Raw genomic sequence first — 62,435 nt, forward strand, 5'->3', positions numbered from 1 at the left:
GCCTGGCCCAGAGAGCGCCCTGCCTGCCCTCCTGCTCCCCCTCCTCCCCGAGCATGAGCAGCGGGACGGCCCGGGAGAGGGTGCCGGGGAGCAGGGGGCCGCCTTCAGGCCTGGGCAAAACAAAGCACAGAGGACAGCCTGGGATAAGGACCCCGCGGGGCCTGGGAGACCGCAGCCCGCCCCCTGCAGTGCCCCCCCTGCAGCCTGCCTGCCCCTAAGTGATGCTTGCTTCTTGGGCCCTGCCACATTTGTCCCCAAATGTGGAGAATCGGCCCATCCTTCACTCCTGGGGACAGCCAGCTGGGCCCACTTCAAGAGCTGACCAAGCCCTTTTTGTCCTCCACCCCAGTGACCTGACGGTGAAGTTCTGGAGCGTGCGGCGGTTACCCCACAGTGGCCCACCCTAGGAGTGAGGTCGGAGGGACGCCCCCGGACCCTCGACCTCGGCAGCCTGGACAGCACAGAGGGCAGCTGTGGCCCGGCCTGACGGGGCGCTGCCTGGGGACAGAGGAGTGGGCCGTGGCTGCGGCCCCCTCGTCTGCTCCCCCTGCCTTCCCGGGGGTGCTGTTTCCTCAGTCCCTCCCCTGCTTCTTGGAAGCCTCTCGGGGGAGAGAGGCTGGAGAGGAAATTAAGCTGTGAAGCCAAAGGGCATTATCCCCTCTGTTCCTCTCCCGCGTCCCCTGGACTCCCCACCCTGTCACCCACCACCGGCCACGTGTTCCCTGCTGAGCCGGCCCTGCCCCTCCTCCCAGCCTCTGGCCCAGCAGGAGGCCCTCGGGGGGGTGAGGCAGCCCAGCCCCATTGTGCCCCCCAGGAGCTGGCCTCCCCCACGCTCTCAGCCAGCCTCTGGAGCCACCGCGCCTGCCTATGAGCCCAAAAAGCCAGTCCTCAGGTAACCATGGAAATCAGGTGTAGGCAGCTGGGCCTTGCAGCTGTCCCAGAACCCTGTGGCCACAATTAGTCCCAGTTGGCCCCAGCAATCTCCTAGGGTCCCTTTCTGACGGGCCAAGAGGGAGCTGCTAGCAAGAGTCCTTTGGGGAGATGGTCAGAAATACTTCAGTTATTTATTGGTTTTTTATTTTTATTTTTTGCTGTTGCCTCCTGGAAACTGACTTGAAGTTTCTTCCCACATGTTCTTTCCCTCAGCTCTTGGGGACCAGGGACCCCAAAGGGAGTCCGCTGCCCTGGCCTCCAGGGCCACCTCCTCTGTTGCTTTGCAGAGGAGGGACATGCCCCTTTGACTCTTTGCAGCTCGGGCCTGTCCCTGACACCGCCGCCGGGGACCCTGCTAGCGCACCCCTGGCCTCCAGGCCGCCTGACGCTTCAGTGCCTTCCTCCATCCTGGGCCTGGCACCAGCCACGCCCGCGGCACCACACGTGTCTTCTCACTCACAGGGCAGGGCGCTCACCCCCCAGCCCAGGGCCAGGGAGCCCGTCCCCAGAGCCCTGCATGGGTCATGCAGGAAGCAGCTTGGTGGACTGTATCCACTGGGAAGTAAGTGACTTGGGTGGGGGGACTGCCCAGCACCCCGTCCCCCCGCAGTCCACCTGTGTTTTCACCCGACTAGGACAGGAAGCGTCTCCAGCTTCTTTCCCTGTGGTTGTTCAGGAGATACGTCTTCAGCCTTAAAACTGGCCCAAGGCACAGGCGCTCCCTTTAGGAGGTTGGCGATGACAAGGGTCTTTGAGTTTCTCTCTTCCCGAGGCTGAGACCCAGCTCTGGGCGGGGTGTTAAGTCAGTGTTTGGGCGCCCCCTGTTGGGGCGACTCTGCGTGTGCAGGAGCGGGCCTTGGGGGTGGGGCCGAGCCTGTCCACACGCTTCTCCGTCGCATCGCTGGTCTCCCGTCCCGGCCTCAGATGGGAGCCAGGAACCCCAGCTCCGTTCAGAGGACGCAGTGACTTTTGGACTTTCTGGCGGTGGCTCTGTTTCTGCCCTCGGCTCCTCTCCTCCTCCTGTCTAGGGCAGCTGGAGCCTGCCCCTTGGGGCCCCTGGTGTGGGCGGAGTCAGGCCCCGGTGGAGGCTGAGGGGGCCTGTCCCCCAACCCTGGCGCCCTCCTCGGAGGAGCAGCCCCAGAGGCTAAGAAGGCTGCCCTGCTTGTGCGCGCCCCGCGGGACGTGGGGTTAGGACACGCCCTCGGCTGCTGGTCTCCTGGAACCTGACAGTCTCGCGATGACTGGAAACCCTCCTTCCTTGGGCCACCCCGGGGTGCTGGGCCACCCGCTTGGCACTCGGAGCGACCACAGTCTCTTCTCTCTCCTCTTCCGTCCCTCCCCACCTGAACAGAAAGTTTTGACCTTGCAACCTGCAAGGAAGACTGTCCGCATGACTGTTTACAAGCTGTAGAAACACGTAAGACTGGGCCCTGCTGCCCCCGGGGCCCGGGACGCCGCCCGGGCGGCCGTACTGGAGCTGCAAGGCCTGTTCTGGCGCGAGGTGGGAGCCAGGCCCGCGAGAGGTGCTCATCGCCGTTGCCCATTTCTGCTGTTTCAGTGGGTCAGCTACCTCATGGCGGCCGGCTCTGCCGTCCTGGCGAGTGTCATTGACTCTAAACTTGAAGTCCTTCGGGAGCCCTGAGCCCGCCCCCCCTGAGCCGCCCCAGTTGTGCTCCATGAACGTTGGAGTCTCTGCCGACTCTTTCAGGGATGTCCAAGGTACATAGTTAGGGGCAGGCCCCCAGCTCCCCTCGTTGCACAAGCGTCCTAGGTGTTGGAAGCACAAAACGGTTGCGACTCGAGCACAATGGCAGGGCTCTCAGGCAGGCATTCGTGGCCGATCTGGGCCCGGGAGGATCCTCCCAGGAGGCTCTGTCCAAAGTTAGGGTGGGGTTGCCCGTGTTGGGGGAGGGGGGCAGCCCTTGCTCAGACCAGGGCGTGGCCGTGGCTTGTCCTAATTCTGGGACTTGTTACTTCTGACCCCTCTGTGCGCATCCTAAGACTTGAGGCTGAGCCGTGGTAGCAGAGCCACATCTGTGTGCTGTGGGCCCAGGGGTAGAGCCCTGTCTAGACCCCACACCCCAAATCTTTAAACGCCCGAGCACGGGCTGCGTCCCAGCCCTGTTGAGCCTGAAGCACGTGGACCCAGATTCCCTGTCTCCTGGGCAGAGCCCCGTCGATGCTTTTGAAATGGATTGGCAAGTTCCCCAGATGGAGGGTGTCTTCCCTCTCCACTGTGCTTGGGCCTTCTCAGCACGGTCCTGCGCCAGGACCCCGTTCTCAGTGTTAACCAGTTCCATGTTTGCTTTTACTTGAGTGACTGACTCCTCTGAGGCAGCCAGAACACTCGAAGGCAGCACCTGGCATTGCCCTGGAGGCTGCCAAGGAAGGAGGACAGGCTGTGAGGCAGAGGCCAGCACACCCAAGCCTTTGAGGGGATCAGGGTGCCACCTTCATCCCCTGGGAGGTGGCCCCACCCCAGCTTCAGCCTAGGAAACCCTCCACCCTCGGCCGTCCAGCCCTGCTGCCTGCCTCGGGGTGTGTGGCTCGGGCAGAGGGACGTTTAAAGCACAAAACCACTATGGGGAAGATGCTAGGTTGCTGGGACTTTCTTGCGCCACCTGAGGTGGAGACACAGGCAGGTGGCTGCTGTGATGTCAGAGAACATGATGCTTTTTGCCCTGCTCTCTCCCAGCTCTTGGGGGGTGTCCCCTGAAGCAGTCTGGGCTGGGAGCAGGCACACCCCCTTGGTGGTTCAGCCCCTGCCTGTGCTGTGTTCCCCCGCTGTGTTTGCGTGGGCAGAGCCTGCCCTGCGGGAGCAGGGAGCTCCTTCCCGCTGTGTGGTCCGTCCCTATGGTGTCTGTCCCTTTGCCATCCCAAACAGGAAACTGCTTGCTGTTCTGTTTGCCTAGCACGGCTTCCTGGTCAATGGCCACTGCCCCCCACAGGCCTTCCTGGGCCTGGTCCTCCTCTCCTGGCTCCCAGATCCTTCCCTGCTCTCTTATGTGCAAGGACAGAATCTAAAAGGAAAGTTCTGTTTCTTCTTTGGCATCTTTGTTCTGTCCCCTACCCCCTGCCCATCCCCAGCACTCAGGTGGTCCCGTGGCCTCCACCACACCCTAGTTTAGTCCTTTGAACCCGTGTCCTGAGGGCCTTGCAGGGAAGTAGGAAGTAGAAACTGCTCCATGAACAGCTGAGGGTCAGAGAAGACCCCTGATGTGAATCGGGGCCCCGCCCTGCCCACCAGCTCTTTTCTAGCGATCCCCCTGCCCCCGCCGCAGGGTTCTGTTCGGCTCGCACTGTCCTCAGCGCCGTGGCTAGCACAAGGTGTATATATGTTTTGTACCTCTGTGACAGCTGTACATATGTACGAAAGTTATTTAAGCCTCATGCTGTACATTTCTGTTCCTAGATTGGGTGTGTGTGTTCTAAAAAGTTGTCATAAATAAGACCCGATGACCATTGTCCGTGGAGGTGTGGCCCCTGGGGGCTGCTGGTGGCCCTTCTTTGGGGTGGGAGTTTGGTGGTGGGTTTGCGGGGCAGGCCCCTGGGGCTGTGTCCGGCCCGATGAGAACTCGTGAGTCTGGGGCTTACCCAATTAGGAAGCAGAGCTCTGGGCATGATCCAGTCTCCTCCAGACTCCATACCTTGCCCCCCGGGGTAGATGAAGTAGTTGAAGAGTGGGCACTGGCATTTTTGAGCACCTGCTGTATATTCCAGGCACTGTTCGGGGCATTTTTCATTGGATCTCCACCACCCCGTGTGACAGGTGATAGTCTCACTGTGTGACATGAGAGAAGTCTCGGGACGGGAGTGACTCATCCAGGATCGCAGCTAGTAAGGATGGAGTTGGAATTTGAACCCAGACCTGCCCGACCACAGCTCCATTGTCTGTCACTGACGTATCACGTGCCTCTCTAGGGCCTGGAATACGCTGCATGTGGCACCTGCCGGACACCTGTCCGTCCCTTGCCACTTACGGAGAGGAGACGTAAAGAGTTCACACAAGAAAGCAGGTCTACGGCGGTTGTGACTTTTTTCCAGATCAGTGCTTTTCAGTCTTTGGAAACCCATGTTCCCTTTTGACAGCCAGAAATCCCCGTCAGCTGCCGGATTCTGGCCCACGCCCTGGGCAGAGAGGCCCCTGGGGGAGAATCTGCATCTTCAGCACCAGCCAAGATCCTTTTGGAAGTTTACTTTCTGATTTTTGCATCAGGAAGACAACAGGGTCTCTCTTTGCTTTGTTCCCCAAATGTAAAACTAAGTTGCTTCCTCAGCATGCCCAGGTCCCTGCTGCCGTCCAGACCTGCGGTGGGGACAGTCGCTCGGCCGGGGAGTTCCTGGAGTCTGGGGGAGGCGGAGGACACCGCGGGTGGGAGCGGAAAGGCTCCCCGAGGGAGGTTTCCTCCCGCCAGGCTTCTGGTCCTCAAACAGAAGGGCCTTGGCAAGTGAGAGGGGGACCCTAAGCCACGGTGGGAGACGGGCAGAGATGCTGACCTGCCAGCCTCCCTGGCGGGCACAGAGCCTCCTGCCTTGGGAAGCAGGGTGGCTTCCCGAGGATGGTTTTCTGGCTGGCAGACCCAGCCCCACCCCGTGCCACTCCCCCCACCCACCTTCACTCCCCACAGGCCCGTATTTTACTTAGGATCCTGCCCGACAGTGGGACAGAGCCCGCGGTGAACTGCAGGAGGTGACAATCGGGCATGGCCAGCTGCAGGCCAGGCACTGGGGACCTTGTCACTGGCTGACCCCGGAGGGGACTCCGGCTCACTGGCTCTTCCTGTGGTTGCGCCCCTCCCCCCGCCCCGCAGAGGGTGCAGCAAAGGGCAGGCTTTTCCAGAGGCAGGTCCCCTGCGCCTTGAGGACTCAAGGTGCTGGGGGGATGGGCAGGAACGCTGGGTTCCCACATAAAGCATAACAGCTGCTTACTTTAGAAAATTTAGAAAACAGGAGTGTCAAGAAAAATCCCATTTAGGATATAAGCCTTGGGGCAGCTTTCCAAGATACGAGGAAAGACACTTCTCAGAACTTGACAAGGGCCATTGGTTGTCAGAGCTGGGTGGCATCTTAACAGATCATTTTTCCCAACCTCTCAATTTACAAATGAAGGGAACTGAGGCCCAGGGAGGCCGACAGAGTTGGCCAAGATGATACTGGGACAAAGATGGCCCTAGAAGCCATTACTTTCCGTGTGCTTGTCACCGTGGCTTGACCAAGGTGAAGGGGTGATTTGAATAGTCTTTGAAGTGCACCATCCCAATGCACTTGACCTGTTAATGGGTCTTTAGTAAGATCTACCTTTTTTCGTTGCTTGTAGCAAAGCGAGATTGCCCTTTGGGGTGCCAGGAAGGAGACACGAGAGTGCCACTGAGTCTTGTGCTAGTCCTGTGCACCTCCATCTATGAAAGGTTCAGCTGATAAGGCCCCTGGTGACAGCTGGTGGCAGCTGATGTGGGAGCCAGAGAACGGGCTGCGGGGCGTGGGTGAGAAGAGCCTTCTGGCCAACACGGAGATCAGTGCAGCCTTTAATGCCACTTTCGAAGTTGCTTGCAAGCATGACCAAGGGACTCCAGCTGCCAGGCCCGGGCTGACACAGACCTGTGAACAGTGAGCCACAATGAGCAGGAGGCACACGGGGGTGCGGAGCACAAGGAGGGGGCTCTGTGTTCGTGCCCCCAAGGGCTTGGGTGCGGGTGGCAGAGGCCAGCACTGCCAGGCAAGAGCCAGCGCGAGACACGCATCTGCCTCTCTGTGGCCAAGCTCCACGGAGTCACAGTGTGTGAACTGCCCGTGGGGGTGCCTGCTTCTTAGGATATTGGGTTATTGTCCTGTAAGCTTTGCCTAGGGCCTGGCTGATGGGAGGTCAGGGCTACAAGGTGACACCCTGGCTAGAGGGTCAAGGAGTTGGCAGTTGTGGGAGCAGCAAATGACCCTGCAGAGACCTGGACGGTGGCTCCAGGAGCTCTGGCAGGTCGACCTGGGTAAGACTGATTCCAACAGGAGCAGCTGGAGGCAGTCGGTGCTGACCCAGCTCACCTTCAGCATTGGGGAGGAAACTTCTGGCTCTTCAGAGGACCAGTGGCCAAACTTCCGGTATTCAGGCGTGAGTGTTGTCACCGGGGCTGCGGTTTGGGCTGCGCCGAGGGGCAGCCACAGTGGTGTTTCTGCAGAGCAGCCCTGCTCCTGGCTGTGTGGTAGCCAACTGTCTGAGCTTCCGGGATATCGTGTGAGCCCACGAATGGCCCTTTCGTAAATCACTTTCCTGCTCCAACTAGCCAGAGCAGCTTCTGCTGCTCGCCATCAAGAACACTGCGCAGCGCAGCTGGATTCCAGAATACCTCACGTGTCCCAGCATCACTTCCCCTCAGCTCGCAGTTGAAATTGGCTCAAAAGAAACCGCTTGGTCTGGCCTCAGGTCACTTGGCTGAATGACAGGGGCACAGAGGAGCAGGGCCAGGAGGGGCCAGACTGGGTCCAGAGGCTTGTTGCAGAGAAGGCGGCTCACAGCAAATGCTCTATGCGTACGCCAAGAACTGACTACTGGAAAGACGACGTAACAGCTACTTCCCCAAAAGTGCACGTTGGCCGGGCGCGGTGGCTCACGCCTGTAATCCCAGCACTTTGGGAGGCCAAGGTGGGAGGAGTTTGAGACCAGCCTGAACAACAGAGTGAGACCCCGCCTCTACAAAAAATAAAACAAATTAGCCTGGCACGGTGGTGCTCCTGTAGTCCCAGCTACTTGGGAAGCTGAGGCTGGAGGATCACTTGAGCCCAGAAGTTGAAGGTTGCAGTGAGCTATGATGACACCACTGCATTCTAGTCAGGGTGACAAAGAGAGACTCTAAAAAAGAAAAGTGCATGCTTTCTCCTTTTATTATAAAGGTTCTACAGGAACACACCTGCGTTTCTGCATTTCTAGTGCAGGGCTGAGGCCCTGATGTCACAGTCTCGGGACCCAGGCCTACATCCAGGACCCAAGGATGCAGGCTCAGAAGTGGCTCCTTTGGGACTTCCTCCTGCAGAAGCAGGAGGTCGGGGTCCTGACCGGCAGCATCTTCTTCTTGGCTTCCAGGACGTAGAAGGTCTGGGTGGTGAGGCAGCTGACCATGGGGTCGGGGTCTCTCTGCATGTACCTTAGGGCTAGACACAGACACTGCTACAGTGCATGGAACAGAGAAAGGCTGCCAGGCTGGGCGGGGGGCCCTGGGCTCTGCCGTGGGGGAAGGTACAGGGCAACAAGACGTGGATGGGCAGATTTCAGAAATACGAGCAGGAGTTTCTTCCGGGAGTCCACACTGCCCAGCCTCAAGCAAGCCCACATACCTGCCACGGGCTGAGGGACATGCAGGGCCAGGCTGCGCCCCACCCTGCACCTGTTACAACACTCGTGCCTCCACCCCCGCTCCCCGGCTCTGCCCTCCTCTGCGCCATGCAGTAGCTGAGTGCGGAGTCCTCTGACTTCACAGAGAGCTACAGCCAGGGATTCAGCCACACGCAGGGCCCAGCAGTTCTGTCCTGTGAGGAGTTCTCGGAACCGTCCTGGCTGGCGAACGGGCTCCACTCGAGGGCAGTGTGGGTGAGAGAGAGGACGTGGGGCAGGGGGGCTCTGACCAACACCAAGACCTAAGTTTCCTGGGAACGAGCCGCCTCTTTGCTCCTTCTGGATAACTTCTGTGAGCCCGCCTACCCATGTTTCCTGGTTTCTGAGCCTTCCGCATCAACACCAGCATCCCTGAAAGACGCCAGGAGTCGGCGATCGGGCTGCCACTCACCTGCATGTGCCTCCTCGATTTCATCGATCTCTTCCAGGTCTAGGGTTTGGATAATCTGGCCTGCGTGGGCACACAGAGGCACTCAGTGGGACCCTGGCTGCAAGCTCTTGTCCCCTTCCCAAACACTCACCATTCCCTCCCTTTTTCTGTCTTTCCCTCCCATGGCCAACAGCCTCAGGTCTGGACTTCTCTCATAAAGTTAAAATTGCGTCCCCTCTTTTCTGAAGGGTTCTAACCAAATTGGGCTGGGTGAAGGAGTGGACACTTCTCCCTGGGGTGACACGAGGCAGTCCCCGGCTGTCTCTGAACTTCCCCCACCGAGCAGCTCTCATGCCCCTGACACCCCACACTTCGGGAGCTCTGCCTGCCTGGCCTCCTGGGCCTCGGCCCATTCTGCTGGAGGACGGTCCCCCCAGCCCAACCAGGAGCTTCCTGCAGGGGAGGGGAGCAGGTGGGGTCCTGCCCTCTGACATAATTGCCATGGGCATGGTACGTCCTCATGTCCCAGCCCTCAGTCTGTCTGAAGGACCCTACAGTAAGGACACAGTGGCCCCAAGAAAACAGAGGCCATACCTGCGAACCACACCGCGGCCCGGCGGATGGGGGCCTGCGGGCTCTTGAGGAGAGACACAGTCTGCTTCAGAAACCAGAGGGCTTTGCTCGCCTCCTGCTCCAGCTGTCGGAAGAGGTGACGATTACGGAAGGGGCCCCTTGCCAGTTCCTCTGCCCCCTCAGACAGTCTTAAGCTAAATTGGAGTCATCTCCTGAGTGCAAAAATCTGTCAAAACATTCTACATCTCCGTCCTCCTACCGCAGCTCCTGAAATTGTATTTCTTCCATGAAGCCTTCCTGGATTGACCAAGCCACAGGGATCACTTGCTCTGGCCTTGACCCAGTTGGGCCATGACACTCGTAGGGATTTACCCCAATCTTTGGCTCACGCATTTTTCCTCCTCCTCCCACCAGTAGGGGAAGGAACTCCATCGTTCACATATGGTTCATTTACACCTTGGCTTGAAGTCTTCAACCTCGTGGTCATGTGCTTTACGCTGCGAAAGATCCAGTCGTGTCTACACCATTCTGTTCACACAGGGCCTAGCGGTGCTCATGTAATCAGGTGTCCTCACACCTCCCTTCCCCTGCCTCTTCCCACGCCTCTTCCCTCAAAGGCTCGGAGGACGCTGTGCCCTCCCTTTGCCACAACCGCTGACCCTGACCCCGGCTCCTGCGCCTCCTGCCTTGCTATATTCTTTCTCTCCTTCCCCACTCTGCAGTCTCAGTTCTGCAGGCCACGGCCACGGCTTTTTCCAACTTCTTTCAGCAGCAGGATCTTTTCTTTAAATAAAAGTCGTCACTGGAAAGCCCATATCCCCAGGCAACGGAAGAGGAGGCTGCTCTGGCCGGAGCGGTGGGGAGGCGGAGCCCAGCGCACCTGCCCGTCTCCCAGCTGCGAGGTCACGCCAGAAGCCCGTGGGATCCTGCCCCACAGTCTCCCAGACGCTGCCCAGACTCGTGCCGCAGCCACATCGCTGAGCCCTGCGTGCTTCCTGAGACCGTGTGCTTCCTGGGTGACGTGACCGTCCTTTCTTCTCATTCTCCCTCGACGTCCTTAGAGCCGATGTTGCCTCCTAAGCTTATCCCGCCATGCTCTTTGCTCAGCGAGCACATCGGGGCCATGGCTGTGTTTCCATCCTCCATTCCACGGCACGCTCGGCGCTCACGAACCCGTACCTCCAGCACGGCCCTGTTCCCCAGACTGCAGCGACGTACGTCTGACTTCCAGTGGGCGGGACGCGCTTGGTGTTCCCACGGTCTCGACAAACTCAACATGCACAAAGTCGAGCCACCGTCCTCCGTCCACACCTGCTGCTCCCTCCTGACCTCCGTCTGTGACACCACCGTTCACCCATGTCAGACACCCAAGAGCTGACCTTTACCCTCACATTCCACGTCGACTAGCTGAGCCCTCTGTGCCTCTGTCTTCACGGCTTTGTGGTCTCCCCCCAGACCCCTGCAGCACAGGCTGCGGTTCTGTCCCTCATGCACTCTCCTCGGATCTGTACGCGGGGGTTTGTGAGATGCACAGCTACGTAACCATCTTACCTGCTTGAAACACTTCAGTGGCTCCCGCTGCCCACGGCGCCCTGCTCCTCCGCGGGGCCCGGCCCCTGCTCCCTGACTCTGTTCTCCTGCCAAGACTGCGCCCTGGCCGCCCATGAGCCAACCCAGCTCGCAGAGTTTTTTGTTTGATCCACACAATGTTTTATGTTATAAATTATTTGCCAGCATAAATGTGGGAAATTTCACCTAAAATCAGGATTTCCTGCTTCTCTAACAACTTAGCAGATCTAGCAATCCTGAGCCCACTTTCTCTCATAGGAACAATGGGTTGCATCTCAACTGGGGACTGAACTACAAAGCACATTCCTCCCTTCTAGGCCTCGCCAAGGTGTCCTGAGATTATCCATGGATGTGCCCAGCTCCCTGATGTAGACAGGAAGCAAGGGGAGGGCAGGAGCCGTGCCTAAGTGCCAAGCACGAAGCAGATGCTCAGTGAGTGTCTCGTTGAACCGTTGCTGCTGCTGCAAACCTCAGAGCTGTAGGAGAAGGACGCGGGCAGAGGGGACGCCACCCTTCCTTGCCCAGGGGCAGAGTGGGGGGGGTGAGCTGGGGCTTACCAGGGCTCCGAGGATGGTCCACACATCTTTCTCCGAGAATACTGCTTTGAGCTTTGACCAGCCCAGCAGGGCGGCTATGTGGCAGAGGGCAGACTGGCAGATCTGGGAGACAAGGAGTCTGCGTGTGAGGAACACGGGCATGGGGCCTGGCAAGGACATGGAGGGGCCCGAAGAAGGGAGACAAGAGGCAGCGCTCAGACTCGGCGGGACGGGACTCCCGGGAGCAGACGGGGAGCCGGGGGTCAGGAGGAAGGCAGGGCTTGTCTGGGCTGTGTGGCTCTACTTACAACCCTGTGTCCCGTGAATGAGAAGGTTAGAAATGACAGTTCCAGCGATTTTCCAGTTGCTGTGGCACTACCCTGAGCCCCAGAGCAAGAAGACTACCCACCTCCTAGCCTTCCTTATTCACTGGCCCCAGAGCTTCCCACTCCCCAAAAACAGTCCCTCTGAAAACAAATTTCCCCCAAGCCTTAATCCACCAAGCAATTTAGAATAGCGGTCACCATGCTAAGGCGGGGCTGGCTGTGCCAGGACTCTCGCCATTGACTTCGCGGTGGGACGCCACCCCCAGAAAGGACATCCCCACTAGCAGCATCCCCAGCCGTGCCTGAGGCCTCAGGGGTGGCAAAGCAGCCGCTCTGTGGGACGGGGTGTCCTGTGGTGAACCGAGTCAGCCAGTGTTCAGGCAGAACTGCAATTCACGTCCCTGGGACTCCTGGGCTCAGAGCTGAGCCCATTCATTCCAGAACATGGGCCAGCTCCAGGCGCTCCCTGCGCTGCCACCCACACGCCTCTGGGGGGGGCTTCCCTGCCCAGGGAGCCTGTCTCCATTCCAGGGCGGGAGTTTGTAGAAAGCGGTGTGGAGAGGAGGCCACTGGGGCCACAGCAGGGAAGCAGAGAGGGACTGGCGCCCCCCCAGAATATTCCACTGGGAGTTGGTGGCCAACCAGAAAGAGCCAGAAGCTGGAGAAAACTCCGGTGCAAACCTCTGGTTATCCCTAGTTTCTCACCGAAACTCTCCAAGGTCAGAGACCAGGGGACTTTTTCAGCATCACCCAATCCTGCCACCACCCTGCCTGAGCGCTTCAGTGGTTAGCATCTGTCTCCCGTGAGAACCGGGGCTGCAGACCAGGCTCCAAGGCCGGGCCTCTCACCAGAGCCACGCTGATATTCGCGTCCTGCAGGTGGAGCACGAGGACGATTATCAAGTTGAGCACCTGGTGCTTCAAGGGGAAGACAAGGACCCTCCTGTTGACCTTGGCCAAGAGACCTCCATAGATTTCAAAGGCTATCAAGCGCAGATGCTCTGACTCCTGGGGAGAAGACACACACACACACACACACACACACACACACACACACACACACACACACACACACACGGGGAAGACACCTTTGCATCTGTGCATCCACCTGGCCACCCAGGGTTGGGGGGGCCCCCAAGCTCCGCCCCCACCAAGCGCATGCTCCCATGTGCGCTGCCCCTGCTCCCATGTGCGCTGCCCCTGCCACGTGATCTGCTTTGATTCTATGGCACCAGACCCTCCCCCTGCTGTCTGTCCACCTCGCTCCACTGCGCCCCCTTTATGACCATCACACAAGAGGGCAGAAGCAGTCAGACCCGTGCGGAATGGCATCGCATTCAAGGTGGAAGGGCCTTTCGAGATCATGCTGCCCAGCTCCCTTATTTTACAGACACCCAGAGAAAGAGCAGGACACCCCCGAGGACCTCACCTCCTCGAAGAAGGGCACCAGCGTGAAGGTGAGCTGAAGCAGGAAGGAGGAGGAGTACTTCCAGGTGAGGTGGCTCAGGAGGTCCTTCAGCATCAGCAGAGTGTCCACCACGATGTCGCTGTTCGAGGAGCAGCAGCAGTTGAGCACGTAAGGCTGGAGGATGTGGAGGTGTCTCACCTGCAGGGCGACAGCTGCTCAGGAATGGGGAGCTGGGGAAATGACGCCCGCTACGTCAGGGGCTCCCATTCAGTTCAGTCCAGCCCCAGAGATGAAAGCCAGTGGGCACACACGCTCCTGCTTTTTCTTCCCAGAGCTGGGACTGGTCCGGCAAATGGGTGGCAGTCCGGCTGAGCTGCCCAGGAGGGCATTTGGGGAGGGGACTTTTGTCCAGCAGGGGCAAAGGGGACAGACAGAGGAGACCCCTCCTTCCACTACACTGTGAGTCCCCATCTCCGCTGCCTTTCTCTTCCCTGATGACACCGATCTCCAGGAGACCCGGATGGAATGTCTGGGATCCGGGACTGGCGTGGCCTGTTCTCTGAAATGACCCCTTCCCGAGGGGGCCTCTCCTGGGAGGGAGAAATCACTCGTGGGTCGAGCCCTGACACCCTTCTATAGTGGACCGGCCTCATGAGGATCAGCCTCTCTGCTCCCAAGAGTGTGTCCCACCCAGTCTAGGACTTGACACACTGACCGCCCAGTCTCTCTGTCCCTTCCCAGTGACAACAGCTGCTGAGAGCGCGCCCATGACCCAGGGCCCATTTCACCATGTTTTCATCCTTGGCGTAGGCCTCCGTCAGCTGCAGCAATAGCTTCACCGTGGCCAACTCCTCAGTCTGGAACCAGCTTGCCAGGATGTGGGTGGCAACGTTATCCACCATGGCTGCCACGTCTGGGCACTGGAGCAGCTAGAGAAAGGAGACCGAGAAACATCATTGGGCAAGGAGGAAACATCCTCAATGGCTTGGATCTCGGCTCCTACTCATTCGTAAAGAAACATTCTGAAAGGTTTGGCAGAACTGGTCGCGAGGCCAAAGCTTAGTTAAAGGGTGAATTCCCACCTATTGTTCCAGAAGTCGTTTATTCATTTTATAAGATTTCCTTAGGCATCTTTGATAAGCGGAACTGTAGGAGATGAAAGTAAGAAATTCACTCTGCCCTCAAAGACCCTAACAAGCCAGTTGGGGAGTGGAGACTTACGTACACGAACCAGCTGGTGAACACCAAGGCAATAATGACATTGCACAAATTAAAAGTAAGTCAAAAATCATTATACGTACGTGTTCATTAGTCTAGGAAGAGTTTATAAAAGAGGTAGAACTTGAGCTGAACTTGAAGAATACAGACAGGGGAATGCGTGTTTGAGTTTAAAGGGGAGAAGCGGCCCCCACCCGCCCTCCCCCGCCAGGGCCAGTCACCTCCGTCAGGAGCACAAGGGCAGTCCGGTGATTCCTGCAGCCGGGGTCCTGCAGGATCCTGACGATGAGGCCGAAGATGGGGCGGTTGTGCCAACAGCCGTTGATGACCAGGGACCTACCAACAAGAGCACAGTGCTCAGGGTGCGCCTGGCCACGGGAGGGAAGGTCCTCCAGCCAGGGACCCAGGCACTGCTTACCTGGCCACCAGAGTGACTCCATCATAGTGTCTTTCAGGATTGGTAAGCAGCCCCCAGCCCCCAAGTTGCTGAATGGAAGACACGTGGTCCGCATACCCAGAGCTGCGCATCAGGGTCTGCAGAGCCTCCACGGTAGAACTGGGGAAAGAGCAGAAGGCAGACCGGAAGTCACGGCCACCTGTGCGACTACCCGAGCCTCCCTTCGAATCGTAAACTGCTGGCGGTGGGACGGCCCCCGCGGACCCGGGCTGACATTTCACAAACGAGGCAACCAAAGCCAAGAGAGATGTGGCATCCCCAAGGTGACTCGGGAAGCCGGCAGAAGGGTAGGGAGTGTGGTCCGGGGCTGCGGGTCCCGATGTGTTGTTTCGTTAACATCTATTGTACTGACTCCCCGTGGTACAGAAGCTCCCCAGCAGCCTGGTCAGCCAGACTTACAGAAAGAGCCTTTTCTAAAGAGTCCAGGACGTCCTGCAGTGATGTCTGGGGATCAGGCGAGAGGGTGTGGAGTGTTCGGGCCCAGCAGGCAGGGACCAAGTTGGGCGAGGGCACTAAGCTGACGGACCCGGGAACACAGTCACTAGCAAACTGGCCCCGGGGCCAAAGGTACCTTATGGGGTCCACCCATTCGGTTACGTGATCTGGGTCCTGGACGGTTTCAGCAACCCCTTCAATCACAAAGCAGGAGACCTGGAACAGCAGGGCCAGGAACAGGGGAGAGAAGAAGGTCTGCACTTCGATCCGACGGCTCGGTTCCAGCAGGAGCTCGTGGATGGCCCTGGTGGCCTGGGGTGAGGAGGAGAGCGGGGGCATTATCATCGTGACCTTCAACTCATAGGTCCTGTCACCAAGAAACCTCCCCACAGCCCATCACCGTGACAGGCTTGCCCAGGAAAACCCATGCTGCCAGAGCCAGGGACGATTAAATGAGCGTGAGCCAGAAAAACAAAGGGCAATTTCTAGAATGTCATTGTTTTAAAGTGCTGTTAGAATCATGGTGCTGTTTTATTCCCTCATCAACCTTGAAAGTTAAGGAGAACTGGGGAATCCAGTTCTGTCTCCCTGACAAGGCAGGGTCAACTGGAAAACCTTCCCTCCAATTCCGTTCAATATTCCAACCCAAGCCTAAGACTCTGCCACTAGAATATTCAGCCAAACACTGATACCTAAAAGGTAAAGGCCCAAAGACCTCAAGACAGGTTAGGACAGGACATCAGAGAGTCCCCTTCTCCACCCACAGCCCCACTCTGCCGGCCCCTCCATACAATCAGCGGAGAGATGGCTGTTCTGCAGCTGGGCTCCTGGACCCTCGACTGCTGGTACGGAGTCAGCCTCTGCAGCAGGTATTCCATGATCACCTCGTAGCCTTTGGGGAAGGATGCCAGGATTTCCCAGGGCTTGTGGACCCCTCTGCAGAGTCGGAAACCCACAGACAAGGTTACCCACCATGGGTGACCCACTCTCCAACAGGCCCCACAATGCTCCCAGAGGAGACTCCAGGCTCATTGCCGAGTCCTCTTGCTGCCCTGCTTTCTGCCTTCTTCCTTGTCTCTCTATTATCCCCTCTCTTCTCCTTCTATTCCTTCCATCTTTTCATCACCTCCAGACTTCCCTGTTCTCTGTGATTTCACATATATATAAATCTGGAAATGTTCATTTGGCCTATGAACTTGACTTGAGAAAATATCTGAGGCCAACGCTTTTTGGCCATAATAAATTTAAACCACAAATCAGTAATAGTTAAGATATCTGGAAAATCCACAACTGTCTGGAAATCATAACAACGTTTCTAAATAATTCATGAGTCAGCGAGAAAGTCTCAAGGGAAATTAGAAAAGATTTTTGAACTAAATAAAAATGAAAATACAACATATTTAAAAATGTGTTGGCTGTAGCTAAAGCTATCCTTAGCAGGAAATTCATAGCATTAAAGTGCTTATTTTATTTATTTTTTAAAAGTTTTTAAATTATTTGCTTGTTTTTTGTAGAGACAGTCTCATTACGTTGCCCAAGCTGGTCTAAACTCCTGGCCTTAAGCAATCCTCCTGCCTCGGCTTCCCATAATGCAGGGATTACAGGTGTGAGCCACCACACCTAGCCTAAAATGCTTATTTTAAAAAAGAAGAAAGTTCTCAAATCATTAATTTACATTTTCACCTTAAGAAACTAGAAAACGATGAGCAAATGACTAGATAATCTGAATGGCCCTAACTACTGAATAAATTCAATTGGTGGTTTAAAAACTTCCAGCAAATAAAACTCTAGACCCAGATGGCTTCAGTGGTGAATTCTACTAAATATTTAGAGAAAATTAATGCCAATTTTACACTATCTCCTCCAAAACATAGAATATAAGGGAATACTTCCAAAACAATCTTCAGAGTTCAGCATTACCATAACACCAAAACCAGATAAAGATAATATAAGAAAAAAAGAAAGAATGAAAGGAAAAAAACTATAGACCAATATACCCCATGAAAAACTCCTCAACAAGATAGACACAAAATTCTTCAACAAAATATTAGTAAATCGAATCCAACAACATCTAAAAAAGATAATGCATCACATCCAAATGGAGTTTATCCCAGGAATGAAAGGCTGGCTCTATAGCTGAAAAATGTAATTTACCACACTAATAGGATACAAAAGAAAAACCACACAATTATCTCAAAAAACTTGACTAAATTTAATCTCCATTTGTGATAAACACTCCAAACAAACTAGATATAGAAGGGAACTTTCTTAACCTGATAAGATACATCTAACAACAAAAGACAAACCCTGCCATCTAGCATTATACTTAAAAATGAAAGACTGAAAGCTTCTTCTCCAAGATTGGGAACAAAGCAAAGATTTCCACTCTCACCACCATGACTCAGTATTGTATTAGGAGTCCTAGCCAGTGTGATAAAGCAAGAAAAAGAAATACCAATTGGAAAGAAAAAACTAAAAACTGTTCTATTTACAGATGACATGATGGTCTATGTAGAAAATCCCAATCAATCTACAAAATAGCTCTGAGAACTAATAAGTGAATTTAGTAAGATTGTAGAATATGAGGTCAATATATAAAAATCAATGTTATTTCTACATACCAGTAATAAACTATTGGAATTAAAAAAAAAATTTAAGTACCATTTACAATTGCACGAAAAAAATACTTATGTATAAAACTAACAAAATCTTTGCAAGGTCTGTATGATGAAAAATACAAGAGTGACGAAAAAAACAAAAAACCTGAACAGAGAGATATGCCATGTTCATGGATCAGAGACTCAGTATTCTGAAGATATCAATATTCCTCATATTTATCTATAGATGCAACACAATTCCAATAAAAATACCACTACGATACTTTTTAAAGAAATAACAATTTCATATAAATTATAAAATTTATGTGGAAAAGCAAAGGAAATGCAATAGCTAAAACAATATTGAAAAAGAGTAACAAAATTGGAAAACTCCTACTACCTGGTTTCAAGACTTAATATGAAACTACATTATTACTATTAGAGACAATGTGGCATTGGTGAAAGAAATGACACGTAGATCAATGGAATGGAAGAGAGAGCCCATGATAGACCCACGTGAATGTGGTCAATTGATTTTTGATAAACGTACAAGGATAATTAATTGAGAAAGTTTAATCTTTTTGACAAATGATGCTAGAACAATCACACGTCTATATGCAACAGATTGAACCTCAACTCGTTCCTCACACTTTATAAAAACGTAACTAAAAATGAATTATAAACATAAATATAAAACATAAATGTATAAAAACTTCTAGAAGAAAACATGGAAGGAAATATCTGTGACCTTAAACATGATTTATAAAGAGAAAAAAAAGATAAATTGGACCTCATCAAATGAAAACCTTTTGCACTCCTAAGAGAATGAAAAACAATCCACAAAATGGAAGAAATATTTGAAAATCATATATATGGCAAAAGACATATACAGAATATGTAAAGAACTCTCAAAAATCACCCATAAGAAAACTAACAACCCAATTAAGACACGGGTAAAAGATCTGGACACTTGATCAAAGAAGAGATATGGATGGCAAATGAAGACATGAAATGATGCTCCACGTCATCAGTTGCTATTAAGTTAGGGAAATGCAAATTAGAAGCACAAGGAGAAGCTTCTACACACTTGTTAGACTGGCTAAATTCCTTTTAATGACTATACCAAGTGTGGGCAGGGAGGGGAGCAACCCTAATGCTCACGTGTTGCTGGTGGAAATGCAAAATTCTATAGCCACTATGAAAAACAGTTTTTAAAAAGTTAAGCATACACCTCTCATGTTGCCCAGCAATCCAATTCCTAGGAATTCATCCAAGAGAAATGGAAGTTTATGTTTACACAAAAACCTATCCACAAATGTTTATCACATCACTATTCATAATTACCGAAAATTGGAAACTACCCAAATGGTGAGTAGACAAACAAAGGGCGGTACATCCGTACAATGGGATACCGTTCAAGGGTGAAAGGAATGAACTGTTGACGCATACAACCACATAGATGCAGCCCACATGCACTATGCTAAGTAAATGAAGCCGGATTCCAAAGCCTACACACCATGTGATCCCTTCATTCTGAAAAAGGCAAACTATAGGAAGAGAGAACAGGTCAGTAGTTGCCAGGGCGTGGGAGTGGGGGAAAGCGCTGACTGCAGAGGTTAGCGCAGGGGAATTTTGAGGGGTTATGGAAACGCTTTGTACCGTGATTGTGGTGGTGCCGATTGCGACCGTGCATTTGAGAAAACTTGTAGAACTGTACAGCAGAAGGGTGAATTTTACTGCATGTAGATTTTAAATTTTTTTTAAGTGTTAAAAAAGGAAATTATATTGTAGTACATCCATACAATATATATCAGGAAGCCATTAAAATTATGCTTACAGAAGGGTTTTAACTTGGGAAAATGCATGATAAAACATTCAATGAGAAAATATATAAATTGGTATAGACAGTATGAGCTTGACTATGCGTTTTTAAAAGGCAGGCAAATGATAAACTATGCCCAAGTGATAGCAGAGGTTGCCTTGGTGTGGGATGTAATTTTTTTTAATTAGACATGCTTTCCAACTTTTCTGGAATAAACCATACTACTCTCAACAATTGCTGTGCCCCAAATAAGTAAGAAACTATAAAAAAAACTGAATACATGTTAAGAATAACCAAACTGAGAAAACTGTTGGAGCCGTGTTCATCTACCCATCACCTACTTTTGGGACTGATCTTCCATCTTGAACAGCGTCAGGATGACTTCGTCCGTGTAGGACTGCGCCAGCAGGTAGAGGATCTTCTTAACGGTCGTCTGGGCTGTGATTTCCGTGATGCTGTTCATGTGGTGGTAAAGGTACCGGATGATTTCTGGAACCTGGAATGAGGGGAAAGGGGGTTCTCTCTGGGTGCCCAACACCAGCTCACCAGGCCCCGTGTGACACGTGGGGCTGCACATGACACCTACGCAGAGTGTCCAGACTAAAGAAATCGCCGTCCTGCGTGCTCTGCCCCTCCTGGGCCACCCCCGCAGGACTGTGGACTGTTTCGGCCCTCATATTTTAAGAGAGGGACAAAAGAGAGAGCAGCCAGGGAAGGGAGCTCAGAACCATGTGTGGAAACCACGTCACAAAGAAGGAAGGAAGAGTCTAAGGATGAGTAACTTGGAGAAAGGATGACAAGGGACAGAGGACTGCTGCCTCCAAATCTCTGAAGACCATTATGGGCCGGGCGCGGTGGCTCACACCTGCAGTCCTAGCACTTTGGGAGGCCGAGGCGGGAGGATCGCTCAAGGTCAGGAGTTCGAGACCAGCCTGAGCAAGAGCGAGACCCCGTCTCTACTAAAAATAGAAAGAAATTAGCTGGACAACTAAAAATATATAGAAAAAATTAGCCGGGCATGGTGACACACGCCTGTAGTCCCAGTTACTCAGGAGGCTGAGGCAGGAGGATCGCTTGAGCCCAGGAGTTTGAGGTTGCTGTGAGCTAGGCTGATGCCACGGCACTCTAGCCTGGGCAACACAGTGAGACTCTGTCTCAAAAAAAAAAAAAGACCATTATGGAGGGAGGGAAGGGCCGGCCCTCGCTCTATGGGCCCATGGTGAGCAGCTCGGGCCGGAGTATTGGCCTGGGCAAGTTTTTCATCCTCTCTGTCCTGTAGTTCCTCAAATAGGAAATAAGGAGAACAGTCCTACCCACCTCGGCAGTTCCGAGTTAATGCATCTCAATTGGTCGGAGCAGTGCCTGTCACTAATAAGTACTCAAGAAACTCTAGTTAATAAGGTTCACAGCCTCCTTGAGCCTTTTCCCATTTCTGAAAGAAAATAATTACCTCCTTACAGACCTGGCTTAAGAATTCAATAAAATAACACGTAAGCGGAGCTAGCAGTGCCCGGCACCTAGTGTTAGTAAAACCTGAATATTAACGGAATTCTGCACAGCCCCAGGAGGCAAACTTGGGCTAGGGATTGGAAACTATGTGGATACAGAGTTAGGCTCAGTTTAAGGTAGAACTTTCAGACAAGGAAAGTGGTTTACCTTTCTATGCTGTTGGAGGGAATGTAAATTAGTGCAACCATCATGGAAAAACCTCATTATGGAGGATTGAAAATAGAGCCAGCGGTTCCACTTCTGGCTATACAGCCGAAGGAGATGGAATCACATCTGACAGATGTCTGCACTCCCGTATCATTGCAGCGTTAGTCACAATAGCCAAGACATAGAAACGACCTGAGTGTCTGACGAGAGATGAATAGGTAAAGAAAATGAGGCACACACACACACGATGGCATATTATTCAGCCTTCAGAAAGAAGGAAACCCTGTCATTGCAACCACATGGATGAACCTTGATGACAATATAAGTGAAATAAGTCAGGCACAGAGAGACAAATGTTGCACGATCTCACATGTGGAATCTGAGAAAGTCAGAGAGTAGGACGGTGGTTACCAGGGGCTGGGGAGATGTTGGTCAAAGACACAAGATTTCATTTAGACAGGAGAAATAAATTCAGGAGATCTCTTGTACAACATGGTGACTGTAATTAATAGCATGTATACTTGAAAATTGCTAAAAGAATAGATTTTAAGTGTTCTTACCACCAAAAAAAGTGAGTTAATGGATATGTTAATTAGCTTGATTTAGCTGTTCCACAACGTATACACATTTCAAAATATCATGCTGTACACCATAAGTATATATATCATTTTCGTCAATTAAAAATTAATATTTTTTTAAAAAGAAAGTGGTTCACAGCTAAAAATGAACTAGGATTTAAGGTAGTGAGCTCTCCCCACACGATGGCTGCCCAGTGGTCCAAGGTGCTCCAGAAGGGATCGCAGCGTCCAGTGGGAGGCTGGAGTCGTTGACCTCTGGTCCCCTGCAACCCCAATAGCTGATCAGTAGTGGCTCTGAGGCTTTTGGTCAAATGGTTCTCCAGGCCAGGGAAGTGGAAAGCGTAGGGCCCAGGAACTCGGTCTCATTGAAGTGAGGGTGAATCTACAAGAGCTTTTAACATCAGTAAACAGGACAGATAAAGATAAACTGTGCTGTCGGTTCTACTGCGAACCAGTCCCGCTTCTGATGACGGCGTCTCCGAGTCTCTGTCTTCCGTCCTGCCTTCACGTCAGTGTGCGGTAAGCGTATATATATCCACCCCTGCCCTCCACCGTGCAAGAAGGTGGCACCTACGCCTCTAACATACCACACACTGTCGGAAGCAGGACAGAGATCACCCCTGGTCCTGGGAGCCCCTAGTAATCTCCTCCTGCTCTAGCTTTGACTCAACTCTTTCTTCCTTCCTGGTAGAGGTGACAGCCAGGCGGTCACCCCTTCCCACGAAAGGGCCTTTTCCACAACCACAAACAACTCTTCATTTAGCCCTTTCTCATCTGGGCTAAAGGATTGTGAGTCCCTAAACTCAAGCCAGTCGGAAATAGAACAAGACCCAAAATGGAGCAGAAAGGAAGAATCCTTAAATCGACTTTGAACTATCGGCCCCCCAGAGCTGCTACCTTCCCAATCTCCGGAATAGTATACTTCAGGATCATCTTCAACATCTTGGAAGCTGCACAGATGTCGTGACTGCCGGCACCGGTCATGGCCTCCATGGCCACCATGATCATGTCTGCTCTCTCGTTGGGGGTCAGGTATTTCTTGAAGAACTGAAGAAAGAAGAACAACAGCTGTCTCCACAAGGCCAGCATCCACTCTGGGATAGCCCCAAAACTCTGGCCTCCTGAGAAACCAGTCAATCAGGGTGGGAGGCAGTCCCTGGCCAGCATCTGGCTATTCTATAGTGTCAGGCCAAGCTTCAGAGTGACACCCGCTCTCAAGTCCCCAGGAAGAAACAATGGCCCAGACAACACGATATAGGGGACAACACAGAGGATAGTGCAGCGTGAGAAATGCCGGTAAGGAACATGGTGAGGGCACTGAAGCCACATTAGAGAAGGCTTTACGGAGTTCACACCCAAGGAAAAAGGGGGGAAGAGTTCCAGGCAGAGGGAACAGAATATGCAAAGGCCTGCAGTGGAGAGTTCAGTCTGACTGCTGTGTCCTGCAAGGGAGCCGCTGGGCCAGGTGGCAAAGGGGGGTTGAGACGAGATAAGGCAGGACAGTTACAGCAGGGGCCAGATCACGAAGGGTCTCCGGAGTCACGTGAAGGACAAGGGGGCGTCGGCGCCACGTCTGAAGGGGAATGATATGATGAGATTCGCATTTTGGAAATAGTGCTCTGACTGGAGCGTGGGAAGTGGGATGACAGGAGCATGCTGGGAACGGGACGATCAGTAAGAGGCTGCTGCAGTGACCCAGGCGAGGGACGAGGGGCGACCGGTCAGAACAGCCGCTGGAGCACAGTGCTGGAGCACAGTGGACGGATTCCAGAGCGTTTAGGGGCAGGTGGACTGACGTGTTGAACAGGATGTGCAGAGGGAGGGAGAGGAAAGAGCCGGGCTGACGCCTGGGTCTCCAGCGGGAAGGATTTCAGGTGACCGAGCCCGGGGACACCATACCTAAGACAACCAATACACCTTCGCTGCACAAATAAAATTAAAGGTAGGCCACAAATAAAAGTACCTGGGCACAATCTGTAAGTGGAGAATAAGGTTAACTATACTTTGTTTAGGAAAAAACTGTCTCAGTGACCTCAAACCTCAATCAACTCGAGTGTGCTAGGAATTGGGCCTCACCCCTCCTGAGACCTTCAACTTTGGAGACACTCCCTGGGCTGGGGAGTCGATTCCTCTGCGGCCCCACCCAGGCCCCCCACGATCTCCTCCCCTGCCAGCACTCCCCATCCGGGCGCCCCGTGGTTACCAGCGTGATGTCCTGCATGCTGGCAAACCATTCCCCACGGAAATGCTTCTGCAAGTCCTGCAGGATGATCTCTGTCTTCGGTTTCGAACCTCCCGTCCAAAAACAACAATTAGTGGGCAGGGCCTTGACAGGGAAAAAGGAGCACGCCCTTCCTTCTTTCCCTCCGAACCTCAGAGAAGATGAAGAGAGGTAAATGGATGCAATAACATTTGCTCAACAGAACCAGAATGGGGAGAGTTCTCCAGCACCAGGCCGAGGGAGAATGCAGCTGGGGACTCGGTCTGGCCCACTCGCAGGGCCGTCCTTGTGCCCTGGCAGAACGTGGGCTGTTCCCAGCCTCCGGTGCTGAGCAAATGCCCTCAGAGGAAGTACACCCCTGTCAACTCAGGAGAAGCCAGGGTTTCGGAAACTCCTTTTGGGGACATTTGCAAATTCTCCTGGCCCCATAGTGCGTGCGGCTGTCTGTATCTTTGGTTTTCCTGAGGCACAGAGGAGTATGTCAGGACTCCTAAGTTTGTTCCCTGAGAAAGGATGTTCATTTTCCCAGTCTCATGCCTAGCAGTTGGGATGGAACAGCTGGGAAACATTGAGGGTCCAAGTGGATTCCATGGGTGGCTGCAAGCCTAGCCCCCCATTTTCCCAAGGATCGCTTAGAATCTCTTAAAAGACAGCATTGCATCAACAATGGGGCGGAGGCTGGGTGTGGTGGCTCACGCCTGTAATCCTAGCACTGTGGGAGGCCGAGGCGGGAGGATTGCTTGAGCTCATGAGTTCGAGACCAGCCTGAGCAACAGCGAGACCCCGTCTCTACTATAAATAGAAAGAAATTAGTTGGACAACTAAAAATAGAAAAAATTAGCCAGGTGTGGTGGTGCATGCCTGTAGTCCCAGCTACTCGGGAGGCTGAGGCAGGAGCATCACTTGAGCCCAGGAGTTTGAGGTTGCTGTGAGCTAGGCTGACACCACGGCACTCTAGCCCGGGCAGCAGAGTGAGACTCTGTCTCAAAAAAAAAAAAAAAAAAAAATGGTGCAGAGCTCGTCAGACATGACGGTGACAGGGGCATCATAGCATATTTACTGCAGTGCCTCGGGGTGCCTGACACGATGCAGGTCCTCAATGAACGATGCTTATTTGCTCCTGTGACTCAGGGGGTCCCCACAGCCCCAGCCACCCGTGCTCCTGTTGCTTACTTCTCTGAAGCACAAGGATTTTGAACAAGTAATGCAGTGCCTCTGATGCCTCCATGCTGATCTCCTGGTTGGGGTCCATACAGAAGAGGCCAAAGATACCCATCAGTCTCCCGCTCATCGAGAATTCTGTCATGTGCTGCCAGGAAGAGGAAACTGGTCACCTCTTCGCCATCGCTCTCCAACCTGCCCACCTCTCCACATCACACAGCACCTGCCTGTATGCATCCCCTCACCCCACCAGCTCCACGCTCTGTCCTGGCCAAGAAAAACCCTCCAAATCAGCACCCAGGGAAATGGGGCCGCCAGATCCCTGAAACACGTAAGACAGCGGGGGGCTGTGGACCCAACCCAGCTATCCAGGCCAAGGCCCCCCAACAAGGCAGAGATGTGTCCAGCCAGTTGGACTCACTTGGCCAAGGGCAAACCCAACAGACGTGTCAAGCCTCTAACCCCCTAGGAATAGAAAAGGCACCAATGCATAAAAGGGGAGGGGGTGTTCTGACCACCCACCTCCTATTACGCCTGCCACGGGATCAGTCATGTGGCCCATGTGCAGAGAAGCGGGGCCTTCCGGGTCAGCATTTCCCCCCACCCCGAGCACTCACCAACAGTCTGGGGAAGTTGCAAATAAATCTCAGCAGCCGGGAAATAGTGCCCAAGGCCCGGGTCTTTTCATGCACTTTGTCTGACAGTAATGACCAAGGTAAGATGATCTGGAAAGGGGGCAAGGAGACCCGTCAGCACCTTCTATGGCGACGCCGCTCCCTTCCGTTTCTTGACTCCACATCCCTGACTGCCAGAAAGACAAACAGGAGGGAGCTGCGGCAGGCGCCAGAGTGCACGGCCTCGCGTACTCGGCAAAGCAAGGGTGTGTTTGAGAGTCCCTGGCACTTCACCTACGACCTTCTGAGTCTCTTCCTGCAGGAAAGGTTAAAGACAGCATCGCACTGTAGAGCTAGCATGACAAAGCAGAGGCAAGGAGGGATGGGGGCGGGTGGGGAGTCGGGCTCTCTTGGCGGCATATCTGCACAAACCCTTGCCTGCTAGGCCAGGAGCAGGGGCAAAGTGGTTTCTGAAGGATGAGATTCAGAGCCATTGATTTCTGGAGATTAATAATAATAGTCCCTAAGTAAGTACTCTGAATACAATAACTCATTTTATCCTCACAACAATTCTATGAGATAGGTATTCTTATTGCTACACTAGGTCGAGATGCCAGCAAGTGGGAGAGGCCTGTGTCCTGCTTGGGGCATACCTTTGGAAAAGTGTGCCCCATATCAGAGCTGGTGAACAGTGCCCTTCAGAGCGGCCTTTCTCTCAGAGCATTAAACCCCATCGTGGACAGGCATGTGCCAAAAAAGAAAAAAGAAAAATGAACTACCACCCATACCTGACATCCAATACAAAAATTAATTCAGAATGCTCCGCTTAAACATGAATAAAAAATGAATAAAAAAGAAATAGAAATTAATTCAGAATTGATTACAGACTTAAAACCTAGAAATTATAAAAGTCTAGAAGAAAACAAGACGAAATATTTGAGACCTTAGGTAAGGCAAAAACTTCTTAGGTAAGACAACAAAAGTATGACACAAAAGAAAAAACTGATAATTTGGACTTTATCAAAATGAATACCCGCTGCTCTGCAAAAGGAACTGTTAAGAGAATAAAAAGCCACAAAATGGGACAAAACATCTGCAAATCATGTATCTGACAAAAGACTCATATCCAGAATATATAAGGAACTCTCAAAGCCCCCAAATAAGAAAACAACCCAATAAAAAATGGGCAAAAGGCCGGGTGCGGTGGCTCATGCCTGTCAGCCTAGCATTCTGGGAGGCCAAGGTGGGAGGATCGCTTGAGGTCAGGAGTTAGAGACCAGATTGAGCAAAAATGAGTCCCCATCTCTACTAAAAATAGAAAAAAAAAAAATGGGCAAAAGATTTGAACTTCATCAAAGCAGATATACAGATGGCAAATAAGTCTATGAAAAGATGCCCAGCATCATTGGTCATTAGGAAATGCAAGTTAAAACCATGAAGAAATATCACTACATCCATAATAAAAACTAAAATAAAACACTAACAATACCACATGCCAGCAGACATGCAGAGCAACTGGAACTCCCATACTTTGCTGGTGGGGATGCAAAATGATATGGCCACTTTGGAAAACACTTTGGAAGCATCCTATGAAGTTAAATATACATGTGCCAAACAATGCAGCAATCCTAATCGTGGGTATTTACCCAAGTGAAATAAAAACCTATGTTCATACAAAAGCCTGTATGCAAAGATTTATGGAAGCTTTATTTGTAATCACCCCAAATTGGAAACAACTCAGAAGTTCCTTTAATGGAAAATGGATACACAAACTGTCATCCAACTACACAATGAAAAAATAAACAAACTATCGATACGCATAACAACATGAGTGAATCTCAAACATATTATGCTAAATGAAAGAAGATAGACTTCAGAGACTATAGACTACATAATTCTATTTAGATGACATTTTAGAAAAGGTAAAATTATAGGGACAGAAAACAAATCAGACATTGCCAGGGGCTAGGGGTGGGGAAGGGGTTGACTATAAAGAGTCAGGCGGGAATTTGGGAGGATGATAGAACCACTATGTAGCTTGATGGTGGTTGTGGTTACACAACTGTATGCGTTTGTCAAAACCCATAGAAGTACACACTAAAAAGGGTGAATTATACTATATGTAAATTATGCCTTAATTTTAAAAAAATGGAAATAAATGAAAACAAAAAGGAGGGCCTTTAGGAAAACCATATAGCCCTCAAATATTTTTGCAGAAATGACCTTTCTGATACAGCTGTGCAAAGTCAGATGTGAAATAAATGATGTTGTATTATGCTGTTGTGTAATTCTGTAGAAAAAAATTATGTCTAAAATATACACACTTGATTTTTTTAAGAATTACCTCAAAGTGGCAAATATCATCTAAATTTGTTGCATATAAAAATAAGTTATTTTCATAATTTTAATTTTATTTATCTAGATGAATTGATTTCCCCCACAGTTTTCTATGAAACGTCAGAACCTGTTGAATGGTGTGCTTGCGGGCACCATTTGCGTTTGGATAATGAGAACCCTGGCAGTGGATCCCCTGAGGACTCCACCCCGACCAGGACCAGAGTTCAGCATTTCCATGCCCCACACTCCAACTCCAGCAGAACGTTTGTTATTATTGCATTTATAGTGAGGTTGCCTAAAGTGCATGAAAATGCTTCTCAACAGACATACCAGAAACGATACTTTCCAAAAGAACCATGACACTCATCCAAATATGGATAAATTTCCCTCCAGAGACAGCCCTGTCGAGGTCATTTTATAAGATACCTGGGCGATCTTGTCTCCTTATTTGTAGTCACATTTAATGTTTTATGGAAAATTACATCACCTAATTGATCACCGTCTTGTTCATGAGAGTTGGCTTCCAGTGACTCTTGGCTATTTTCCCAACTCAAGCTCACCCTCAGGTGACAGTCTGTCCTAAGTAAGAGCATTTGAAATGCTCTGAAGACAGTCACAGAAGTGCTTTGTAACGCTGTGAGTCTCCGGCAGGGATCGCATGAAGGAATATAAGAGTAGCCTGGAGGGTGAACGCCACGTCGTCTTTATCAGAGAGCAACAGCAGACCCTCTCACAGGGGAAACACCTTGAAGAAGTTAAACTCTGACATGGAGATAAGCGTTATTACTGTTACAACCTCAACGTGCCCAAGTTCTGAAGAGAAATGGGTCCACATCCTGATGGCTGTGGTTCCAAAATGCGATCCTCAGAACAGCATTCTGGGGGAGACCCAGGAATCCGTCTGCAAGCGATGCTTATGCGTGCGGGGGTGTGAGAACAGTAGTCTTTGGGCTAGAATGACGCCCAACTGTCCTAAGATCCCTTTCCTCTCAAACACACCAGAATTAACACGGGGTCTCAGGTCCCTGATTTCCACAGCCACTCACCTCCAGGAAGCTTTGCAGGATGAGCATGTTGGGGTCCATGTCGTCCATCACAAGAACTTGTAACATGTCATCTAAGGCCTGGACCGTCTGACAAGTGAGGAGACACGGAGTGTACAGGAGGACAGACTGCCGCAGTGCCAGCTCGCCTCCCCGGGGACACGCCCCCATCTGTGAGCCCCCTCCGCAGCAGGAAGGAAGTGGGGGCCAGCCCCACTCAGCCCCCCAGGTGTACCCCGTCTCATGGCAGCCACACTCCGGTCTTCCCTGGCGCTGGCCTTTCGTGGCCTCGCTGAAGACTGGGCCAGATCCAGCCCAGATTGCAGGACAAATAGTAAAATGTGGGCATTTGGCAGTTCTCCCCAGCAAAGCCAGCCCCTGTGGGACGCTCACCCTTAGAGAATCATTCTGTCAGATTCAGGAAACTTCTATTGTTAAAACTAAAAGTGCGGCCGGGCGCGGTGGCTCACGCCTGTAATCCTAGTACTCTGGAAGGCCGAGGCGGGCGGATTGTTTGAGCTCAGGAGTTCGAGACCAGCCTGAGCAAGAGCAAGACCCCGTCTCTACTAAAATTAGAAAGAAATTAATTGGACAACTAAAAATATATAGAAAAAATTAGGTGGGCATGGTGGCGCATGCCTGTAGTCCCAGCTACTCAGGAGGCTGAGGCAGAAGGATTGCTTGAGCCCAGGAGTTTGAGGTTGCTGTGAGCTAGGATGACGCCATGGCACTCTCTAGCCCGGGCAACACAGTGAGACTCTGTCTCAAAAAAAAAAAAAACTAAAAGTGCTTGGGAAGACGTGGCAGTCTACTGGACAGTTGTCCGTAGCGTCTGTGGGTTTTATTGTTAGGCTGTCTCCTGCCAAGACTGAGGCTGTCATGAGCCCCGGTGAGCAAGGACGTGGCAGTGTGGCAGCGTGGCCCACCCCTGAAGACAGCGACGATGAGAGAGCCGAGTGCCTCTGAGCATCACGTGGGCCGCGGGGCCACAGGCTCTGAGGAGGGATCAGAGCCGGAGGAGGCCCAGGGAGCTAAGAGGACATGAGATGACCCCAAAGAACGGTGGGGTTACCTGGAGGTACAGACTAGCACTCTCCTTTCGGTCCAGGCTGGGCAAGATGGGCGGCAGAGAGAACGTGCTGAAGACACACGTGTTTACCAGGTCCAGCTTCTCCGATAAGTAGAACGGTGGCTTCACCTGGCTGGGGGGAGATGTGGGCGTGACAAAGGGCTTTGGGGGTCCCCGTGGGAAGCTGGGTTATGTTTCCGGGAGACTCTGTTCTGCTGCTCTCTCTGGGTGCAGGGAACAGTGGAGACCTGAGTCCCTAAATGCTTTCCAACGGCCTCTCTGCCAGGCAAGGCCTCCCCACGCTGGGCGTCCTGACAGGCCTCCAGCAGCAAAACTGGAGGACATGCCCCCACCCCAGGACGCAGGCACATAAAGTGGCAGCCACGGGGCCCTGCCACCCACGGGCCCAAAGTCGAGTCCCCAGACCTTGCCCTTCCTCCCAACCCAAATGTTCTCAGTGCCAGAGACCCAGGGGCTCTCAGGGGGTGACACCAGGACGGAACCTCAGGGCCACGATGCAGAGCATGGCTTGCTGACGCACGTTGCTCGTCAAAACCTCGGTGGATTCCTGGAGGATGAATTTCTAGAAGGGCCAGGAAGAAACAAGAATTCCCCTCAGAGAGAAACGCCAGCCCACAGGCCTGGAACTCGTCATCCTCAGCCCCGGGTGACCAACTCCCAGAAGAGCTTGGGTGCTTCTCACCTCAGTTTTCTTGGCCAGGATGGCTTTGGAGCAGTACTCGCTCATGTCGCCCTCTGCCTGGGCGTGCACAGCGCCACTCAGGGTTCCCACGGCCCTCAGGAACTGCAGCTTGGTGGCCTCAGACTAGGACACAACGCACAGACGCCTGCCTGAGCCAGGCCTCAGCCCTGTGCTGCGCCTTCGGGGCACCTGAGCCCGCAGCCCGCACCCCACACCCGGCCCAGACTCGGATCAGCGAGCTGCGGGCAGATTGCTCGCTTGATTTTATGGGTGCAGTGTCCTCCTCCTGGGACCGGTACTGAGGTCAGCTGCCTCAGTAGTCCTTTTGGGACAGTGTGGCTAAGGGTCTACGAGGAAGAGCCTTCCTGTAGGATGGGAGCTGTAAGGCCCGTATTCCAGACACCCTGTCCAGTGGCCCAGCCACCTGGGATTTGCCCAGACCAGGAGGCAGCAACAGGCTGAATTTCTGGTGGCTTCCAAGCTAGGGCTGGCACTCAAAACCCAAGGAGTCATGAGCCCTCTTTTTTCCTACTTTCCTCCTCAGTTCTTGAAAGGGTCTAGAGAATTTCCTTACCATGTATTCTTCTTCTAGAAAGTCCAGAATGAACTGGTAGGCTTCTCTTTCTGATTGGCGCAATCCTGAAAAGGGATGTAGTTGGGAAGAGGATACCACAAGATACAAGAGAAAAGAAGAACCCAAAGCCCCCCACCCCCAACAACAACCAACAAAACCCACAAGCCACCAGCATGCGGCCCAAGAACCAACAACCACACCCGGCAGCCGGGCACCGACCACAGAACCCAAAACCAAAAGCCAAAAAGCCACCACATAGGGAAAAAACGTTCTACGTCAGGCATGGCCAAGGATAGAACTGGGAAGAGAGAGACCTTTAAGTCACTCCTAGAAGCCACAAAATCCTGGGGCTGTCCAGGGCTGGCTTTGAAACTCCTGGTTGTGAAGGGCTTGAAACCGCCAGTCAGCCTGGGACCCTCCCTTGCCGGCTGGGCTGGCGTGGCCCTCGGGGCGCAGGGTGGACACAGAGGCCGGAGGTCCGGGCCAGGAATAGAGCCCGCCGCCCCCAGCGGAGTCAGGAGGAGGCGAAGCAAGAGGATGGAGAGGGTGGCAGCGCTGGGCCCCGAGGTGACATGGGCCACGGGCCTGAGTCCAGGCTGCTGCTGCCCTTTCACAGTGCCCAGCAAGCAGAGCCCCTCGGGGCAGAGCTTGGAGCTGACGCTCGGAGACTAACACACAACGGCTCTGGCGTCAAACCGCGTGAGTTCAAAGCTCAGCCCTTCTACGTTAGCCCTGTGGCTTTCAGCAAATTGAACTCTCTCAACTCTCCTTTCCCTGTCTGTATGAAGGGGAAGATGCAGTGTCTGTTCTTGCGGGGGCTAAATGAATTAATACGTATAAGGAGTGATCTTAAGCAATTAAATTCCCCTAAGCTTCAGTTCTGTCATCTTAACGTGGGGATGATAATCACAGTATCTATTGTTGTGGGTTTAAATGAATTAGTACATGTAAAAAATCTAGAATACTTCCTGGCACATAGTAGAAAATCAATAAATTCATTCTTCAGCATACATTTATTGAACACCTACTATGTAAAAAGTATTCTAGGCACAGCAGGTAGTGAACAAAAGAGATGAAATCTTTGCTGTAGTAGAGCTTACATATCTACCCTTACATAGCCTTCTTTTCCTGTTTTGTGAGACAAAGTCTTGCTCAGGCCGGGGTGCAGTAGCACGATCATAGCTCACTGCAGCCTCAAAGCCCTGAATCCAAGTGATCCTCCTGCCTCAGCCTCCTGAGTAGCTGGGACTGCAGGCACATGCCCCTGCACTCAGCTATATTTTGTAAATTATTTTTTGTAGAGACAGAGTCTCACTATGGTACCCCAGCTGGTCTTGAACTCCTGCCCTCAAGTGATCCTCCTGCCTCAGTCTCCCAAAGTGCTGGACAGGTGTAAGCCACCACACCTGGCCTACCCTTACATATCCTTCTAAGAGAATTGTTTTTTCATTTGCCCATATAGGTTCCTATAAATACATAAACAGAGGTCAAAAAAACATCTCATTGACTGAATTTGAGTGGGCCTAAAGGACATGAGGAGAAGCCTTTCATACATCTGAAGAAAGAGCATTCTAAGCCAAGGGAACAGCAAATGCAAAGGTCCTGGGGCAGGATCTTGCCTACTGTGCTTGAAGAACAGGAGGTAAGTCTGGGTGCCTAGAGTGGGAGGAGCAGAGGAAGAGTGGTGGGAGAAGAAAGTAGAGCAGCGATGGGACAGATCTTGAGGGTGTCGTAGTTTATTGTAAGGCCTTTGGCCTTGGGGATGGGAGTCCTGGGCCGGTTTTGAATCAAAGTGGTCTGACTTTGTTTAACAATATCCCTCTGTCTGTTCAGCTGAGAGTAGATCAGGAGTGGAAGCGGAGAGTGACATGGGGTGTGGGCAGAAGCAAAGACACCAACTGGGAGGCCGTGACGATAATGCAGAGGAGAGATGATGGTGGCTCACACCAGGGAAGGTTGTTAGTAGGGAGCGATCAGATTCCATATCTATTCTGAAGGTAGAGACAATGGAATTAGCTGACGGACTAGATGTGAGTATGAGAGGAAGACAGAAGTCAGGCTTTTGGGCCAGAGACACTGGAAGGATTGAGTTGCCATTAGTTGATATGAGGGGCAGATTTGGGGTTGGTAGTAAAGTCAGAAGTTCCATCCCGAATATGTTAATTTTGAGATGTCACTAGGCATCCAAGCGGAGGTACCAATAGGCAGCGGGATGTAAGAGCCGGGAGCTCAGGGGCTGCAGGTCTGGGCTGCAGAGGTCGATTGGTTGTTGGCAGGCAGGTGGGATGTAAAGATCTGCTCTCCTGAACAGGTGTCAGCTAGGTGCGGTGTCCCTCAGAGTCTCGGACACCGTCTTGTTCCTGGCCCAGCTCCAGGCGTACCAGGGAGGCAGGCCTGAACAGCGACAGGCGTGCAGAGACTAGAGAGGGGCAGTCAGAGGCAGGCAGACTTGTGCCCACTACGGGACACCTCAAGCAAGAGGTGGGCAGTCACCCACTTCCGAGCCACTGCAGTCAGTTGAGAAACAGAACCAACTGCTCACCCGATAAGTTTGGCTTCCGAGAGACGTGGTACAGCGACGAGTCAAAGGTCACTCTGTTTGGTTTTTGCTTGTTAGGATGTGGATTCATCTGCACACCGGAGGCAGCAGCCTGCAGCTGGCGATGAGAACGGTCCTTCCAGGGGAAGCAGCCTCTCCACTCGAGCGGGCGCTGCAGGAGGCAGGCCCCGGCCGTTTAGGAGAAAAGGAGTGGGCGGAGCAGGGCCGGTGCCGGGCCCGCTGCCGGCTTCCCCTTTCCTCCCCTTGGGAAGACACGGGACTCTCTGACGCGCCCTGATCCATCCTGACTTGCTGGGGTCTTCCCTCCACGGGTCTCCCTGCGCGGAAATCTCAGACTCACAGGCGGGCTGCAGGGTCACCGCGTCCACCCCTCTGCGTCTGGGCCAAATTGCCTCCGACAGTTTTCTTGCTAAGATCCTGAAGCACTCTCTTCCCAGAGGCTTCTGGCCCCACTCCCTAATTCACAACCCCACTTCCGCCCTACAGCAGGGGAGCTCAGCGCCCCCACGTTTGCCCCCCAGACATGGCCCAGGGACGCCTGCTCGGGGACCAGGTAGAAACTGCTGCCAGACCAGGTTCTCTCGCTGCATTGCACTTTGGGACCCCAAACTGGTGCACCCTGTCGCTCACTGCTCTGAGGAGAGCCTGCTCTGCACCCCCTCTTCTCTTCTTGCATCATCCTCCTCTTAGCCGGTCTCTGTCTGTCCCACTGCAGGAGCTGCCTCCTCAGACAGGTCCGCCCCGGGAACTCGCCTGCACCCAGCCGAGGTTTCCCTGGGCCCAGAGTCAAGGGCCCCGTTCCCCAGAAGCCAAAGTTAGGCCAAGGTGTCCAGGTCTGGGATCAGGACACCCACAACTTCTCCAGAGACCTGGACCCGGCTCCCCTCCCAGCCCAGCCCCCAGTGCAGCACCCCCAGACCCAGGCGAGCCAGGCCCCTGAGCCCGGAGTCCCACGGTCCCCGGGGCAGAGCTGGGGCCACCCCTTCCGAGCCACCCGCCCGAGCCCTTCATGCCCGCCCTGCCTCGTCCTAGGCTGTGGAGGGGGACGGGCGGGCAGGGACCCCTTTACCTGACACACGGCGGCGCCGCAGACCCAGGGCACAGGCTTCTCCGGCACTGCGGCTCCAGGGGGCGCTGCGCTCCTGGGCCCTGGAGCGGCCCCTGCAGGGCAGGCAGGGAAGTGGTCCAAGTCGGGGGTGCTCCCCCACCCCCATCCCCGTGCATCTGCAAGGGAGCAGAGGGCACCCTTGCCCTCCTCCTCACCACCGGGAGGAAGGGCCCCAGTTTCCCAGCTATGGGGAAGGGGCTGTTTCTCACGAGTCTCGGCTCTGGGCAGTCAAGAGCTCCAGGAACAGGCTTGGGGGAGCTGGAGATGCTTAGCCACACCCCACGCCCATCTCTGCCCACTGCCTAGCCTGGCCCAGCCAGTCCCGGCCTTTCCTGGGGAGGCGACTCCTAGAGCCCAGCTCCGGGGGCCCAGGAAGAGACCTTAGGAGCTTTGACAGGGGTAGTGCTTGCCTCCATCCTGTCAGGAAGCAGAGAATCTGAGATCCTCCCTCTAGCACCCCGCCCCTCCCACTGGCTCCCCAGGGACCTGCCCAGACCGGCTGGAGAGGCCAGGCAACTTGGCCCCCTTGGGCGGGCAGCCGGAGGGGCTGGGCACAGCCTCTGCTCAGAAAACTTGGCACCAAAAAACCCTTTATCCTCAGTTCAGCCAATCACAAAGAACAGACTTTATTGAAGTATTTTACATTAATACCCACACAGTTCCAGCCCTGCAGCCGAGGACACGGCCACTTTGCAACTGCATTAGGCGTTATATAGGACCAATAAGTTAATATCAGGGACACTCGGGTGTGGGGGAGGGGCCGGTGCTCAGAAGGCTCCTGGCTCAGCCCTAGAAGTTCTGGGCTGCAGGGAGGACGCTGAGGGGGTGGGGGATGGACAGCTGTACACTGGGGAGAGGGGCTTGGAGACAAACTGCAAGAGAACAGCATCCAAAGTAGGGCATTCAAATATAACGGGGGACAGGGTCAGCGCAAAAGGTGGTGACTGCCGCAGGATGTGGTAAGAACACAAAATGCCAGATGCGTCCCCTCGGTCTCCCCTCTCCTCCCCCAGATTCCTCTGACAGGCTATCTTGGTTCTTCCCTTGGTCCCCTTGTGCAATCGGCCACGCCACTTTCTTTCCAGCAGGGAGAAACGTGCCTCCTTTGTGTCAGGCATCAAAGTTCCTGGAGCCTTCTGCTACATTCGGTCTCTGCTGCGGTTCGGGGCGCTTGGATGCGAGGAGTTCCGCACAGGCAAAGGCAGAACTCAGCTCTCCCGACCCCTCCTAGCCTCAACTCGGTTGCTTTCTCGCTGAAGCAGGATCCCTACCTGGGCATCTGACTCGAAAGCCAAGAAGGCTGCAGGATGAGAACCCAGGGCCTGTGGGCAGTCTTAGCACAGGCAGCCTCCAGGCTTGCCCCCGGCCCGCATCTGAGACAATTCAATAATGCCTTGAGGAAAATTCAGCATCTCGTGAGGGCTCGGGAGTGAATATGCCCACGTTTCTATAAATAAGGACTTTCTCTGAGCAGAAGCATAGTTTTGAGGGATGTAGGAACAGTGACCTCCTCCCCCACCCCCAGAAAATGCCACAAACGTGGTGCCTTTCCAAACATACTTGTAAGGCGTTGGTTTTTAGGACTATAATGAAAAGATGTTAGTAGTGGAACTGCAAGCCCTTGAAATGCCCAGTGGTGGCTGTCCAGGGTGAGCTGCTGTCCCCTAACCAACACAGGCCAGCCAGACCCCCTGACGCTACAATCTGGTGAAGCCTCCAACGCAAGACTCAGAGGTCTGGGGGATGCAGGGCATAGGGAGGGTACAGTGATTGGACCCCTAAAGGGGATTTCTGGGGTCAGGAAACTAGCAAGGACCAGGAAGACAACACTCCGTGAGGATGTACTGAACTGTATCCTACCACTTGGTGTGTGCATCACAGAGCACATTATAAAGGGAGAAGGAGATTCTCCCCCAGCCCAGGCTGCGGTACCCAGAGACCTGGGAATTGGAGGACAGTTTTGTGCACGAGTGTGTGCCACATCCAGCCTCCAGCAATAGTGGGACAAAAGCACCAGGGGCTGTTCTACAGGGAAGTTCTCAGAACCAGAGCGCAGAGCCTTTGAGGAATCCCCGAGGTGCCCTCTCTGCTCGGAGCATGCCCCGCCACGTATCTTGCATAAGGCGACAAATGCTGTCAGTCGGATGAGAAAGGCCTTTCGTCCACTAGGCCAGAGTCTGGGTGGTAACACATAATCATATGACAGGGATCTTGAGGACAAATGACAAATATTAATATAAATCCTCAGGTCAGGGCTTCTGGAAAAAACTTGTGTAAAAAAAAATAAAAGCGCTCAGCTCCAGGTCATCGGCCTGCGATGGGGGTGGGGGAGCTGAAGAAGGCACTCGGGTGGGGGGTCTCAGCCCAGCCCCACTATGAAAGTCTTTTTTGGGGAAGAGGCTGAGGCATCCAGAGCATCGTTACACCTGGCCCGGGTTACACCTGGCTGATGATCTCTCCGTTCTCAGGTACAAAGACTTGCACAGGGGCCCCCTCGGGTGATCTCCGGAGCACACACACTGTGGGCACCTGCCGGGGGGGAAGAAAGGACGGGTGGGTGAGTGAACCAGGTAGAAATCTCGAGGCAGCAAGCCCAGTTACACCATCTTTACCCCTTACGGACACTGGCAGCAGCAGCACAGCCCTGGCACTCAGCACCCCGTCCCCAGGGACCACCCTTTATCCATTTTCCACTCCAGGTTCCTTTGGGGTGTGACAGGCACCCTGACCTCTTCCTCCCCTACTTCTCCTGGGCTCACTGCTCATCACCCTCCCTTTCTGGCACGTTAGGATGGGCCGGGCTGGGCCAAGGACAGGTCCAAGCTCGCAGGAAGAGAAAAACACGTCAGCTGGAGGGTGCGGCCTGGGACTAGGGCCAGGGTGCTGCCAGGCCAGGATGCCAGCTGCAGCCCAAAGAACTGTGGGTGGGGGAGGGACATGCAGCTGGGCCTGCTCGGAATCTGGGGTCTCAAAGCAGCAGCTTGTTAGTAACTTCTGGAGCACATCCCCTGCAGAGCCCTCCGTAGCAGGGAGAAAGAATAAAGAAAGGATTCATGTGCGTCAGCTCCACTTTGAGAATGAAGAAACTGAGTCCAAAGAAACCAAGGCTGCCACCCCTGCCCAGTGTCAGGGCGCTCTATCCTACGTACTACCACCAACCTGGCTCCTGGCCTCTGGGGGCCCCACATGGTAATAGTATCACTTATCTAGTGCCTACGAGGCATTGCTCTAATCATTTCAGCCTCTTAACAGCCCCAGGACATGAGTACTTCACTACTTCCATTGCACAGAGGGGAAAAGAGCAGACTCAAAGGGGTTATGCAACTTGCCCAATCGCAGCGCTTGTAAGTGGCAGGGCTGGGATGGGAATCTGCCAGTCTAGCTGAGGGTCCATGCTCTTAGCTGTGCCACCCCGCTTCTCAGCTTGGTGCTGTGGGTGACAGGGAGGAAGCTGATGGACCAGCAATCACAGGTTCTGGCTGCTGCAAACACATTTCCAGACTCTGCCTCTGTCCTGGTCCCTCGAGTCAGGAAACTAACGGGGTTAATTTGGATTGCACTTTTGATTAGGAAGTTTTATCTGCTTTGTGAAACGTCTGTGCAGCCATTAGGGGAAAAAAAGCCTCAGCCATCTGCAAGGATCATGCCCACCCGTGCACGTGCTCTGGAGCTAGGCACGCAGGCAAATGAGGAGCGCCCCAGAGAAGTCAGGAGTGCCTTCCAACGCCAAGGGAAAATGATGTGGGGGCCTGTTCCTCCTAGCTGGGGATCACCTGGCCACCAGGCTGCTGGTTTGATGCCTTTCTCCACTCGGACCTGCTATTAAATGTAATTGCAGCCCCTCCCCAGCGAGACACGCCGCCTGCCTGGCCCCGGGGTCCCTCCAGAGCAGCCGCACCTGTGTCCGGGGCCCCAGCGCTCGGCCGAAGCCCTCCCTCCCGGGGGGCAGGCTTCGCACGCGGAAGGCCCCCTGGCGGTCCAGCGAGTGGGGGCGCGCGCTCCGGAGGCGAGCCCGCTCGTGCCACCACTTGAGCTCCTCGGAGACGGCGGCCTTGCTGAGCGCGCGGCCCGTGGCGCTGTCCTTCAGCGAGGGCGTGCGCACCACGCGGCTGTGCGCCGCCACCAGGCGCTGGTAGCGCAGCGGCGCGCCCTCCTCCGCGTAGGCCGGGCCCGGGGCCGCGCGGCACAGCTCCCACTCGCCCGGCGGCAGGTGGCCCTCGGCCACCACCACGTAGCGCCCCGCGGGGAAGTAGCCGGGGGGCAGCAGCAGCTTGGGGTAGTGGGCGGCCAGCTCCCTGCTGCCCGGGCCCCAGGGCCCGCGGTGGCGAGGGGGCTCGGGTGGCGAGAGAGGCCGCAGGAAGGAGATGTCGGGGCTGCTGCTGCCCGGCGAGGTGGGGTGCGAGATGCTGGACACGTCAGAGCCGCTGTCCTCCGAGCAGGAGTGGCAGGCAGCCGGGGGCAGCGGGGGCTTGGTGGGCGGGAAGCAGGAGTCCGGCACGGTCACCGTGTAGTGGGTGGGGCGGCGGCGGGGAAAGGCGCTGCGACCGCGGGCCTCTGGACCCGCCCGGAAGGACTCCACCCTGAAGGGAGAAGGAGAGACGGAGTGTGGGGGGACGCAGTTAAAACAGGTGCGGCCGACGCTCCGCCTCGGGGCCCAGGCGTGGCACCCGCGCAGGGTCCTAGGCCAAACCTGCAAAGCAAACCAAGTCCCCACCCCCTCCCAGCCCCGCTGGTCTGGAGCGTGGGTCCAGCGCATCCCCCTCTGCCGCAAACGCCTCCCTGCTCGATTCGCGGTTCCCGTGCGCCACGCTACGTCAGCGCCGCGCAGCCGCCGCCAGTTTGGGTGCGCCGCGCCCGGGGGCGTTTCATCTGCAGAGTCCAGTCCGGTAGACGCCGCGGGTCCAACCTGTGAAAGCCGTCGCGGTACCCAGGGCACTCACGCAGCCGGGAACCAGCCGGGCTGGAATCCAGCCCTGGCTCTGCTCCTACTTCCAGGTACAGGGCCGTGTCTGCCGTTTTCTAATTTGTACAAAGCGTTGTTGATAAAATGGCCGTGGTAGCATGTAAAATATAAAATGCATTGCTTTTCTTGAGCGCGGTTGCCCCAAACTGCACGCAGCCCAGCGCTGCCTGACCCGCAAATTGAAGCTGCCAGAAGAATCCGGCCATGCTTCGATGGTGCCCCAGACCCTGCGTGGTGTGGCCACTACTGCCTGTCATAACGCAGCCACCGAAACTATTACCAAGTAGCAGGTGACGGGGAAAGTATCACACAGTCGATTCTCATTACTTGCAGATTCAGTATTTGTGAATTTGCCTAATTGCTAGAATTTATTTGTAATTTGCTAATCAATATACGCCGTGCTTTCAGGGTCATTCTCGAACATTCACAGCACAACAAAAAAAATTGAGCCACTATAAGCGCACATTCCCAGCTAAGGTCAACCAAGGCTGTGCTCTCTCCGCCTTCTTGTTTCAGCTTTCATACTGCAAACAAGTGTTCTCTTTCTGGTGCCTTTATTTAGTGTGTTTAGGCATTTTTTGCTTTTGGTTGGTGATTTTGCTGTTTAAAATAGCCCCAGACTTGGTGCCGAAGTGCTGGCTAGTGTTTCTAATAGGGAGCGGCCGTGATGCGCCCTAGAGAGACAGATGCGCGCTGGATAAACTGCACCCAGGCCTGACTTACCGTGCCCCCGGCTGTGAGTTTAATGTTAACGAATCAATTATTAAATAAGTTGTCTTTAAGCAGAAACTCGTATAAAACAAGGTTATGTGTTGATTAGTTGATGAAAAATGTTGTGTCCAAAGGCTCCCAGGAATCTAACCTTGTATTTCCCCACAGGGCAAAGGTTAAGTATTTGCTAATTCAATGCTTGCGATTTTTTAGGACATAAATACCACAGATAATGAGAATTGACTATACGTCAATTGAAAAGTGAATTGCCTAATGTTAGTGACCAAGAATAATCTATTAGCACAAGAAAACACAGCAAGGGAAGAAAACTGAAATCAAGTTATGCAAAAAGACAAAAATGGAACCTCTGGAAGAAAACAACTTGCTTCACGGATAGCCTCTGGCTTTGCTGACTGTGGCACGACCTCTTTCAAGAGGCACCCCAAGAAGGGCTTCCAAGAGAAGCCAAGGCACTAGCCATGTGTCACCTAGGGGTGCCCCACCTACCTGTACCCAAGAAGCTACCAATGTCCAGCAATAAGCTCTGGATGGGGGTCCACCCTGCATCTCTGGGGGGGGACTATGTCTTACCTCAGAGACTGTGACTGGCCCCTCCTCCCCTGCATCTCGGGGGTGGCCGGGGCGCTGGTGCGGCCCTGCCGCTGTCCGGGAGCACCACGGCTGGGCACCATTTGGTAGGGCGCAGGCTCCAGCAGCCACGGGCTGGAGGTGCTGGGCCCGTCCTGCGGTGTGGTGGCTGGGCTGCTGCAACGGGATTGGAGACAGGTCAGGGGCAGGAATGCCTCCATTCAGGGGCTCAGGAAGGACAGAAGAATGGGACCGCGGTGGAAGGGGGCCCCTAAGTTAGTGGTGTAAACCGCCAGGACCTTGGGGAGCTGCCAGAGCTCACACCTCCGCCATGACACAGCTGCAGGAGTGGTCGCCCCGCCTTTCCCCTTTCCACCCGCCCGCCTGCGGCCCCCAGCACACTGCCCACCTGCTCGCAGCCCTCCCTTCCTCCCTTCGTCCCCCGCTGACCTGGACTCGCTGCAGGGCTCGGAAGACTTCCTGGGCTTCTCGTAGGGGTGGTCCAGGCTGGTCTCCTTCCAGGGGCTGTTCTGGATCGGGGCTCGCTCCAGGCCCCCCGGCTCGGGCCCTGCTGGCTGCAGCCCCTCGAGGCTTTGGGGTGGGAGAGGCCGGGAAGGTGGGGCTGGGGACTCGGGGGGAGGTTTTGGCACTTGGGATTCCTCTGCGGGGGTAAAAGAAATTTGATAAGGGCAGAGGCTGGGGGAACCGGCCCGGCAAGAACCTCCACAACCACAGCCCAGTCTCGCTCTCGCTCCCGTGGCTGGCTGGTCCGGCTGCTCCGGGCCATGGCCCCAGCCCCAGACGCTCCATGTCTTCTTCTCCTTTGGGACTGACTCCTTCCCTCACAGCCCTACTTTATCCCTTCCTCCTTCAAGAAGCCTCCCCAGATTGGCTCTCCTTGGCTCCCATCACTCTGCTTTCCAGCCTTTGCTCCTGGTGCCCTGTCTGCAGTGAGCCTTTTGCTCGCCTGTTTTCTTGTTCCTGCCAAGCCCATGTGCCCTATTTCCTTATTGGCCTGGGCAGTCCCCTGGGCAGAACTGCACCACCTTCTTGGTCCACCTTGACCCTGGTGTCCCCAGGGTTTGTAAACAGGGCCCTTAATCTACAGACTCGTGTTCCCTCCCCCAGTGCTCCCCTCTTTTGAAAAAGGGCAATAATTGTGGGCAGATTAATCTTTAGCTCTGACCAGAGCATCTTAAAATGAAGCCCCAGGGTGAAGAGGGCCACCTGGGGTTGACAGGCTCTGCTGGAGTTCACCTTTCTCTTCCCTGTCAAAATGAGGAGCTTCTAGAATGAGAGATGGTCAGTATCCCGCCCCCACAACTGAGCAGGTGCAGGGGCACTTGGAAACCGCCATGAGGTCTCAGCGGGGACCCAAGCCTGGCACCCTTTCCCTCACTGGCTCACTAAAAGCTCACTCCCCCACTGACGTCCTCACCAGCAGACTCTGCCAAAGCCCCAAGGTCTCAAAGTGGGAGCCCAGCCTTGACAATAGTCCCCAAACTGTCCCTCTCACCTTCCTCCAGGAGTAGCCCATCTGACAGGGAGCTGTCATCGGAGGCGCTGAGCTCTGGGAAAGGCAGAAGGGAGAGAAGAGAAGCAAGTGAGGAGATTAACCCATAGAATGAGTAACCAGCAGTGCTGAGCAGCCCAGGCCAGATCAAGGACAACGAAAATGTCAGCAGATACCCACCGTGCGCTAAACACTGTAGTGGGTATGAATTTATTTCTCAGAAGTTAAGAAAACCCAGAAGTCAGGGGCTAGGAGACAGGAAACTTGATTGAATCCTGGATGTCATTAGCTTTGCAGCCTCGAGTAAACCACTTCAACGCTCTAAACCGCAGTTTCCCTACATGTCAAAAACAAAAAGCCAAGGCTTCCTCCGGCAGTGGGAGGGAAAGGCCAAGAGCCATTCGGAAGGCCCTTGGGATGAAAAGAATTTCGCTAACTTTTCCATAGTCTTCTGGCATCACAAACACAATTGAACTCAAGGATCCCAGATCTGAGAACTCCTGCATCACCAGCAACAAGAGCGGCGTGAGGCAGGAATTCGAGCTGTGGGATCGTGAGGCCGGTTTAAGTTAGGGTCAGGCCAGCCAGCCCTAGGGAAAGTTCTTCAAGTGGTGATCACGGCAAGTCACCCGAAGGAAGTGGAGTGTGGCATTTCTGCGTGGTACAGCAGCAGCTGCCACCCAGGAAATCACAGGGAACTTATTTTTGCCATTGCCCTGGAACAAACTTAAGCCTCCAGATATTGCAAATAAGACTGATGTGGCCCGGCTGGAGCTCACAAGGCATTTTCAACTGTGTTTGGGAACAAAGAGGAGGAAAAACTAATAATTGCTAATATTTCTACCATGCCAACACTTTTCTAAACACAGCATTTTATATATATTAATTCATGTCATCCTCATAACAACCATGTGAGGCAGATCTTATCATCCCCATGTGATGGTTGAGGAAACTGCGTCTCAAGACTTGAGTAACGCGGTTTAGGTCAATCCACCAAAAGGCGGTTGAGTCAGAATTCACACCTAGACAGTCGAGTCTGTGCTTTTAACCACAGCCCTTCCCCGGCCTTCCTGTTAGCTGGCATCGAATGCACAGGTCATCACCCAGAAAGTTTCAAGAAAAGCAGAAAGTTCCAACCATCGTGAAATCCCTCACGACAGGGGTTGGCAAACCACGGCCCGCGGGCTAAATCCAGTTCCATGGCCGTTTTCGCAAAGCCCTCCTGGAACCCAGCTATGGATTTGTTTATGCAACGTCTGGCTAAAATACATACTACCTGGCCCTTTACAGAAAAGTTTGTCAGCCTTTGCTCCATGACTTAAATGACATAATAAAAGTTCACGCAGAGCAGGTCTTTGTGGGCCAGACAGTGCCAGGAGCTGGGCCCACCCAGGCTTTGCAGGCCTACAGCCAGCCTTGGGGCTGTTAAGAAGACACCCTCTTACTAAATTCCGGCTCCCTGCCTCTCATCTTTTACAAAAACCTGGAGAATAAAGATTTCTTATTTTTCACAAGCATCAAGTTGGAGAAACTGTGGAGCAACACCATTCACGCGGGTAGTGCAGCCAGGGTTAGGGTTGTGTGTTTTGGTTTGGCTGTATGATCTGGGAGGGAAGACATCATTCCCAGTCACCCTAATCTTCGTAAAAACAAGCAGATCAGGGTTTCATAGGCCCACAGGTGCAATGTGAGGAAGGGAGTCTGGACTGGAGACACATTGCACAGGGGGTGGGTGGAGAGGCACACTGACCTGCCACCCGAGGGGTTCCTGACGGCTGCTCACTGTCTCAGCCACTGTCCCGACCCAGCCTGCAACAGCAGCAGGACACCCAGGTGGGCAGGGAACAAGATCAAACTCACAAACTCGAGCCTTCTCAAAGGCTGTGCTGTCCAACACGGTAGCCACTAGCCACAGATAGCTATTTTCATTAAAATTAAATAAAACTTAAAAGTCAGTTCCTCAGTCACACTAGGCACAATTCAATGCTCAATAGCCACACGCAGCTAGTGGCTTCCGTACTGGGCAGCACGGATACAGAACACTTAGCTCATCGTGGAAATGCTATCAGAGCGCTGCTACGCGCCAGTGCCGCCGATCGGCAAGCCCACACTAAGCGCCACTGTGTTACAGAGGCGCGTGCTATGCTGGGCAGCTCTCCCCAAGTCCACCCTAGTAATTAGTTCCACACCTGGCTGCTCCCCGCCCTGCACGGTGCTAATCCGTCTCCCGGCACAGTTACTCTCCCAAATCGAATAGCCCCGTGCGGAGACCAAGGGGCATGGGGGTTTTGGCTTTAGGTTTTTCTTTTTTTCTGATTGTTTGGTTTTTTTTTTCCCCTCTCTTTTTAAATCGAAACACCTTTCAGCTCCTAATTAATTATTAATCCCTCTTTACTTCCTTCTTTCTGGGAGAATACAGCTGGGCAGAGGAGCCACAAAACAGGAATTACTTGTCTAAAACTGTCCCCTTCTGTGCTCCCAAGGTAGGACATTAGGTCCCAGGGCCTGAGGTGGAAGAGCAGGGGGGTCCTTACGGCTGATCTGGGAAAGTCAGCAACTGCGCCAGGTGTTTCCTCTCCTCGTCTCTGTCTTCACCTGGGCTGAGTGCCCTGAGAAGGTTTCAGAACCTCAGCCTCCTGCCTCCCACAGAGGGTTAAGCCAGAGCCCCAGGCGTGTCCTGGCCTGTTCCGCTCTTCCAACAAGTAGCGTCATCGGTCATCATGGCGGGAGCAGAGACAGACACCCCTCCACCATCCCAGTCATGGGCAGAGCTCCCAGCAACCTCGGCACTGGTGGGCAAGGGAGGCCACGGAGCAGTGTGAGGCTGGAGAGGGGCCCAGGAGGGGCCAGGACCAACTGGGACGGGGCACGTCTCTCCACCCCGACAGCTCCCTACAAGCACAGAGCCAGTTGGCTCTTGGGGACTTTCATGCCCAAGCCAGCAGCTGCCTTTCAAGAGAAGGTCAAGTCCTGAGAGCTGAGTAAAGATGGAGAACTGTTCCACGAGAGCCTCGCAGACCAGGAGCGTGGTTGTGCAGCAAAGCCGGGGCCATCAGAGAAGTCTGGCCACCACCCCGGGGTCAGCGCCACTGCCTTCTGTGTTTACAGGGTCAACTGTCACGTGTAGACACTGCCTCCTTTCTCATCTAGTCTCGACTGCTGGAGGTAACCTGGGTGACGTCTTGTCACACACTTTCTACCCTAAATTAGAGGCCCTGGGTGGGAACAGGGACTCCTGAGACCTGTGCTGAGATAACTGCCTGCCCGACGCACGGGCCGTGGGGCACAGGGAGGGACGGGGAAGAGCCTTCAGGCTTCCGTGCGTGTGCTCCCAGCCAGGGGAGGAGAGCGGTCTGGGCAAAACCCCAACCTGACGAGCCTGAGAATGTGACAGAAGCAGCCGCTCTCCAAGCGAAGGCCCCTGAATCCAGTTCTGCCCCAGGGCCACCCCCCAGTCCCTACTCATCCCTCAGATGCAGCCAGGGAGGCCTGAGACCCGCGTGAGATCGGGGCGGGGGGGCGGCTGAACTGCGGCATGATGCGGTGGGGATGGGGCTGCAAGTCCTGACCTGACAAGCTGGATTTGGGTTGGGGACAAAAGAAAAATGGTCACACCTAAGGGCTTGGAACCATCTGACGGAAGCTAACTCGGGCTGGACACACTGGCGTCATGAGGCTGGCCCTGGGCGTTGACGGCTCCCTAGGTGCCCAGGGCTGAGGGACAGAACCACAGGCACAGCAAGGGCAGGGAGCAGACGGGAAGGATCCCGCTCTGGGCCAGGTGGTCGTAGACGCTCAAGGGAGTGGGGTGCTGCAGGATTTCAGCCTCAACGTCCGGCGAGTAGCTGTGGGCCTGAAACAATTCAGCGAGCAGCTCCGTGTCGCAACGGTTCCCCCAGTGCTGCCCCGGCCAGGGGAAAGCAGCGGCCCAGACCTCGGGCTCGCCGGAGCCGCACACGGCCTGACCCAGGCAAGCCGCGGCCCTTGGGCCTGGAGAGCGGAGGGCAGGCCTGGCTACTCCGCTTGCACAAACCCTTGCATTGAGCTCGGGGCCAGCTCGGGGAACGCCTTCTGTCTAGGACGCCTTCCTGAAGGCGGTGTCTTTCGGGGAGGATGCGGAAGGAAGGAGAGGCTGTTTCCAGAGATAGGAGAGAGGGTCTCATAGGGTGGAGAAGGCTTGCAGGTGTCGCAGAGGGTCCAGGTGGACCCGGGAAGCAGGTTGGCCCGGCTGGAGCCCAGGCGGAGCTCTGAGCACAGTGCTGGGCAGGCGGGCGGCGCTAACCAAGTGCGAAGGCAGGGACAGGCTGTGCCCCATCCCACACAAGCTCGGATGAGGCAGGCTCCGCCCAGGCCGGGGGCAGCCGGCTCACCTTGGCCCAGGGGCAGCACGGTGGCCGGAGGGGGCTCGCTGCTGCGCCGCCGCTCGCCCAGGCAGCGCTGGAGCTCCCGCAGCTTCTTCTCCTCCTGCAGCGCCGCGTGCTTCCGCTGCCGCCGCGCCTGCCGGCTCAGGGGCTCCTCCAGGCACAGCCGCCGGGCCGCCTCGGTGATCTGCAGCTGCAGGGCCAGCTGGCGCTCCAGGCTGCTCAGGGCGTCCTGAGGGAGGGCACGCGAGTGAGGCCTGGGACAGGCAGGGGCTGGGGGGCCCAGAGGACAGAGAGCAGCCCCACCCCGGTGCTGTGCCCCGGCCCTGGCGCGAGGACAGAGGAGGGGCAGACAGCAGCACCCACCGACACCAGCAGAGGGTGGAGGGTGGGAGGGGCCCAGGAGCAAACTTGTGGCCTGAAAAGCGAGCACAGGCACCGCCCACCAGCCTGCCTGCCGAACCGGGCAGGCGGGAACCCGGTGGCACACTTTCCCTCCTGACCCTAAAGGTTGGGCAGGCCAGCCCGTGGGAAACTGCTGCCACTCATGCCACGGGGAAGGGCCCCTGGAGCCCCAGCCGCCGCGCCTCCTTCGTCCTGTGCTGAGAAGGAGGAGGCCGGCGCTAGGGGCCGGAGCGACCTGTCCGAACGGGCCGCCGCCTCTCTGGGTTGCTGGCTGGCGCTCCTAACTGATCTTCTGCCCACTGGAGCCAAACCCAGTGTCCTGCCCTGAGCCCCCGGCTCTCTCCGTCCCTGTGGCGGCGCACCTTCCCACGGCCACTCGGGGCGGGCCCCTCGCCGACACGGAGCCAGGCACGCCCCCGGCGTGAAGGGGTCCTGCGTCCCCGCGATCGACCTTTGGGGAATGAGGGGCGCCCTCAGCTTCCGGAAGTTGCTCACCTCTCTGTGCAAGGCCCACTCGTCCAGCTTGTAAGCTGCTCCGATCCTGCGGCGGACCTTGGGGGCCTTTTCCCCTGGCTTGAGGGGATACTCTGGCGGCAAGCTGCCCGTCAGCTCCTGGGGTGGAAGCAGAGTCAAGTCCGGCCCTCTCCGCCCGCCCGGCCTCGGCCAACCAAGAGGAGCCCGTCCACGGGCCCCTGCGCGGCGTGCGCCTGCCTTCCAGGGGGCTCCAGGACGACCCCCCCACCCCATGAGCCACGGTTGTCTCATCCCATCTTAGGGCCTGCTCTGCACTCCCTCCCCGTCCCCTCCAACCTCATTCTGATCACTTCCTCCAGAGGGCTTCGCCCACCCTGCCACAGTTCCGCAGTGCACCGACATGGGCACGGTCCCCCTGCAGCCCCTCACCCCCCGGGCCTGGGCGTGACCCAGGTCTCACTCTCCCCTGTCCAGTGCCCAGGTCCAGCGATGCCTCAGAGGGACTCTGGGCCCCAGACCCCGGGCTGATTTCCAGAATGCCCTCGAGAGTGGGGTTCCCTCCCCGCAGCCCCCACACCGTGGCTCTCACCGCCTCCCTCAGGCAGAGTCTCCTCAGCTCCTCCAGGCAGGCCTCCAGCCGGGCCTCCAGGGCCCTCTGCTGCTTACGAACCGCGTGGGTCAGCTCCTTCATCGGGGACACCGGGCTGTCGGGGCCTGCGGGAGGGTGGCGGGGGGCACACACTCAGGGACACTGAGGTGGGAGACTCGCTTGGACACGTGTCGACCACCCTTGGGGAGTGCACACACATGCACACACACACACACGCCTCGGCTTTCTTGTCCTCCGTCAAGACGAGGCCAGACTAGGCCCACAAGCTCAGGCTGACCAGAGGGGCAGGGTCTACACTGGCCAGATGAGATTTCAATTTCTTAGTAATCACTGGGGCTAAAGTTGAACATTACGGATCCTTCTTGCAGATAGAACCGAAACTCCAGGCCAGGCCCCTCCAGGGAAGAAAACTCTAGGTGCCCCTGAGGCTCCAGCCCTTCAGCACCTCAGCACCCTCCTCCCCCACCCCGGGCAGTCCCAGCCTGGCCAGCCCCACCCACGACTCCGGAGTCAGGGCTGGCGGCCGGGGTGGTGGGAGTTCCCCAGACGCTCACCTGACTGCAGGATGATGCCGCTGTCGCTGTCGCTGACTTCATCCTTACTCTCCATGGCGGACGTCTGGGAGGAGGGGGCACAGAGCAGGAAGGGGGGACACGGCGCCCAAGCTGGGCCAGGATGTGGAGGTAGCCTGGAGTTTCCCCAGCTTTGAAGAGAAAAGAGAAGAACAAAAAAGCTGTATGTGAACTCCCTTGGTTACAAACAGAGCTTAGGAATAGATGCTTGAGAGCGGAGGGTGTGGAAGAACTGTGCTTCTAGAATGATCTGGTGTGGGGGGTTCTCATGCTGAGTGCGCTCGCTGCCTGGGAGAAGGTGCTATGGATCTTGTCAGCAATTCCTGTTCTCAGTGGCCTCTCCAGAGCCCCCTTTCAAGAGAAGCCTCTAGGCCAAAGGGTGTCGAAAAGGAAGGGGACAAAAAAAACAATGGGATGAGATGACGAAGCAGGGAGGAAGACACGTCTTACTGCCCCAGTGGCTGAGGGCACTTCAGGAAGGGCTCGGGGCACATGGCCAAGGCCCTGGTCTGGGCCCCCCAGAGCCCAGGATGCCCTGCTCTCTGCACCGGGTTATCCGTCTGCAGACAGGTGCAGCAACTGTGTGCCAGAGTGTTCCAAAGCCCTGACACAACTCCAAGCCACCAGCCACACCGAGGACACCCTTCAAGGCGGAGTCAGACTGGATCCGCTAGAACTCACACCCAGAGGAGGAGAGCCAGGGTGTGTCGGGTTTCCAGGAGTTGGGGAGTGGGGGACAGTGACTAGAGCAGAAACTGACCAAGGCCAGAAAGGATACCACCTGCTTCTCTGCCTCCCTGGGGCTTGAGAGCACCCGGGTGGCACGGGTGTAACCCCATGGTGCTGGTCCAGCTGGCAGCGGGCACCCAAACAACACCTGTGCCCGCCTCCTCCCTCCCTCACCAAACCCACACCCCTGGCCAGGGTCCCAGCTGGCCAGGGCCTGGCAGCTGCTGGCAGGAGCAGGCCTGGGGAGGGGCAGTCTGGAAGGACAGCCCAGCCACCTCCTCACTGAGTCAGCCCATTGAGCAAGAGTCCAAAAGTCCTTCCGAGTTTCTGTCTGGGGCCTATCCTGCCTCCTCAGAGCAGGGCCGCAGGGTGGGGGTGGGGTGGGCGCCGCCCCTCCGCAGGCAGCCAGCAGGACAGAGAAGGAGACCTTGGGAAAGCCGATCAACACGCAGAGGAGGACTGGGGACTGCTGTCAGCCAGGTCCCCAATAGGACCTCTCTGCCTACCGAGACCGAAAGAGCGGGGGCAATCAGAACTTTTATAGACCGGCGTGAACAACACAGCCTGTCAAAGTACACGGGCCGCAGCATAGCCCTGAAAACGTGTACCTCGCCCTTTGGAATTTCAGTTCTCCAAGGAAGTCTGGAGAATAGTTTATGTGGGGTCTTTGCAAACATGTCAAAGAGAAAGATTCTCCATGTATTCCGGGACGCCCCCACCCCTAGGGTACTTAGGGTGACTATTAGCTCTGCACTGTTCATCTGTCCCAAGCCCTATCCCTCCTAGAGACAAGGACAGGACAGAGGCTCGGGCGGCTCACCTGCCCCTCTCAGTCCTGGCCGTCCACCCTGCCAGGGCATCCTGTGCCCCTCCCCAGAGGCCAGGGCAGGGCCCAGCCAGAGCGGGAAGCAAGCTGAGCACTTCTGCTCTGGACAAGGGAGGAGGGGATGTGGGAGGGGAAGCCATTAATTAGTCACACTTGCTAATTAATTATTAACCACTGAGGAGTTGCCTTGGAAAGTTGGGACAACTCAGCCCTGATTCTCAGCGCTCCTGGACTGTTGCAGAGAGGTGCGGGGACAGAGGGGGGGCCTTGGCGTGCCTCCTCGCTCCTCCAGCTTCCCCCTCCCCCAGGTCCGCCAGTCCCTCAGTGCCAGGGGCACGGGGGAGGCGCTGACATCCACAGGGTCCCAGTCTGATGCCGGGCTCACTCGCTGCTCCAAGCAGGGCAAAGAGCACAGGCCCGGAAGTGCAGAGTCCTGGATTCCAGTCTCGATTCTGCTACTGTCCGCGCTACCTTGGGGACGTCAGGGGCCTCGGTGGGCCTTCTTTGCTCATATGCACCGTGAAGATTAGACAGTGTCTAAGGCCCTTCCAGCTCCCCGATCTCAATCTGGACCTCTTGGACGATGCTAGGCTGAGAAGGAAACCCAACGCATCTGCCCCTGCCGAGGCTGCCCCCCAGCTGCGGGAGCGGGCCCAGGGGTCCACAGGCAGGGCTCGGGCCCGCCCAGGAGGCATAGCTATTAGATAGAGGCAGTTCGGGTAACATCCCCTCCCCCCCAACACAGGGACCCCTCCTGGTCCTGCCTGCCTTTGGCTGGCCCCAGTAGCAGCCCACCTGGCTGAACAATGTCCCCAGAAAAAGGCAGAGGGGGAGAGGAGAGGCATAAAGGGAGGAAGGGAAAGTCCAGTACACTTTCCCTCAGGCCGAGCCATTGCGGACCCCCCATCACAAACGTGCCCCCAAAGCCGGGTCCCGAGCCTGTCTGTTCCAGCTAATCTCCGCTTGCCCTCTCTCTGGCGGAAACTCAGGCCTGGGAAACCACAGGGACGGCCCCCCATCCAAGCCCACCAGCACCCCTCTGTCACCTCTATGTCCCAGACGCGAGCTGGTGGGGGGCAGAAAGGGGTGACGGCCACAGCCTGGGCTCCCTCCACTCCCAAGCCAGCCTGCCCTCAGCCCCAAAGACCCGCTCCACCCTGCCCCACCCTCACCTGCTTCTGGGCTTTAGTCCAGGAATTCAGGGAACAGCCCCTGCCCAGTCAGGGGGCGCAGGGGTCTCGCATGTTGCCTCAGGCTCTCTGAGGCTGCAGCTGCCCACCTTGTGCTCTCTCCGACGGACTGGGCTGCTGGCCGCGGCCGCCCCTCTCACCCGCCTGCCGCCTGCCGTCCCTCCCAGGCTGCAGGGCCACAGGAGCCAGGTACTTGTTATGACTTGAGTCAGAGGGGAGGGGCAGGTGAGCAAGTCCTTCCCTGAACAAATCCCGCGACTGTTGCCGGCAGGCAGCTCCGGGCCTCTGCACTTCCGGGGGGCAGGAGGGGAGCAGGGAGAAAGGGGCTCCCCGTGGAGGAATCCCCTAGGAGGGAACAGGGGTCACGTCTTCATGGCCCCAAGAGACAATGTGCAACGTGTTGAGCTGAGGTCCCTGCCTGAATGTCCTCCTGTCCTGACCCTGCTCTGCCTGCCTTCCTTGTACCTCAGTTTCCCATTCCAGAAATGGAGGTATGTTAGGACCCCCCAAACAGGTTAAATGTTCACTGTCCATGGAAAATACCAGCAGGAAATTTACAGACTGACAAGGATGGGTCATTGCTCCTCCTCATACACTGAAATGGAGACCAAGGCCTGAGTTTCGTCATTCCCAAATCAGGATTTAGAAAGCTCGGGGCAAAGCAGCTGGAGTCCCGTCTGTAGAGGCTCTAGGGTTCCAGACAGGGAGGACCAGGCTGTTCTCTTTTATCCCGGGGTGTCAGGGCCATCACTTCTCTGTGTATGGTTTACATCCATCCCCCAGCAACTCCATTCACTGGGGCGCTGACCCAAATCCCAGTTCTGTCCCCTACTCCACAAGAAGGCCACTGTGACCCCCGGCTCTCTGCCCACTGCTGAAATGCAAGGCACCAGAAACTAAAATGGAATTTACTCCCTACAAAAAAAGAAGCCTCCAGGTTTCCCACAACCCTCAAGCAATTGGAAAACTGTTGAGAATCCAGCCTGTTTCCCAGGGGGAAGCAGAGCTAGGCCGGCTGTTGCCGAAATACACAGAGCCGTCACCGCGGGCGGCACCCCTCGAGTCTCCATCCCACCGCCTCCCTTTCCCCTGCTCTCTGATCCTCCCGCCGTGCCCCCTTCAGATTCCAGTACCTTAACATGCGCCTGAATTGCGTCCCCACTCCCTGCCCCGCAGTGTGGGGACAACCTAGTGTGTCCCGTGGAGCAGAGCTCTCAAAGGCGCCCCAGCCAGCAGCCCCCGCTCCTATCTACACATCACAGCACACCTACACATTCCTGCACACGCCCTCTTTCCAAACAATGCCCACAGTGCTCCAGGCTGACCACCTCCTCTCCTCCCCAGGCAGAGGCTGAGGGGCCCTATCAAGGGACAGTCCCCTGCCCGCCATAGTGTGCTCTCTGGCTCTCCCAAAGAGCCTGCAGCCCTTCCCTCCCCCAAGGCCTCCACAATTCAGCAATCCCTCCCCACAGAGGTGCACCCCTTGCTTCCAAAGTCAAACAGAGAGATTGACTTTGGGCATAAGCGGCCCTTCCTCCACCTTGCCCTTCCCCCCCAGCTCCAGGTGGAGGCGTGTGGAAGTTTCTAGAATCAGCTCAAAACTCATCTTTCTTAATGCATAAATTAAAATCGAGAGAATCACTAAGAGAACCAATTATATTGGATACAGTGCTAAAAACAGAGAAACATAGCAATATAGATGCTTCTTTATTAACATTAAACAGGATCTAGCAGTGGGTAATTTCATACACGTGATGAATGTAAACAATATTTTGAGACAGCAGGACTGCGAAGTGATATGCAGCTGTGAATCCCACTGATGGCAAAGGCACAGGTACTGCCAATGCTCCTGTTGCCTTCACAGCTAAAGATGATGCTAAATTCCTGTTAAAGGTCGGTGAAAAATAAAGATGCACTTTTTTTCCCCCCATCTAAGTTTATTACAAACCCTCTGAATTCTATCCACAGAAGCCCTGGTGCCCATGGACCCAGTTAAGGATCCAAGCCCTCAGATAATCCACCGCCTCTGAGTTCCAGGGAGAGAAGCACAGATGATCCACCTTCCTGTTTGCACTGGTCCTGTGGAATTCTCAGACACCTTGTTCCCCCAAATTCACACCCAGCACTTCCCAACTGCAGAATCTGAGGTCTGGAAGGGGCTGGCAAACCAGCCCTCCTGCAAAGGACCCCAGGGAGGCTCCACCGGATCTAGCTGCCATGTCGTTCAACTCAGAACACCAAGGGGAGGTGGGCTCTCTGGAGGCCCCCTGGGAATTTGGAACTCAGCAGCGACTCTTGCCGGTCTCTGGAATGAGGGGACTGATGCTGCAGCTGGGAACCCGGAATATCATCGCCAAGACCCCCTTGATGTTGTGAGGAAATCGCGTTTCCTTGCACAGCATCATAGTGCCTGGAATCTGATCTTTGTGGACAAGAGCCCTCCCCAGGAAGAAAAAACTGTACCACTTCAGGGCTTTCATTTCCTATAGAAGGGTCCTGAATCAGAAAACTCTTCCGTAGAGCCGACATCCACTCTCCAGTTTTTTTTAAAGTTCCTTCTTTTAAGTTTCTTCCGATATATCAGATTGGAAGTTCTTTAAAGCAATGGCCTCGTCCTGCCGTCTCCACATCCCCAACGGCACCCAGCAAAGCACGGTCTGGGGCACTCCTAACATTGTACTTAATGAATTAATGAATCCATGGTTAGCCGCTAGAGTCAACACTGGAAAAAGGAAGAAGGGAATAGCCCGGGACCCTCCAGGCAAGAGGGGTAGGAGGTGGTTCCTGAACTTTCTTCCTCGACTCTCCTCCCTGCCCACCGGGAAAGGTGTTCGCCTCCGCCAAGCGATGGTGGAGTGGCTGGCGCAGGGGACTCCACGCTAGCCTGGAATGCGCCCTGAAATCGGACCTCCAGACTTTCTTTAAAAAGCCCCTTTGTCCTGTCCACCCCGCTCCCCTCCCCCACCGCGCCCTCGCATCCAGGCCGGCCCGAGACTTTGCTCCTTTTGTTTGGCGCTTTCTGGCTTCCCGGAACCTGGCCAGGGGACCCACACATGGGGAAGGTCGAAGGAGAAAGGTGGCGGGGCTGGAAATACGCATCGTCGGTAGGAACTCAGAGCTCCCGCCCCCTTGGCAAAATCACCCCAGTCCCTGCCGGGCCTCCTCCGCTGAGGCTGAGGACCGTAGGACCAGGCGCTGAGCCCCTCAGTGCACCCGCGCCGGGTCCCCCAAGTGTCCCCCTTACCTGGCCCACGGAGCTCCGCCGCCGCCCGCCTGCCCCCGCGCCCCCGGTTCCCGCCTCGCAGCGTCAGGACCGGTCCGTGCAGGCCATCTCCCCGCGCCCCGGGCCTCCCCCCGGCCCGCCCTCCCCCGAGGTATTTCATTTAACTTCGGCATTTGCAGCATCCCAAATGTTAAAGATCCCAAGACATCTGTCCCCTGGGGCATACCAAGGCCCGGAGGAGAGAGGGGAAGATGCGAGAAGGGACTCGAGATTCCGACCCAGGAGTCGGGGCGGGGCCGCATGCTGGGGGCCAGGGTGGCAGCGGGGGTGCGTGCCCCGTGCGGGCAGCCGCTCGAGGGCCGAAGCTGTCCCCCTTCTCCCGCGTTCAGACGCCCGCGCGGCGGGACACCCCCGGCGCCGCCAGTTCCCGCAGCCCGGGCGGGACGAGGCTCCCCTCCGCGTCCGAGTGCCGCCTTTCATTCGCGCGCTCTGGCCTGGCCGGGGGCAGTTTTCATTCCTGGGGACCCCGGAGAGGAAGAATGAAAGGGGACGGCGGGAGGGCGCCCCCGCACCATGCGCTGGCCCCCGCCCCTCCCCCAGCTGCGCGGCGCCGCCGGCCGCCGAGCCCCGGCTGCCGCCCTCCCGCGGCCTGGCCCTCTCCCGCGGCCGGGACCGGCCGGCCGGACCGGCTGGTGACGGGAAGGCGCACGCTCCCCGCGAGCGCCTCCTGCTGTCCCTGCAGCCCGCGAGCCCCGCCCGCCCGTCCATTCGTCGCTCACGCACGCTGCCCGGCTGGCATTTGTGCAATGAACTCTTACTAAGCACCTACCAGTGCCCAGCACCCGGATCAGAGCTCACGCCCCTCCACTGGAGGGTCCTCCAATCGAGCGATCAAGCAGCGGCAGTACCAGGGAAGTAAGGGCGAGGAATCGGGGCCAGGAGAGGGGAGGCCGACCCAGGCTGGGGGTCGGGTCCTCCAGGCTTGGCCAGAGGAGGCAATGCCAGAGGAATCTGGGAGATGCTAGGAGGACCTTGAAACAGCGGTGACAGGTGCACAAAAGCGCGATGGTGAAGCAGCACGGCAGGTTCTAGGAAGCCCAGGGAGTTTGGGTGTGGGAAGAGGAAGAGGTAAGGGGACAGGAGATGGAAGAGCGGCCAGGCTAAAGCGGCAGGCCCAGGCCCATCAAGAAGCAGGGCGGACATGAACAGAATTTTTTTCAAATGGCCGACAGACACATGGAAAAAATGTTCAATGTCACAACCATCGGGGAAATGCAAATTAAAACCACTATGAGATACCACCTTGCCCCTGTTAGAGTGGTCATTATTAAAAAGTGAAAAAACAATAGATGCTGGCGTGGATGCAGAGAGAACCGTATGCTTATACACTGTTGGTGGGACGCAAATTAGTACAACCTCTATGGAAAACAGTATGGAGATTCCTCCGAGAGCTAAAAGTAGACCTACTATTCCACCCAGCAATCCCACTACTGGGTGTCTGTCTACCCAAAGGAAAAGAAATCATTTTATCAAAAAGACACCTGCACTTGGATGTTTATCGCAGCACAATTCACAAATGCAAAGACATGGAATGAACCTAAGTGCCCATCAGTACATGAGTGGATAAAAGAAAATGTGTATATATGTGTTCCATGGGCACTACTCAGCCATAAGAAGGAATGGAATAATGTCATTCTCGGCAACTTGGCTGCAGCTGGAGCCACATTATCCTAAGTGAAGTATCTCCAGAATGGAAAAACAAATACTGTTTTTGCTAATAAGTGGGAGCTAAGTGATGGGTGCACATCGGCACAGAAAGATAGTAAAGGGCGTTGGAAACTATGAAGGGGGAGAGTGTTGGTACAAAGAACGCTGTCCTGGTGGTGGGCACACTGGAAGCTCCGACTTGAGCATCACAGAGTGTATCCATTTAACAAAAACTTTCCTACCTCCTTAATATTTTGAAAATAAATAAACAAATAAATTTACAAAATAATGTCAAAAAAAATAAAAGTTAAAAAGGAAGCAGGGGCCGGGCGCGGTGGCTCACGCCTGTAATCCTAGCACTCTGGGAGGCCGAGGCAGGCAGATTGTTTGAGCTCAGGAGTTCGAGACCAGCCTGAGCAAGAGCGAGACCCCGTCTCTACTAAAAAAAATAGAAAGAAATGATCTGAACAACTAAAAATATATAGAAAAAAGTAGCCAGGCATGGTGGCACATGCCTGTAGTCCCAGCTACTCGGGAGGCTGAGGCAGGAGGATCGCTTGAGCCCAGGAGTTTGAGGTTGCTGTGAGCTAGGCTGACGCCACGGCACTCACTCTAGCCCGGGCAACACAGTGAGACTCTGTCTCAAAACAACAACAAAAAAAGGAAGCAGGGCAGCTCCACGTTGTTGTCCAAGCTGTGCACTATACTAAGAGGGAAGGCTCACTCTGCTCCGCCCCCTTAGCCTTGGGCCGTGGCCTGAGCTGTGTCTGCCTAGCGGGAGTGGCTTTTTCTAATTTGTACAAATGTACTATATGAGCTAAGTTGACTGAAGAACCTTGTGGGCTAGCTAAGGATTTAAGATTTTTATCTTGAAACTCAAGAGAAGCTACTTGTATTAATCAGAGTTCTCCAGAGAAACTGAACTAATAGGATGTATGGAGAGAGCGAGAGTGAGAGAGAGAGAGAGAAATTGATTTATTTTAAGAAGTTGGCTCGTGTGATGTGGAAGCTGGCAAGTCCAGGATCTGCAGGGAACACTGTCAGGCTGGAGACCCAGGAAAGAGCTGCGGTTCGAGCCCAAAGGCAATCAATCCGCTGGCAGAATTCATTCTTGCTCGGGGGAGATCAGTCTTGGTTCCATCAAGGCCTTCAGCAGATTGGAAAGAATCTACTTTACTCAAAGTCTGTTCATTTAAATGTCAGTTGATCTATAAAACACCTTCACAGAAATGTCTAGAATAATGTTGGACCACATATCTGGGCACCGTGGCTTAGCCAAGTTGACACACAAAATTAACCATCACGCTACCAAAAACTGCTGCTCCGGGAGATGAGCTGGGCGACTCCCCTTTAGAAGCTGACTTCGGTATAGGTGGGCTGAGCGGGAGACCGTGAGATTCCATGGTTCAGGCAAGGGCTACAGAGCTGTGGCAGGGGGGTGGGAGGCGGAGCCAATTAGGAGGTATTCCTGGCTGGAGTCTGTAACTGAGGGACTGCAGATGTGGGCACTGAGGAAGAGGGAGGGGGTGGGGATCCCCAGGTTTCTGGCCTGAGAGTTCAGTCTAAGATGTGTTCACTTTAGAACATTCATGGTGATGCCCGGAGAACAGTCCAGCTAGGGGCTCTGAAGCCCAAAGAAGGTTGGAGAAAAGGGCTTAGGAGCCGCCACAGAGTTGCAGCTCTGGGACTGGGTGAGGTCACCTGGGAACAAAGTATAAAATGAGAAAAGGATCGAGGAGGGGGGATTCTGGAAGCATTTAAGGGGTGGACAGAGGGTAAAGCATTATTATTACTCATGAGACAGTCATTTATTCAAATATTGATCTGCATTCCTCCCCCTCCCGCATTCACCCTTACCTTTCCTCTAGAAGGGAGCAGAAGCCTCCTGAAGGCACCTGCCCTGAGCCTGCTGATGTCGGCTGTCCCAGGTGTGCTGATGGGACAGGCAGGGATGTGGGTCTTTGAGGGCCAGGAGAGAGGGAGATTGACTGGGAGTGGGAAAGAAAATGGTGTGTGCCCCGAGCAGCAAGGCTCTGAGCACTGTGGGCATGAGCATCGTGGCCGTGCCCTCGGAGGGTGACAAGACCTCAGCAGGGGTGGGAGTTGGGACCTTGGGCCCCAGATTTCCCACCTTGACAGATTTCTGCACCCAGAGTGTCTAGCAAGCAGGAGCCCCCAGGCTGCAAGAGACCCCTGTGGGCTAGAGCGACTAGGCTGCCAGCCCTTACCCCAGTGTCTGGGCTCCTCTTAAGCCTTCAGGATGCTGCATAAGGAGACAGAACTGTTTGTCATCCCGGCAGGTTGGCACCCAGGACAAAATCAAATCAATTTAAAAGAAAGAAAATGATTAGTGTGTCTTGCAAATCTGAGTTCATAGGTTGAAATCCGTGGCAATATTATTGTCTTCATTTACAGGTAAGGAAACTGAGGCCCAGAGAAGCTGAATAACTGGGTTGAAGCCACACAATTAGTAAGTGACTGGTGCCGGGTTTGAAGACAGAGTTTTCTGATTTCATAGCCCTGCACTTGGGCTTGAAAAACTTCAAACACCAGAGGGACCAGACAGAGAGTAAAGGAATGAAATGTGTCAGCTGTGAGAGTTCTGGTGTTCAAACCTCAAGCTACTTAGTTTGCAGCTCACACTTAGCAGCGTGGCGTGTGTGGGCGCAGGAAAGGGCATGACACAGTAGGAACTCTGGCAGGTTAGAAAACGCAGGCTCCGTCTTCTCTGTCTTCAGGGGGCAGTCACTGCAAATGTTGTCACGAGAAATTGCTTTTGCTTTACAAACCGAAGCTGTAAACCCATGTTTTTATGTAAAATCAGACTTGTACATGTTTATTTTATTAAAAATTCAAAGGAGTCCAACAAAATGTGTCTACACCCCTGAGGCTGTAGTTTGTGTTGCGGCTCCTCGGCTGGCAGAAGAGTCGCTTGCAGAGCCTGAGGCTTGTCGGGGGAGCCTCAGGCATCTGCAGTCCGGGCTTGAGAAGCAGGTGTCCTGGAAGCAGACACCAGGGCCCTCGCTGGGAACTGACTGGCTCGGCTGATGGAGGCAGGGGAAGGAGGTGCAATTTGGTAGAGGCCGCGAAGCCCCCGTCAGTTTTCTCTCCTTCCCACTTGGCTGAAGGGGGCAGGTGTTGTCCGTCAGATGGGTTTTTCTGCAAAGTGGAGGGTAGTGGGGAAAACTTAGAGTTCTTGCTGGCGAGGAGAAGGGGAGCAGGGTAGGACGTCAGCTCAGCAGCTGCGCTTCTGAGTGCTGCACAGTGCTGGGCAGCTGCCTGTGTGCAACACACACACACACACACACACACACACACAGACAGGAGGGGGCTCACCCCAGACCTCTCTCTGCTGGAGGGAGCTACCCTGGTCCTGCTGCTTCTCAATCCTCAGCCCCTCCAGCCTGGTGGAGCTTCCCTTCCCCTCCCCCACGCTCCAGGGGCTGGCGAGGAGAGGCAGGTGATGCTTATCTACCCAGACAGTGCCCTGTCGGTGCCCTTGCTGAGGAGCTCTCTGGAAACCCCAGAATAACGGGGCAGAGCCCTGCTTCCTCTCCTGACCGCATCCTGCAGCTCGCAGCTGGGGCAGGTGCAGGAGGGCACTGTCCTCGAGGGGCCTCTGCCTCTGCGGCCCAGAACCCTCTGACCCGGGCACGGGCGGGCTGCAGGCGGGTGAGCAGCCAAACGCGCACAGCCGCCTGCGGGGCTCAAGCCAGGGGCCTCACACAGCTGCCTCAAGGGAAGAAACTCCCCGAAACTGGGGTCAGGACGGTGACTCTAGGAAGCAGCTTGGAGGGCAGGCGCAGGCCGGGCCCTCGGGCTCAGGCCTCCGCGTTGCACGCGGTGGGAAAGGCGCCCCCTTCCCACGACGCCGCAGCATCCGCGGCCGGCACCCCGGGCTGATCCCTGACTGCTCCCGGGTGCGCGCCAGGGCGCCCCCCGTACCCTCCCGCCTTCCCGCTCCTCCCTCCTTCCTCCTCCGCCTTCCTCTCGCTCTGTCCTGTCCGCCCGGGCTCCCGCAGCCTTTCAGGGGCCACAGGCCGCGGCCTCAGCGCGGCCCAGGGTCGCTTTGCCCCTCCGCCCCACGCCGGCGTTTGTAACGCGCTGTCCCCGCGGCGCCACCAGGGGGCGGCAGTTGCCGGCAGCGCGTCCGGAGGGAACACCCGGCGGGAACAGCTGCGGGCGAAGTGCGGGGGAGGCGCGTCCCCTCCAGGGGGCTCTCGCCTGGCCTGGGCCCTCCCGGCTGGCTGTGGTCTTGCGGTGACTTGCCCCCAAGCCCAGCCCGGCCCGGGCCGCTCTGCACGGCCCTGCCTTCGCCTCTGGAGACCCGAGGAGAGTTTGGAACTTTCAGGAAAGACGGGGAATTACGTTAAGAACAGCACAACTGCAAAGTTAAAAGCCGAATAGGAGAACGATGGGGCGGACACTTCTGCGGGGCCTTCTCCCGAGGCAGAGACCAGCGTCCGGACAGACGGACACCGGTGCCGACGGGCCTGCTCGGCTCAGAGCCCGGGGCTTCCCGGAGGCGACGGCGCCAGGTAAGGACGCGGCGTCGACCTGGCCTGGTCCCCGCTCTTTTCCTCCTGGAGGGGTCGGCCCCGGGGGCAGAGCCGGGAGCTCAGGCCTTGCCGGGCTGCGGCGTCTTGCAGGGGTGCGGGGCGGGGGTCTGCTGCTCTGCCCAGGGCTGGGCTGCTAGGAGACCGCTGCCAAAAGACAAAATGACAACGAATTGAGTTAAGTGATCTAAGTGGCTTTTATTGGTGATTCCTAAATCTGGGCAGCATCTTTTCTAAAAACTTAGGAAAGGCACCTCGATGAGCTGATGGGCTTCACAGTAGAAAAAGGCTGAAGAAAGCAGAGGCAAGAACGAAAAGCAGTGGGTCGGCTTCAGGCAACCCGTCCTTGTCAGGATTAAAGCAGAGGGACTTGCTTACGCTGGCTGAAACCCGCCTGTTTGGGGATTTGGCTATTGTCTCTCTCCGGTTTTCTTGGAAGGTGGTTTTCTTGGAAGGTCGGATAAACAACTTAGTTTCAGTTTGATGACCTGGAACTTTAGCCTGGGTGACGCTATTTGGGTTTGTTCTGTTGGGGCCTAGTGCAGGAGTTTTGTTCAGGTCAGTGGCATCCTGGAAGTTTCTTTTAACACCGCTAATACCAGTTGCACTTTGCGCTTTTCAAAGGCCTTGGGCTGGAGGTGCCCTCTGCACTAGCACCTGGGCCTCTAGGGGCTTTTTATGACTTTACCTAGTGGATGTTGAGTGAGTGGCTCAGGTACATGTTTAGGAGAGACATTAAAAATATGTACTTTGGCCGG

The 62,435-nt window shown here is 55.0% G+C and overlaps 3 protein-coding genes across 4 annotated transcripts in view; 1 reads left to right on the forward strand and 2 right to left on the reverse strand.

Annotated features, from left to right (window-relative positions):
• KIF21B (kinesin family member 21B) overlaps positions 1 to 827 on the forward strand; it is a 46,100-nt gene extending 45,273 nt beyond the window's left edge. The window contains exon 35 of the mRNA XM_012650473.1: positions 350 to 827. Within this exon, the coding sequence (XP_012505927.1) occupies positions 350 to 407 (58 nt within the window). The 3' untranslated portion in view covers positions 408 to 827. The remainder of the gene's footprint in view (positions 1 to 349) is intronic.
• Positions 828 to 7,921: 7,094 nt separating this feature from the next.
• LOC105815304 (maestro heat-like repeat-containing protein family member 7) lies at positions 7,922 to 35,355 on the reverse strand. Its single transcript, XM_012650448.1, has 22 exons — positions 35,211 to 35,355; positions 31,582 to 31,646; positions 31,008 to 31,130; positions 30,808 to 30,887; positions 30,308 to 30,437; positions 29,239 to 29,325; positions 25,859 to 25,966; positions 25,254 to 25,389; positions 24,063 to 24,151; positions 22,757 to 22,906; positions 19,967 to 20,121; positions 15,998 to 16,142; positions 15,343 to 15,518; positions 14,733 to 14,870; positions 14,536 to 14,650; positions 13,885 to 14,025; positions 13,118 to 13,294; positions 12,513 to 12,606; positions 11,384 to 11,529; positions 9,279 to 9,381; positions 8,706 to 8,765; positions 7,922 to 8,073 (listed from the first exon to the last, which is right to left on the reverse strand). The coding sequence occupies exons 1-22, from the start codon at positions 35,353 to 35,355 to the stop codon at positions 7,922 to 7,924; spliced, it is 2,715 nt and encodes a 904-aa protein (XP_012505902.1).
• A 2,246-nt stretch (positions 35,356 to 37,601) lies between these two features.
• On the reverse strand, positions 37,602 to 55,638 carry LOC105815313 (chromosome unknown open reading frame, human C1orf106). Of its 2 annotated transcripts, none has more exons than XM_012650457.1 (10): positions 55,436 to 55,638; positions 49,429 to 49,577; positions 48,854 to 48,978; positions 48,286 to 48,402; positions 47,395 to 47,617; positions 43,028 to 43,081; positions 41,962 to 42,172; positions 41,515 to 41,688; positions 39,148 to 39,829; positions 37,602 to 37,778 (listed from the first exon to the last, which is right to left on the reverse strand). In XM_012650457.1, exons 1-10 carry the CDS (start codon positions 55,636 to 55,638, stop codon positions 37,686 to 37,688), a joined length of 2,031 nt encoding a protein of 676 aa, XP_012505911.1. In that variant the 3' UTR covers positions 37,602 to 37,685. The 2 variants fall into 2 exon arrangements, with proteins under 2 accessions (XP_012505911.1, XP_012505912.1); XM_012650458.1 differs by lacking the exon at positions 55,436 to 55,638 and adding an exon at positions 52,174 to 52,442.
• Positions 55,639 to 62,435: the final 6,797 nt, after the last annotated feature.

The sequence above is a fragment of the Propithecus coquereli genome, unplaced genomic scaffold, assembly GCF_000956105.1.
Source record: "Propithecus coquereli isolate 6110/MARCELLA unplaced genomic scaffold, Pcoq_1.0 Scaffold328, whole genome shotgun sequence".
Taxonomy (NCBI): Eukaryota; Metazoa; Chordata; class Mammalia; order Primates; family Indriidae; genus Propithecus; species Propithecus coquereli.

Excerpts from the sequence above, each read along its gene's own strand:
- LOC105815304 (XM_012650448.1), bottom strand. The coding sequence starts at position 35,355 with ATGGGGGTGGGGGAGCACCCCCGACTTGGACCACTTCCCTGCCTGCCC. Across the intron at positions 30,438-30,807 it reads CTCTGCATCGTGGCCCTGAG|CCAGGTGAAGCCACCGTTCT; the intron begins GTTCCGTCCTGG and ends ATCTCCCCCCAG. Across the intron at positions 29,326-30,307 it reads GTGCTAGTCTGTACCTCCAG|ACGGTCCAGGCCTTAGATGA; the intron begins GTAACCCCACCG and ends CTCACTTGTCAG.
- LOC105815313 (XM_012650457.1), bottom strand. The coding sequence starts at position 55,638 with ATGCCCCAGGGGACAGATGTCTTGGGATCTTTAACATTTGGGATGCTG. Across the intron at positions 42,173-43,027 it reads TGGGCTACTCCTGGAGGAAG|AGGAATCCCAAGTGCCAAAA; the intron begins GTGAGAGGGACA and ends TTACCCCCGCAG. Across the intron at positions 41,689-41,961 it reads GAGCCCTGCAGCGAGTCCAG|CAGCCCAGCCACCACACCGC; the intron begins GTCAGCGGGGGA and ends ATCCCGTTGCAG.